Source organism: Brienomyrus brachyistius, chromosome 5, assembly GCF_023856365.1.
Source record: "Brienomyrus brachyistius isolate T26 chromosome 5, BBRACH_0.4, whole genome shotgun sequence".
Taxonomy (NCBI): domain Eukaryota; kingdom Metazoa; phylum Chordata; class Actinopteri; order Osteoglossiformes; family Mormyridae; genus Brienomyrus; species Brienomyrus brachyistius.
Genome location: NC_064537.1, coordinates 7458062 through 7519009, shown reverse-complemented (window position 1 = coordinate 7519009; position 60948 = coordinate 7458062). Strand labels below are relative to the sequence as shown.

The following is a 60948-nucleotide window of genomic DNA, read 5'->3' as shown; positions in this document are numbered from 1 at the left end:
ATTAATTTTGGGCCATTTTCCTCTTTCCTAATCAACATGCACACTTGTCTACAAAATCTTTGTACAGAAATGTAAAGTACAGAAATGTAAAGTTTTAAAATGATTGGTATTTTGGCATCAGCTTAGTCAAACCAGATTAGTTCATATAAATCATGGCAATAGAACTTGTAAGAATCACACACAAACACACACACACACACACACACACACACACACACACACACACACACACACACACACACACAAAAATAATCAGAGGTAGCAAGTTCAGGTCCAGGAATAATAAATAAAGATTTTGTTAGAACTAACCAGTTGAAATTAAGAGTCATATTCAGAGAGTACTTAACTGGTTGGTTGAAACAAAGTCTTGGTCTGGATTTATGCGTTCTGGACCTGAACTAGCCAGCTCGGCAAATAATGTAGTAATGTACTCTTACTTAATATATGAATTAACCAGAAACTGGGTGTTCGTTCGTCATTAATCAATCATAACGGTCCATGCAATGTATGCAAGTTAATGTATTTGTTCATGATTTGTACTTGCGTAGTAAATGAGATACTAAGTTACTTGTGCCCCCTGAAAGTGACACACAAAATTACTGACGCACGCACGCTCACACACGCGCGCCCACGCGCGCGCCCGACTCCGGAAGTAGGAAGCGTTCTCTGCGTGCTGTAGCAGACGGACGAGCTCCGTCACGTGACAGGGGAGTTATTGGCGCTTGGGTGCAGTCAGACTGCATATCCTTGGGTCCCGACGAGGAGCCAGCATGTCCATGGAGGACCCGTTCTTCGTAGTGAAAGGGTGAGCGATCCGCGTCCGGGGAGGGGGTGCGAGCCCGTGCCGTGCGTCCTTTCCCGGGGCTGCTTTTCGTGTCTTCGTCGCATAAGCAGGGGGGAGGGTGTCGATGGGTAAATGTCGGAGCGATACGTTTATAGTCACCCACCATTCTCCTTTCAGAAGTTCCCCTACAGACCCCAATTCTCCGACGTATTCCTGAAAAAAGCGACTGTGCGTTAGCTGAATCTAGCAGGCAGAGAAGGCCCTTGTATCTTTTCTTAATGTTGGGGAGATTGGTGATCTAGTCGCAATCGCATGGACTAGAAAATGTAGAAATATTGCCCCGCTGACAGGTTAGACAGAAGTACCCCTGACGGTCGGGCTGGCGCTGGCTGTCAGACTACCGGGACACGCTGACTCTTTAGCTGAGGATCGTTATCTCATGGACACTATGGATTTCCGTGCCAAACTCGTCAAACCCGATGCTGTTTACAATCTGTTTTTTTGTAACTGAATACGCTGCTTACATAGAGATGTAATTTAGGAAACAGAGCTTGCAATGCAGGAAAATGTATTTCCCTGTTCTGTGTGGAAGCAGCGTTTGTACTTATTCGTAGCCGACATCGGTCATCGGTAATGTGAAATAAATGCGAAGCTTTGTCTTACGCGCAGAAGTAACATCGCTGGTTGTGGCATTTAAGAGTCAAAGAGTCTCACTCCGAAACGAAGTGTTGTATAAGAATGAAAGTTGTGGCTCAGCAGTCATTTAATCTAATTAATCTAATTTTAGCTGAATGTTTGACATTCTGTTTGTTTACAAAGACCAACTCAGTTGCTGCCCGAGGGCACAGAAGCAGCCCTTTGCGGCGGGTTCAGGCCTGAGCGCTTCCCACTAATCGTCCAGCACTCCTGTGTTTAGGGAGGTGCAGAAGGCCCTGGCGAGGGCACGGGGGCTCTTCGAGCGGTGGGAAGAGCTTCTGGAGGACGGTACTCCTGTCAGCCGGGACGAGCTGGACTGGAGCACCAATGAGCTGAGGAACTGTCTGAGAACTATCGACTGGGACCTCGAGGACCTTCATGAGACCATCAGTATCCAGACTACAGTGTTGCCAGTGGTGGTGGGGGGTATTTATTTAGGCAGTGATTAGCGCTGTTGCCTTACACTTCCTATGGTTATGGGTTCGAATCCTGCTCTGTGTTTTTTCCCCCCATAGTATATCTATAAGTTACGCATAGTGATTGAATTATGTGTGTGCTCTGTGATGGACTGGCATTCCTTCCAGGGTGCCCCCCGGCCTTGTGAGGTATCCTGCCTCGAATAGGCTCCAGATGGAAGGGTGTATGTTCTGAAGTGATTCTAGTTTCCTGCACTGGATTTGGCAATAAGCCTTTTGGTAACAGGTCACATGTCAGTGAGTCCAATGTTGAAGCGTGTTGGGGGGGGGTAGTGGTTTGCCCTGAAACTGTCAGCTCTGTGATGCCTTAACTTCCAAGGCATCGTCGAATCCAATCCGGGCAAGTTCAGACTGGAGGAGAGTGAGCTGCAGGACCGGAGGGACTTTGTAGAGCGGACGAGGCAGGCCGTCCAGGTGCTGTCAGCGACCACGTGACTTCCAGCATTCTGCGTGTTTCTGCACCATATTCTGTGTGGAGCCCTTTGGGCTTGCAGTCTGGACTTTACAACAGCTGTTTCATATCTGCTTTTGTGCAACACCCTCAGTTTGCTTTGTCTTACTGTGTGGTCTCGTGTCCTGAGGGCAGCGTGTGTTTCAGCAGGCTTAGCCTCTGTGCCTGTGTTCAGAGGGTTGCTGGTTCAAGCCCAGCCTCAGCGTATCTGTGGACCCCTGAATCAGGGCCCTAAACCCCCAGCTCCCTGTGTGCCGCTACAGGCGGTTGCCCTTCGCCGCCAAGCTCGCTCTCACGGACAGCAAGATGGGGGAGGTGAAGAGAGACTTTCCCCTACGGGGATCAATAAGAAGTATCTGTTATCATTATCGTCATTATTCTCGCAGGAGATGAAGGAGCAGCTGTCGAGCCCCTCAGCGATGGCCAGGGCTGAGAAGAAGAATCGACAGGTGCGTCAGCGCTGCTGAAGATGACATCCTGAGTGCCTTTGTGTGGTGGAGCGCTTTGTGGAAAAGGGGTTCCATGTGATTGTCAGCTTAGGACTAATGTGTTTCTGCAGGCCTGGTGTGCTTATCTCCCTGCGCCTTTGCATGCTTCGCTTAAATGGTCAGACACTAATTATAGAGCATATCTGGTCCTCCTTCCCCTGAGGGTAAAGACTATGGTGGCACCATCGCGGCAGTGCGGGGCTCAGCAGGTTAAGATGTTGTGCCTGTCATCAGAAGGTCTTTGGTTCAAATCCCGATGTCAGCATAGTGATATAACTGTTGGGCCTTTGAGCCCTTAACCTCTCACTTGCTCCAGGGACCGTCTGGCCCGGCTTTCTCAGTTGTTTGTCATTTTGGATAAAAGCAGCTGCAAAATAAGTAAATGATCCTCACGCTGACACGTTTCCATCTGCACTTCCTCCCGCTACAGAGAATGAGTTAAGGTGGTCCTATAAGCTGGCATTGTGCACTGGGGCATGAATGCGTACCGCTGACTGGTTCTGATTCTGGAATGGGCCTCCCCCCCCCCCTTCTCGTTCAGGCCTTGCTGGCGGCTTCTGGACCGGCCCGCGCCTCCACGGGGTTGGAACCCCACCTGGTGTCAGCCAACTCGCGGTACATCCAGGAGCAGCAGGAGCAGCAACAGGTGGGCGGGGTGTGGGGTAGGGAGGGCGGTGCTAGTGATGCGGGGGGTGGGGCCAGTTATGTGGGGGGCGGGGCCTGAGCTTGCCAGACTGCCGAATGAGAATGACACCCCCAGTGTGCCCCTCCCTCTCTCCGGGCAGCTGATTATGCAGGAACAGGACGATCAGCTGGGGCTGGTTACGGGCAGCATCCGTGTGCTGAAGGACATGTCCGAGCGCATCGGCGACGAGCTGGATGAGCAGGCTGTGTGAGTCCGCCCGTCCCAATGCCATACGTAGGCGGCCGTCTTGGGCGCCATCTTCCGAGGGGGCACCGACTTAGCAAGCCATTTTCACTGACTTGGACTGGCACTGCCGCCTTCATTCACCTCGTTGCTCCCCTTGATGCGGCGAAATGTATTTGTAGAGTATTAAGGGTGGCACACTACTCCAAGGTTGGGGGTTTGAATCCTACCCTGTGTCTGGAGTTTGCCTACTGTAGGGTTTCCTTACAAATTTGCAGTTTGATGGATTAGTGTCTAACATGGACCGGTGTCCCCCGCCCAGGGTGTCCCCCGCCCAGGGTGTCCCCCGCCCAGGGCCACCTTGTACTGGCCAGAAGGATGAATGTTCTTGTTATAGACTAACACGCGGTTTCGATCTGTGTGGGTCTTGAGCAGTATGCTTGGAGAGTTCGGCGATGAGATGGACCAGACCAACTCGAGGATGGATTCGGTCCTGAAGAAGATGGAGAAGGTGTCCCACATGACGAGCAGTGAGTTCTCTTCTGAATCGATTCGGGTCGATGTGTTTTGTAAAACCAGACGTACCTGTCCTGTGTCGTTGAAGAACCTTGAAGCACCTAGATACGATTATTAGCATTACTCAAAAAAATCAGGAAAATAAGTATTTTACTGTGACCCTTTGCAGGAGTGGTGGAATGGAGATGAATGGATTGATTATTAATATTATTTCTGTGGGTGGCATGAATTTGTCCTGTAGTCCTCATCCAGGCTGGATGGCACCTGCCTGCGTGTACATTCTTGCCTCTTTTTGGGTTTACGTCTGCTGTCAGCCATTATTTTTTATCTGTTCCTCAGGTCGGAGGCAGTGGTGTGCGATCGGAGTCCTGGCGGTCATAATGATCATCGTCCTCATTCTCTTCTTCACACTTTGACCATGGATCTGCAATGTTCCTTCCCCTCCTTCTGGACGGTTCTTTGGGTGGATGGGTGGATGGAGGACTGGGGGGTAAATCCGTCTCCTCCTGCTTTTGGATACGACTGCCCGCTGCGTTATAGCCTAGCGTCCGCTCAGGACTCCTTCAGATTAGGCAGGACCTGCACCAGTTGCCTTTTGGGGCAAGTAAAAAATATTTTTAAGCGCAGTTTCCCGAACCAGATAAAAGGTACTGAAAGACGGCTTGATGTTCACAGTATGGTGAACTGTTCATAGCTGCCTTTTATTATTTTTTTTAGGAAAAAAAAAAGTATATTAATGGGCCTGCACAGATAATAAAGGGGGCGTGTTTGTGAGGCCAGCAAGCCAATCACGACGGCCACTTCACTGACCAAGCTGGTAGTTGCTGGGCAAAACAGACAAGTATAAATGTCTTTCGTCAGTCTCGCCCCCTGGTGGACATTGTGACTTCTTGTGAATTTTCTGTGCTGTTCTGTTCACTGTTCGGTACTGTCCCCCCCCCCCCCCCCCCAAATTTTTGACATCTGTTTATGAATGATTTTTTTTCCACCAAAAATATGTTACTGACAGGCCGATTATCCCCATCCGCTTCCTCCTGGTGTGGGGGGGTCGCTCCCGCTGCCGGTGTCCCGCTGCCCGTCAGCGGAGGCGCGCTGAACGCCTCTTACTGCACTTTAGTTCCTGCTGTGTCAGGGAGTGATGACTAGTGAAAAATGACTTCTTGCAGTGCAATGCCTTAATGACACAATCCCTGTTCTCACCTGGCTTGGAGGGAAAAAAAGAGGACCACATTGCTTTATATTTGTACATTTTATTACACATTTTAATATTCTTTTTTTCCTGACTTGCCTCCATGTCAGTTTACAGCTCAAATATAAATGGTGACTTTCTGAAATCCTAATTATGTCCACCTTCGCGTGCGGTTCCTTATCGTTCTGGTTTTTCCCCTCTGTGTTTGGTACCGTTGCAGTATTATCATTCTGTTTTTTTGTCAGTTTTAATCCATGCATCCACGCATTTACCGTTTGTGCCGATGCCAAGTGAGAGTGTCCGATTTCTGGGCCATTCTGAACTTCCCTGAAGATATCAGGTGGTACTTCACTCCCTTGGGGGTTGCTCGTAGCTTTCGGCTTCTGGACAGAATGCCCCCCTAAGTACAGGCAGCATCAGATGTACAGTATGTGCTGTATTCGTGTGATGGATGGAGCCTGTGTGTGGTGGACCGGGCTGCTGTGGCACTCCGTGGAATGTGATTGGTTGTGATCGATCGGGCGATTGGCTGACTGGCCCTCTGGGTGTGTCATGGGTCCGTCTGAGCTGTTCTCTCCCTGTCCTGCTGTCGCCATCGGCAACTGGGGAAGGGGACTGTCCTACATCAGGCTGCTGATTTTGCAAAACCAGGAAGAAAATTAGAGAGGGGGAAAAAAATGAACCCAAACCCTTTGGATTCAAGGGACTCCCAGCATTTTGAGTCGCACCCTTGATAATTTGCCACGTGCCCACATCTGCATCATCCTCCACCCCGTGGGGGGGGGGTGGGTACGTTACACCTGCCATCGGTCAACTATGACCCAACCAAGCAGGTGTGAACCACACAGATTACGTTCATAGGAAGACTGTGTTATTGCATCAGAATTGGCCTCACTGTGTCCTCAGGAACTGGCTCCTGCCACACTTCTGATAATCTGGTTTCAGACGGAATGAGTAACCTGTCCCTGGGTTTATGTACATATAGAGGCATACCTGAAAGACTGTAAGCTGTGGAATGATTGCCTTCTCCTCCTGTAAATTTCCCGTGTTCTTAATAAACCATAAACATTTGCTCCGTTTCTTGTGGAGTGATTTCTGTGTGGAGTTTCCGCAGCTTTCCAAAGCAGCAGTAATATCTTCTGAGCATCCCAAGGTCTGTATCCTACACTCAGCGGTTTGGGCCGGGCAAACTGGGGGAGCGGGAAGGGCAGCCAAGATGCCGGCAGACAGTAACTTTCATGTCATAATCTTTAAACTCTACTCTGCAATTCCCTGTGCGTTAGCATAGCGCATTAGCAAAATGGAGAATGGTCTAATCTTCAATTTACCTGAAATGTTTTGGAGCATTCAGGGTGGGAGTTTAAACTAGTCTTACTTAGCGGCAGTTACTCTAAGGACAATCTTCTCACGGGTAGGAAGTTGACAGGTTGGGATCTGCCTATGTTGGTTTTAGTGAATTGTCGGCTCTCCTTTTCGGCAGCCATAGATACAGGAGACAGGCTTTCGGCCAGTGGTGGAAGCCAATCACAACGCACACAACCCTCTAAGCTGTGATCCGATTGGTTCTTTTCTTCAAAGCATTAAACACTGTTACTCACACTCTATCATTTTGTGAAGCTCAGTACAACGCATTCTACCCCCAGTCAAGTGTGCAATAGCGTTTACATTTCAGGCAATCTGTAAACGGAGTGTTTGTTACAAACCTTTTTATTAAGATACTCATTTTTCCTTTTTCATTTTTTTTTACAGTAGTTAATGTGCAATTATCTTAATTATTGGGTCACAGTTAGGAATTCACAAAGTTATTGGCACTTGGAACACAGAATAAACACTGACGTTACGGGGATCACGGCAGGGTCCGCGCGTCGGCCGACGCTGGTGCGTTTTGTCTGATAAGCGTTTCTGGGTTAATACCTCATGCTGTGAGTGCACAACTAACAATCAAACTTCATTAGTGCTTCTAGGTATATTATACAGTATATATATTTTTTATATATATATTTTCATAGAGTGGAAAAAAAAAGATCTGTTTGACCCAGGTCACACCAGAGTAGTGTTGTTTTTCCACCCATCGCCTTACTAATAGCTGTGTATAAAAAACATCACATACATCAAACCCCTCCCAGATGGTCTTCTCACTTCAGTTTGGTTTGGCCCACCAGGCAGGATGCGCCTGCCGTAACACCCGCGGCTCCAGCAGAGGGACACTGGGCGTCTGGCTCTGGGCTCCAGGTAAGAGAGCGCCCCCTGTGGGCAGTCCACCAGAACTGCAGGCAGGGGGGGAGTGGGGGGGGGGCAGCTCTGGTGTGCTAGGGTCGTCGAGAGAGTGGAGTAATAAGATTCTGGATAAAAGTCTACAATGTTGCTGTTAGCAAAATGTACAGATCGGAGCATTGGGGCTGCGAGGGGTAAGTTAAAGGAAGAACACGTACAGATTGATGGGCCACAGTGCCAAGCGCAGAGGGGAGGCCAGGTTAGGTACAGGAAAGGATGGGGGGGGGGCACTATTTGCGGATGGACTTTGAAACACAGAGGGCTGCAACCAGCCCTCCGAAACTCCCTCAACCCCCCCCCGCCCTTCAGGGAAGAGAGGTTACAGTCTTACCACCTTCCCCAGAGCCTGTCTAGGGAGGGGGGGGGAGTTAAAGAATAAACAGGAACATATTAAATCATCACAAAAAGACCACCATCATCATCTTCATCATCAAACAAAAAAAGACCTACAACACACACATCTCTGCCTGCTGTGAGCAAAGCCCCACTGTCACTGTCCCTCACACTCTGACATATAAAACTCCCTAGAAGGTGCCAGGATGTCCTCAAAACCCCAGGACACCCAGAAGGTGCTATTCTCCCCCCCCCACCCCACCCCAATGTGAAGAGGGTGACAAGCAGGCAAAGAGACAAACAGAACTGCGCCAACCTTCCCCTCCCAATGAGCACACTCGCTCTTTCCCTCCAATATGACCTTTAACTAGTCAGCGTTTCAAAAATAAAACATGAATAATTAAAACAACAATGGAAAAGATAACCCCAGTAAACTGAAGGTGTGAAATAGGTCCTTCCCTCCTTCCTGAAACCCAGAAGACAGTGTGGGTGGGTTATACTCCCAGAAAAACGCCGGTTGGCTACTGGCTGCACGTTACCATGACAACCACCCACCACTACACCAACACAAAGACAGTCATTTCAACTGTTTCGACTCGGCACACGATTAAAACGGCCAGCGCTGCGAGTAACTGTTAATCTCTTACAATTGCACTTGAACAACAGAGGTTAGCTATATGTCATACATTTGCCTGGAATAATCATCATCTGAGGGTGTGCTGCCCTCTGCTGGCGGGAGGCTGGTAGTGCCTGTAATTGCTCAAGCCCCATTTCTGGCCATTGCTACAAACCATATTTGGTGGAGGGGGTTAGGAGCGAGAAGGGGAGGTCAATCTGAAGGGTTCGGGTATTTAGATTGGCCTTCTGCTTTTGTCTGACGCCCCCTCCCCCGCAGGTTACCATCCACAGCCAACCCAGACTTTACCGAAACCACCCTTAGCCAGCACAGAGCCCCGCCCTCACCTCACTCTCAGCACTTCAGTCACATGCTGAATGGATGGTTACTCGTTTGTACGTGACCTTATTTTTGTTTCATAACATACTTGGCAATGCTACTCAATCGTGAATTAGTAGTAGTTTTAAGAACCTAACACTACAGTATTTACGGTATTAAAAACAAAAAAGAAAAAAAAAACTAAAACAATATATGAAAAACAATCTACGGAACTTTCCTAACCCCTCCCGAAAAAATAAGACCGAAAAACACCAGTCTTGTTTGCAATAATGTGCTTATAATGTGTGCTCAATCCGTCTCTCCCACCCCCCAACCCCCCCACCCCATATCAGTAGCAGGCGTGGATCGAGCCATCATGTCAGTGAAGAGGAGCTCACACAAAAACACACACATGAAACATCTTACAGAGGACACAATCCCTTCACTAATTCCCCATCTGGAAATTCGCAGCACTAAACACAAGGTACACCTGGCAGTCTATTCAGACGAATAAGAGCCCTCCCCCACCCCACCCGAACCCAAACAGTCATCTTTGGGGGGTCAGAGGCTGCAGGAGCCATCTTTCTTTTGGTCCCGATCACTTCCCTTCTGGGTTTGGAAACGTCAGAACTCCGCCTTCTCCTATTGGACGACGGTCAGCATCTGGTCTCGAACATAGAGAACAGTCCCTTCAAAATCAGGAGCTAAAATCCATCCCTCAAACCCCCAGCCCTCCCATTCACGAACAGCCCCGCCCATAATTCCGTTCTCATCCCATTCATCAACAAGCCCTCCCCCATAATTAAAAAAAAAATCAATCTGATCGATATGTACATCTGGGACGTTCATTTTTTTTCGACATACGTCTTGAAGCTGACTGTGGTGTGGAACCACCGTCCACTCGATTGACGGAAAAGGTGCAGAAGAAACAAACAGTCAGCGTCCCAGGGGAGGCCACACGCGAAAAAAACACAGTCTGTTCCGAAACGCGCATGTGCGCGTACAGACACACACACACACACACACACACACACAGCAGCCCTACCTGCTGCAGCACAACACACATGCGTGTGCACGTGCACGTACACACACACACACACACACACACACACACACACACACACACACACACACACACACACACACACACACACACACACACACACTCCTTGCTTTAATTAGGTCAGAGAGAGAGAGAGACTGACATGAACAGAACCAATCAACAGGTCCGAACGAGGCCCGGACACCTCTCAAGGTTCTGTTCAGTCATGGCGTTACGGTCTGACGCCTAAATGCCCGCTGACGTTCTGATGTTTGTGTGGAGAATGTCTCCTCACTGAATCGCAGACGACCACTCCCCCCGAAACACACCTCCTCCATGTCTGTGTCTCCAGCCACTTCTGGTGATGAGTCATACGCAAAACAAACACAAGCCCTGCATCCCAGCCGTAAACATGCCACCCAGTCGTAAACACGCCAACATGCGTCTCGCCGAAAACCCCTCTCCATCTCGGGCGTACAGACACGTCAGTGCAGGGCCCCGAGGGTCAGCACAAGCGGGGGTGACTACAGAAGCCATCTTTCTCCCTGTCCACTGCCCCCCCCCAGCTCACTCCCCAACTTCCCAGGAACCAACTCCTTATTTAAGGCAATGCTGAAACGTTTCATAAATGTGCAAATTTCTCACCACCTCCAAAACAGTCTGGAAAGCCATGAAACTGGGAAGAACTCTTTCCACAGCACACTCTGGGGGGGGGGGTACTTTGGGTTGGCCAACTTTGAGGGAGGGATGATGCTTATAATGTTTTTCTTTAACACATAAGAACTTTGAAGACCCTACCTATCACCGCAGACCAGCCTCTCGCCTTTGAATGGCAGCCACAAGCAGACTAGCACTGACCCATTGACTCATGACATGGAGCTGACAGACGGCTTCCCTCCCCGGACCGACCCTCCTGCCTCTCCGTTTCTGATCCACCGGCCGTGCGCTTTTCCCTGAACGCGTTCCAAAACGGCCCTCTCCAGCGTGACAAACCCAGAACGTGTATGTCCCCCACAGCAGGAGAGACAAATTTCCCAATCACGATGAAAACGGCTTGCTTTCTTAAAAAGCACAAACCTGAAGGCACCATTGACCAAGGATCAAAGGCTCTTTATGCAAATGTGGTGGTCTTCAGGGACAGTGCGGTCTGGAAACGCCAGCCTTCCAATTAAAAAGCTTTCCCCTGGTACCAGCTTCATCATCCTGGGAAAAGAATCTGATTGGATGGGCTAGTCAGTCTGGCGGCAGGAGCTGACCAATGGGTTAGAGGCATATTGGAGGTGTGACCAATAAGAAAGGCTTGACACATTTAACGAGACAGGCAGCGGAATGGACCAATGAGGAAACGGGGGTGTGGGGAGGGGTGCGTTGTGCTCTGGGGCTTTCAGGGCTTCCCAGAATAGCACAATGAGGAGCCGAGCCATGGCTGTCCGACAAGGGCCGCAAATCCCTGGGGGAGAAGTCTGTAGCAATTTATGAGCCTCAATAAAAATGAAATAGAGAGACACCCCCCCAACAAAAAACAAAAACACCCAAGTCAGAGAACAGTAAAGCAGGCTGCAGTCTCTCTCTCTCTCTGTCTGTCTGTCTCTCTCTCTCTCTCACACAGAAACACCCAACATTATTAAAACCCAGACATAACAATAATGGAATCATATTTGGATAAGATGCAAAAAAAGGAAGAAAAAAAAATCATTCGCTTTAAACTCTTAACGGGAATTTTCTTCACAAATAAGTCAGTCTGAACGCGAGATTTTAAAACAATCCCTCTCTAACCCTCTACACACACAAGACGCCTATGCGCAGAGATAAATGCATTTAAAAGCGGGACAGCCACGCAGCGCCTGTTCCTTTACAATCTTCAGCGACCAGTCCCTCTGTCCCGGGGCCCTTGGCATGTTAGACAAACGGAAATAAGCAGAAAAAGATGGAAAGAAAAACATGGAAGAAAATGAAAGAGAAATGGTCAGGTTTTCTAGGACATGGGCAATGCCGAGGGTTTGGGGGAAGACGGGGGGGGAGGGGGGGGGAGATTCCATGTGGGAGCCTCTTCTGATTTGGCAAGACATTAATCCACCTGTGTCACGGGGGGGTCGGATCGGTACCATCCAAATTTCTGATAAGTACATTCAAATTTGGGACAGTTTTAGCAGGTTGGCTAGGCTCCCTTACGCCCCGCTGTGCCCCCCCCCCCCCCGGGGAATGTTCTCTTAACGTGGGGGTGAGGCAATGATACGGGACTGCTGTCTGAAGGGGGTGGTGGGGGGGGGCGTAATTAACCACTCTAACAGTTAAACGGGGGGCTTATTCTCTCGTTCCCTCAGAAACACCCTCTCCATCCCTCCCCCCCATCCCCATCCCTTGCCGTGAGACTCCACCCCACATCTACCCTCCTCCGCCCCCCCCCAGGGGGCAGCAAAACCCAGTGTCGGGAAATAAAATGGACTTTGGAGCAAGGACGTGGTTTGAGGTGGGGGTAGTGGATGGGAACTGGGGTCACTTACTAAAATAAAGTGCTCGCCCCACCGTCGCCCCCCACCCCTGGCAAGCCCTCGGAGGCGCCCCCGTCACCCGGGGCCCCCGCATCCAGACCGGCCGTCTCGAAGGCGTGCTCGGTGCCCAGCCCGTCAGCCTCCATCTTAACGGCTTCGGGCAGGAAGCCTGAGTAAGCGTCGCCCTCGGCCATCAGCAGCTTCAGCTTGGGGATCCAGCTCTTGCGGACGACGCGCCGGGCGTTGGTGCACATGTCGGCCGCGATGGCGTTCATCTCGCTCTCCTTGAAGCTCGGGGCAAAGTTCTGGCAGTAGACTGCAGCAGGACAAAGACACCGTCAGGCGATGCCGTTTGTTACGTCCTTCTCAGCCCAGGATGAAAACGAGGTTTGAGTGTTAAGAAAAAAGGCCCCCAAATCAGCACCTCTATAAAGGGTTACGATTAACCAACTAGACGCATAAATGTTACTGTCAACCCAACTCCCTCCGCTACCATCTTGACAAAGTAGATGTTTCCCATAATTCCCATATTCAGAGGGGACTCACACTTGACGGCATGCAGCACCCGGCTATCCAGCGGCTTGCGGCTGGGGTCGTTGGTGGAGGAGCGGATTCCAGTCCCACAGCTGTTGGCCAGAGTGTTCCTGCAGGGCGGGGAAGAGAAGCTCAGGGGTTCTGGAGTTAAGGGTTACCTTTGCCCCCCCCCCCCCCCCCCATTTTTCACCATCATGGAATAGCACTTTAAAGGGGCCCCCAAAATCTACCGTCAGGAGCCTGCAAGGCAAAATCTATCCAGGGCAGCCCCTCCCAGCTGCCAAATTATATATCACTCATTCTTCAGAGCTGAGCCAAATCACACCGTACCAAAAAATGTAAAATTATTACATATCGACTGTCACGGGACGCTGGAAGCCGGTAAGGCGAACAGGCAGGCAAGCAGACAGGAAGCAGGCAGACAGGCGAATTACGGGGCAAACTGGGGTTTTAATAAGGGAATCGGGGGAACGGATAGCAGGTAACATCTGACGCGACTAACATCAATGACAGACAAGGCAAACAGGTAAGACCAGGACTTAAATAAGACAGGACCAAGCAAAGTAAATGGACAAAGCTGGAGACGATCAGGGAAGCACACGTGGGTAATCAGGGGGCGTGGCACACACGAGGAGCGGACGGAGCGGGCGTCACATCGACAAACTAACAGCATTTTTTTGGTGAAATTTTAAATATTTTTATGTTTGAAACCAATAAGATTCACACGGCTATCGGTCTGCTTCCACTTTCCGTAACGAATAAACTCAACTTCGAACAGTTAAAAAGAATTATTAAACCTCCTCAAAATCTAAAACTAACAATACATACTGATAACAAATATAAAATCTTGCCATTATGATCATCTTTAACATAAATTTTTATGAAAATGTTTTTGTCATCCCAGATTTTTCTCACCAGATTTCTGGAAAAATGTCATTTAAAATCGGGAATAAAAATGGTCAGCTGTATCCTAAGGACCCCACCTCACTTCCTGGTTTCAAGAAAGCAGGGAATACTGCTCAATGGCTGATAAACTCTTTTTTATTAATTCATGGAATAACACTGAATCAGGTATGCCTCAATCATAAGAGACCGACTCCGTAGCCCTGCAAAATCAAAACTAAATTAAAATTATGGCTTAAAAATGCTCACTTTGATTAGCAATAAGAAACCTCTTAGCAACTTTAAAACATAAAATAGCTACTCACTAAGACTCCAATAGATAACAACTCTGTCAGATATTTTAAAGGTTTTGATGTAGTTCTATTAAAATCTAAACCAACCAAAAACAGCAGATTCATGTTTGAAACGCCGTTCTATGTGCTTTCAAGCTTAAATGCTTGTTTTGTGTTTTATATGATGTCAATTCCATCAGATGGATTTTTTTCCTGTTATATTGATTAAAAGTAATGATTTTAAAAATGAGCGTTTCAATAAAATCTTCTGTTGTGCACCTGCTGTGTTATTTGTGTCAAAACTTTTTGTATTATAATACTGTGAATTTGTGCGATTTACGGAGTTCACAAAATTCAAGCCCCTGGCTGCCAAAAAATGCCGTTTAAGATAAAATGACATCACTGGGGGCTTGGCAGGTATAAAGTTTAACAGCCAACACTTTGATGTTTAGAGATGTTTTCTCAGCATGACGGACGAGGAAAATAAATATCCCCACAAAATAAGATTTTATCGTTATTTTATCTCAAGATTGAGTGATATACAAGAAACCTGTATTTCTGCAGATTGACAGTGCTGAGCCCAGGGGGGCAAGATAATACTTTGTTGGGGGGGGACTAAAATAACCAGCTATACCACTGCAGTCCTCCTCAGATGTGTGTGTGTGTGTGTGTGTATGTCTGTGTGTGTGGGTGTGCGCACCATCAGTCAAGCTCAGGGCGCCTCTGGTGACATAACACACTCGGAATGTTATCACCGCACACACAGGCAGCATGGGAGTCCAGCGGCATTCGCAGGGACCCGCCCCCTCCCCAGACCTGCCTCGTGCTTCTTGTGCGTTTCTCTGACCCGTGCGGTACGACTCTTAAAGACAGAAAACTGCACCGATTACGGCACTATTTCTATGCTGGATAAAGGTCAGGCGTTCAGAGGAGCTAACGCCTCCCAAACCCAGCGCCTTAACCACGGCCATCGTACAGGACATGAGTGTTCATGGTTTCTGACACGTTTGGCTTCCGAGGGTCGCAGGATTGACCAGACTGGTGAGGAGCATTGACAGTTTACACGCCGTGGTTTAACCGGCCGCTGAGGCGAGCAAACCTCCTGATGGGGGAAGGACCTTCAACCCCGAGAACGTCAATAAACCATTAGTGCTACAATCAGCCATGACATCACGCCTGATTTGCCCCAGTTATGTTTTGGGCTCCCTGTACGGCATCTCGCTATGGTCACAGGGTCGCGCGGCGACAGGCGGTCCTCGCAACAACACACTGCCCCAGAGGAACGCCTCCGGGGGGCTTCTGATGTGAAATCAGACCAAGGTGAGGTCAGCTTGGTCCAGCAGCGATGTGTGGGAGGGGGAGGGATATGGCATACACAGAGATGGGGCCAGATACAAGGAGGCACAGTTATAAAACACAGAGGTGGAGCATGTCAAGGAGATGGGACTGCACATACAGAGATGGGGCAAGACAAGGAGGCGGGGCATGACAAGGAGGCGGGGCATGGACATAAAGAGGCAGGGCATGACAAGGAGGCGGGGCATGACAAGGAGGCGAGAATGGACATACAGAGGCGGGGCATGACAAGGAGGCGGGACTGGACATATAGAGGCAGGGTATGACAAGGAGGCGGGACTGGACATATAGAGGTGGGGCATGACAAGGAGGCGGGACTAGACATATAGAGGCAGGGTATGACAAAGAGGCGGGACTGTAAATAGGGCGGGGCATGACAAGGAGGCGGGACTGGACATATAGAGGCGGGGTATGACAAGGAGGCGGGACTGGACATACAGAGGTGGGGCATGACAAGGAGGCGGGACTGGACATATAGAGGCAGGGTATGACAAGGAGGTGGGACTGGACATACAGAGGCGGGGCATGACAAGGAGGCGGGACTGGACATATAGAGGCAGGGTATGACAAGGAGACGGGACTGGACATAGAGGCAGGGTATGACAAGGAGGTGGGACGGGACATACAGAGGCGGGGCATGACAAGGAGGCGGGACTGGACATATAGAGGCAGGGTATGACAAGGAGGCGAGAATGGACATACAGAGGCGGGGTATGACAAGGAGGTGGGACGGGACATAAAGAGGCGGGGCATGACAAGGAGGCGGGACTGGACATAGAGAGGCGGGGCATGACAAGGAGGCGGGACTGGACATAGAGAGGCGGGGCATGACAAGGAGGTGGGATGGGACATACAGAGGCGGGGCATGACAAGGAGGTGGAACTGGACATATAGGGCAGGGCATGACAAGGAGGCGGGACTGGACATACAGAAGCGGGGTATGGTACACAGAGGCTGGACAAGGCAGAGATGCTTACCGGTCAAAGAAGGAGGCCAGCAGCCTCCTCAGGAGCACTTTGTGTCTGGTTCCGGCACTTACGTGACAGTTCATCAGCTGGGCCCGAGTAATGAAGACGCTGGTGCCTACAGGGGCAGCCACCCCAAACACACACACACACACACACACACTTCAGTCACAAGGCGGTGACACCACAGCTGAAATACACACACTGTAGAACTGCATGCAACTGAGGGAACAGAAATCCAGGCCTCGTTATAGAAACGAGTGTAATGGCTCATTAACCTGGTTAAAAGCCATCACGACGGGAGACAGCTGTGAGTCACCATCACGCCGTTCGGCGTGCGGAGAGCGCGGGGACGTGTAGGGGGGAGGGCGGGGTCACTAACCTGTGACCAGCTCCAGCTTCTCGGCCGGGTCGCCCTCCTCGTACAGCTTGGCATGGCAGCGGTTGCCGATCTGGGTGATCAGCTCCGCCGGCAGGGAGGCGAGATCCTGCCGCACGCGCATCCGGTTCCTGGTGTCGGAGGTCAGGTGGTCGGGCAGCGCGTCCACGCGGTCCCCGGCTGCCGGGCGACAGGCAGGCCGCATTGCGGATCAGCGCCGGCCCCTCCTCCACACCCCCAGCCTACCCAGCATGCTCTGGCAACCCCCATCCCAAAAACAGCACCATCAATCCAGGAAAGACACCTGCATTCCTGATCGGTCTAAATCTGGCCCCCTCTTCATTCGCCTACATCCCTCCACAATAAAGCATCCCACCCAAAGAAAGCCCTCCCTCCCCCCTCACCTGCAGCCCCCACATTGAGCATGCTGTACATGGTGTACATGTTGCAGATCTGCCGGTACTGCTCCTCAGTGCCATCCTCCGCCGCCTCGTCCTCCTCCTCGTCGTCATGGTAGGAGTTCGGGGAGTCACTGGCATACGCGCTCAGAGTGCCAGGGCTGGTGCCCTCGGGGGTGGCACTGTTGTTATTGTTGTTGTTGCTGTTGCTTGGGCATCCAGCTCCGCCTGGGGGAGGAGCCACTGCACCCCGCCCCACCTCCTGGGACAAACGGGCGGCCTTGCGCATTCCGCCCCCTCCTCCAGAGACTCCGCCCGCCTCCCGGTTGCCCCCCTCCCAGAGGCGCTTGGCCACCGGTGTGCAGACCACAGAGTAGGATGAGGTGTCTTGTTGCTCCATCTTCACTCGGGACACCAAGGGTAGAGGGGTGAGGCAGGAGGCGGGGCGGCCGGCCGCCGTGGTGGCCACACCTCCGTTGACTCCTCCAGCGGCACCTGGGGCCACCGCTGTGGCCCCTGCGGAGGTCTGGGTGACCGGGCTCTGGGGTTCCGAGGGTGGCGCCTCCTCGGCCTGCAGGCCCTGGGAGTCGCAGGAGGGAGAGCTGACCTTCAGGAAGAACTCGGTGCCCTTCTCCATGATCTGCTGGATCTGTAGAAAGCCGGCTGTGTACATGAGCAGAAACTGGTCGCCCACGTTCATGCTGAGCCGGCCCGTGTAGCAGAAGGACAGGATCTGCTCGAAGCTCTGTGGCTGCACGGCTGACGGGAGCTCCACCACCGCGCTCTTGCTGCCTGCGTTGAAGAGGTCGCGGAAGTAGGAGCTGCTGGCGGCCAGTACGGCGCGGTGCGCCTTGAAGGCGTGGCCCTTCACCACCACCGACACGTCACAGTACAGCCCCTGCAGCCGCTGCTCATTCAGGCACTCCAGGACGTTGTTGCCGAAGTTGGGGATGGCCATCTGCAGCGTCTGAGCCATGGTGCTACGTCCAGCACCACAGGTCTGCATTCAGGACGAAGAAGAGGAGGAGGAGGTGGTAAGCACCCATCTGGCCTAGGCATCACTTCTACATGCCCGTGATACGTGCAGGCAAACTCGCTTCTCAGTGTTCATTGTTTACTTCATTTATAGCCATCACTCATGCATAACTAAACTGGCATCACTGAAGAAAAGTTTATAGTTTTTTTTAGGGGGAAAAAATTATGCCTGATGATGACAGTAGGGACTGTTTGAATTTGTCTAATTTTGAACATACACATGCACACCAGCAAGACCTATAACCCAAACCATACGATAATACTGCCAACCACCACTAATATTTACTTATTTTCATCAGACATCATGAATTTCAATATGAACAAAAGACACGCCTGCGAGGGACGGCTGGCAGAGAGTGATGTGATTTCGCTGGACGGCGCGTTTCACTCCGACATCATTAATTCCTGATTTTCATACGTGAGACAAAAATATCACGAGTAACCCTGTGCCCGAAAACTCCAACATATGCGTTTGAAGCCGATTACAGGAAAACCTATTCTCCAGAGATCTGAAATGTCAGCGAACACAACATCCGATATGATTAACAAGATTAGAGCCTTGAGCATTTAAACAAATTGGATTTTTTTTTTCGTATTTGTCAGCCCCCTACCCCCAACCAAACACACACAATATTTACATAGAAATATTTTTAGGACTGAAACCCGTGATTAATTGGCTTTACGGATACCTTTAATTTACCAAAGCGATATCGTCCCACTTGTGTAATTCAAGCAAAACTAAATTATCATAAATATTAAACAATATAAATTATTAATTTCACAAGCGCCAGACCCACCGAAAATGTCATTATGGTCGCTAAGGGGATATTTGCGGCAAGACCATATTAATTAAGGTAAAAAGTGCTCTCTTAACGGTTTCAGATCAATCCCACGTGAGCAATAAGCCAAATTCTACATTATAATGTTTATAATTTACAAAACACACCATAAGCACCCATTCCAGAACAACAGATCAGACTTAAAACTCAAGACCAGCTTGACTGGACCGGGTCTAAGGGGGGCCGCTATGTTGACGGCAAAGGTGCTGCTTACCCCCCACCCCCATGCCATGAAATGCACTCGTACTAATTACAGACCTGACCCCCCCCCCCCCCCCCCCCCAAAAAAAAAAGGTACAAGTCATTACGTATCTCTGACATAGACTACAATTAATTATAGGCTACTGCAGCGTTATAGAACCAAATTATGTATTGAATATATTACTGTAATTGCTTAAATTTTTTGTATTCGATAGATTAAAAAAATAAGATTGGTGTTTTAAATGTCAGACGAAACTGTTTTCCTGATTTCGCCAATTTGAGCCAATAACTTTGCTTACATCAACTCTTTCCATTCACTGTGACGATTAATTCAGATCTTTCACTTTTTGTGCAGGTTTTAAATACAGGCCTACACAAAAAAATCCCCACTTTTCCTTCCCAGCACCGAAATCAGCCGAGCTGCGATCCAGCAGCAAAACGCAAGCTGGGCATTAGCTGGCTTAGCCTCTTAGCTAACACGGCGCTGGCCGAGCCCGTCCCGGAACGCATCTCATAAAATATAAATAACCGGGTGAGCAGCGATTAAACATCAGCGACAAACCTCGCCAAATGCACCTTCGATCCTATTGCCTTTGCCGCAGATTCCCCCTTATTTGCAGCGGTGGTTTTAAGCAGCGAGCCAGCCGTGCCCCGCTCCGTGCCAGCGTCTCTGCCCGGCCGGACCGGGGTGCTCAGCTGGCATGGGCCGGGATAGATGGATGGGGGGTGGGGGGTGGTAGCGCTCACCATGTATAGAAATACACTCGCATACGATTTTCGTAGACCGATCCCCGCCACTACTCGCAAGAGATTATGTTATCCATAAATATATAATACACGCCAGGGAATAAATAAATAATTGGGGAGCGCACATGCACCGCCGTCGCCCCGTCCGTGCCAATGCGCCGTCGGCTTGAGTTACATCATCGGGCCTACAGACATGGGGTACTCTAACTGTACTCTGATGTTTGGGGTCGCCTGACCGCATCTTGCTTGGAGACGCCGAAATCTGAGAAACCCTAATACCCACTCCCCCACCCCCCCCAACAAAAAAAAAACCCACCGGGACTTTCTTATAAGCTGACTACTATCTTTTTTTTCAGTGTGCTTTGCGAATTCGATTATATTGTACCAAATGCATCCTTATAAAGGGAGACTTTAAAGGGGTGAAGGGTGGGGGGAACCCCCCATAACACTCCATATTTCCCGACATCAACAGGTCATCCGAGGACAAATGCAGCACCCGGGGGGCAATCCAGACTAAACCAGCGCTGAGAGGTGAGGTGGGTCGGCAGCCGCCAGACAAGACAGCGATTTAACTACTTGTCGCCTTGCACGATCCGTGTCAGTCAAGTATTTAAAAAATGTTTCAGTTTCTGTTACAGTTAATGGATCCGCGCGTATGAAAAGTGCCGCTTGCATCATGCATTTTTGAAGAGTTGCGAAATGAGCAGCGGAGTTGGAAACGAGCCGGAGGAAACGGAGCGCTGAAGCCAATGAAGTGGTTAAAGTTTTGTTGGTGCCGTGCCTAGGAGCCCATCCCCCTCCATCGCACACCTTCCCAAAAAAAAACAATAACGCCAAAATTCCACTTCGATCACACCCCATCCTCCCCAATAAAAGCCGGGCCGCCGAAGACACGGCCGGGCCGCCGTACCGCCTCTCAATCACCCCCCGTTAAGCCCGGTTTCCAAACTCACCCCCTCGCTGTATGCCGCTGGAAAGTGTTTCAATGGAGGAGTCCGACGCTTTCTCTCCCTCTCTCTCGCTACAGGCAGCCATTCATTGTGAGCATAGGCGAGACGCCGAGCGCAGAGTTATCGAGGGCAAACACTTTCCCTGGGGCGGTAGAGGAGGGGGACTGCCGAGCCCAGAGCCACCGATCGCCTAGACAGGCGCGACTCCTTCGCGCTGCACGGACCTCAGGAGTCGGGGACTCTCGGCAGGGTTTGCCGATGTGTACGCAGCAGCGGCAGACGTCGCTCTGTGTTTTTTGTCCGTGTTTATAAGCTACAGACAAACGCATTGCCGTAGCCGGTTAGCGGGGCTATTTCAATGCGTCTAGACTCACAGGTGAGCCTCTAGGGGGTCTGCGCTGTATGCGCACGGAATGCAAAGCAGAAGCCGCTTGAAAACCTCGGGACACCCGAAACTGAGATGCGGAATAAGGGCGAAAATGATTTTACGTCAAATCATGAGCAAGGCGTGCTTGAACGGTAGCAGATCTGCTGTTAAATTTTAAGAAAATATCAATTATTTTATGATTATTGTAATGCAAATGACTATTTTATATTGTTTACAGGCGTAGTATACATGTAAATATTAATATAATATTACAAAAGGTGTTCCTTAATTTGAAATGACAAACAATACATTCGTAATATAAATATATAACTACATACTGTATATGAAATATTTCTTGTTTTTTTATGTCATTAAATAAAAATTTTCAACCACCAACGACGAATGACTCACAAGGAGGAAATTTCTTGATTGAAAATTTTAATGTTTATTTGAAGCACAGCTTATCGAGGCCCAGTTAAATATGCATACGAACGAAACATGTCACCGGGTTGTCTACACTACAGCAATGCTAGTTTTCAATATCAAATGTAAAAACACAAGCCACAAATTGATTAATCTTTCATTTTTGGCCTTTATTGGGAATCCAATTACATTCAGTGACTACACATATAAAGATATACAACGTAAACAATACATATACATATTTTTTTTACAGGGATGTGACATTCGTTTCTTTGAAAATGAAAGTTTGCGCCCCATCCTCTGCCAACCTTGAAATCACATGTCTGGAAAGTGCTTCTCTGTTATTTTTGTGAATGAAAAGTGGCACTTTCCGGCTGCCGTAGTTTCCGCTACAGCATGTCTGCGTCCATGTGACTAGTATTTAACTTCTGTAGAGTGCCCGGGTGCAGGGTGGGAGTCTGCATGCTTTACGGGTATTGATCCTCATACTAAATGTGACTTGGTGTGTCAAGACTCCGGAAATTATTAGGTGGAACAGAAGTCACATCGGTAAATTGCTTTTTATGATGTGTTAAGCGTCCTGCTTCAAGCTGCTGACTGGAATGCGACCAGTGTGTTGTAGTGGGTGCCAAACGCTCTGTCATGTTTTACAGTTGCTGATTATGCAGCTCAGTTGCTATGTTAATCTGAATTCAAGCTGTTATATATGTGATAAAACATATGAGATTGTTAATGTATTATTTACACGCCAAGGAGTCATCTATCGGTGCATCTTTTTCTTAATAAATTAGGGAAAAGGAACTTAACCAAATTATTCATCAGTATGTATATATTTTTACTTTTTTCCTTTACTATCTTATGTTAGAGTGCTTATTCATCCTGCATTCTCATTGCCCCTATTTTGCCCCGAACGTATTTACGCTTGTGGGTTAGATTTGGAGAGCTGCATGTCAGCCGATGCTGGTTTGCGCAGGACGTTTGCTCCATTTTGCTGCCCTGCGAGTGTCGAGTTTGCGGGACCCTCTCCGACGGACAGTGAGAGATACGGTACAGCGAGGCCTGAGAACCATGGACCCCAGTGCCGCTTCCGAAGGCTCCAAGGGCACCGCGATTTCTGAGCCGGACCCTACTCTTGCAACAAGCACCACGCCCGTAGGAATCCTGCCAGAGGGGGATGCCAACGGCCCCGCTGACTTGGTGGAGGGAGCCGATCAAGACACTAATACTGCGCTCTTGCCTGGGGAAACGGTGGTAAGAGAGGGCAAAGCAGCAATCTTGTTCCCAAATGCCAATGAAGTTTTCTACAACCCAGTTCAGGAATTCAACAGAGATCTGACGTGAGTATAAATGGCAAATGTACTGTTGATTAAGCATTAAGCTGCTTCAGCATTAAGGGAGTTTTTTTGTGTTTTTGTAATTGTCATAGTATTCCAACCCTTTTAGTTTTGTCACAACAAAGTCATTTATGCATGTGGGAGTGTGAACATGGTGATGTACACAATTTCTTCTTCATGTGCTCTGCCCCTATCCATCCTCCACTTGTTTCTTGGATGTGGTACGTTGAGGATAAACCTGCAGCCTCTCTCCGCTTGTCCCCAGCTGTGCTGTGATCACCGAGTTTGCGAGGGAGCAGCTCTCACTGAAGGGGGTTAGGGCGGCGGTGCCTGGAGAGCAGGAGCGGGTGGTGGTCTGTCTGGCGGAGGAGTCAGCGGAGGAGCGGGTGGAGGAGCGGGTGCAGGAGGTCCAGATCGCAAATGTGGGGGAACGCTGTGAGGTGCGGAAGGCTTTTGATTTCCTTCCTGTACTCGCAAAATATGCTCGTGGACATGTGGCCGGAAGTCCTGTATCTGCAGTGAATCTCACTCTAAAAGTGGACGTATCAGAAATGAAGACTCGATAGATATAAAACTTAATTGATCCCTCTGGGGTAGGGAAATGTTTGTCCAGCACCACCATAAAAATAAATCCGGCTAGTAATTCCGTCATGAAGCCCATGCCTCACTAGAATAAATGAAGACGGGTAGAAAAAGAAGACGTATCAAGGAATCAGTGGTTGAGGAATACAGAACTGCGGGACAAGGGCATCAACCATAGACCTGAAATATTCATCCATCCATCCTTAATAACTGCTTACCCAGAACGGGGTCACAAGACACCGGTGGGCCTAGAGCAGTGTTTCCCAGCCCGGTCCTCAGGGACCCCCAGACAGTCCACATGTTTTGGAGTTTAGGAGCAGAAACATGCACTGGGCACTGGGTTGGGAATCACTGGCGTAGAGGAAGCTCACAGAAACACAGGGGCCCTCCGCACACGCATATGGGCCTGAGTCTATATGCAGGAAGCCTATCTGTGTGTCATTGGGCTCTGCCTCCTGCAGGGGGGGCTGCGTGTCCTGGAGGGTCTGGCCGCGTCGGGCCTTCGCTCGGTCCGCTTCGCCCTGGAGGTCCCCGGCCTGCGCAGCGTGACGTCCAACGACTGCTCTGCCCGCGCCGCCGCGCTCATCGCCCGCAACGCCCAGTACAATGGAGTCTCGCACCTGATGCAGGCCAGCCAGAGGGATGCCAGGTGGGGAGCTGCTGCCGTGGTGACAGGCAGCGATTCTGCATGCCCAGTAACGCATCCCCTTAAGGGCCACTATGTAACTCGGCCTTGTGGTGGATCAGCAGCTACGCAGGTTTTCAGTCTTACGAGAAACTGATGGAGGCCAGGATCCCCCTAGTTGTTAATTCGGGGACTGGCAGAGCTGTGATGTCTGTCTGTGCCGTGTGTGTGTGTGTGTGTGTGTGTGTGTGTGTGTGTGTTTGTATAAAATCCATCTCATCTTTAAAAAACTGTCCCATGATGCTTTACTTCCACAGTACATTTCTAAAAGGGAAGAAATGGTTTTAACCACTGGCACCTGGGAAGACTTCTGCTGTGTAAATAATTTTACACCCCGCCTTCTCACTCGCTTTCCCTCCCTGGCAGCATGCTGATGTATGAGGCGCGTGGCAGGAAGGACCGATATGATGTCATCGACCTGGATCCCTACGGCAGCCCCGCCCCCTTTGTGGACGCCGCCGTGCAGGCTGTCGGCGAGGGAGGTTCGTTCGTGGCTCCTCTGCCCCCATATTCCTGCTTCCGGCACTTAGTGACACAAGGGGCGGGGCGACAGGGACACTGGCCCTAGCTGAAAGCTGATTGGCTGATTGGTGCCCTTCCCCCTGTCACTCAGATTCAAGGCATGTTTTTGGCTAATAATAAGGTTGGCCCCTCTGTATGAATTATGGCCCCTCCTTAAAATGCTGAAATCTCTCCTGACATCATGGCTTTGAGAAATGTGTCATGCGACAACATGGCCGTCTGTTGACAGCGATGCATGTGTTAATGCGCTTCTGGGACAGGGCTGCTGTGTGTGACGTGCACCGACATGGCCGTCATGGCGGGAAACTGCGGTGAGACGTGCTACAACAAGTATGGCTCCGTGTCCATCAAAGCCAAGTACTGCCACGAGATGGTGAGCATGAGTAAGGCCCAGGCTTGAGTCTGTGCGTGCTCGTCCGTCCGACCGGTGGGACATTAATGTCCTTGTGTATGCACATCGCACAGTCCCTGACCTGTATTTAAACATTTTTTTTGTTGGTATGGGGTAGAATACGCAGCCTTTAATATCTGACTGTGCATGTGTGTGAGATCCTCCCTGTCTGACATGCAGGCGTTATCTCTCTGCAGGCCCTGCGTATCATCCTGCACAGCCTGGACCAGCGTGCTGGCGTCTACCAGCGCTACATCGAGCCCTTGCTCTCCATCAGCGTCGACTTCTACATCCGGGTCTTCGTCCGTGTTTTCACCGGCCAAGCGAAAGCCAAGAACTCTGCCAGGTAGCCGGGTGCGGGCGTGGCAGTCGGCGGTGGCGCCCCCTGTGTGTTGGTGGCTGCCAGCGGCTTGGTTAGCAGCCCCCTGCATATCCGGCTGGCTTTTTGTGCTGGTTTTTCTGGGGGTGATTATGCAGGTTTCTCCCAAAAAGGAAATGATGGTCTTTCTATAAACTGCATAACCTTGACTTGACCTGATTTCTATTTCTTTTTTTTTTTTTTTTTACCGACTCACTTAAGTTCTTGGAAACTGTGCTGAGCTGTTGTTTTTTTACCATGGTATTTAAGACAAACTGGATCTGACTGGCTGCTGCAGATTCACACGCTAACATGCTGATCTCCCGCCCTCCCCCCCCCGCCCCCAGTAAACAGGCGCTGGTGTACAACTGCGTTGGCTGTGGTTCCTTCCACCTGCAGCGGATGGGCAAGCGCATCAGCCAAGGAAAAAAGTATGAAGCATAAATGTACACATTTTTAAATACCCCCCCCCCCCCCCACGCATTTCTCTGCCTCTCCACTTGCAACCCAGGATTCCTTCATCCCAACGCCACACCATGCTTTCCCCACATGATACCTGTAATGTCTGTTTGCCTCCACTAGGGGTCTGAAGGTGTTGTTCTGAGGTAGCTCTCATTTTCTGCTGGGTCTGTTTCAGCATGAAGTACACTGCGGCAACTGGACCCCCGGTCGGACCTAACTGTGAGCACTGTGGCCAAAGGCATCAGGTAGGACGTCGATGAAGTGAGATCTTCCAGGGAAACTCTGTGAGAGTTCCACCCTTAAGGACTGGCTTTTGCAAGCTTCGGTTGACTCTGTGCGTCATGTAATCCTGAATTCTCTTCTGTTGAGTCTTGATTTGGTATTAATTTTCAAGTTGGTTTATTGCAGATGACCTGTCTGGTAATTAGCACAGCTGGCTGAAGTACTTTAATGTAATCATGAGTCTTTCCCGCCTCTCTGTCGCCCCCTGCAGCTGGGAGGTCCTATCTGGGCGGAGCCTATCCACAATGTCCAGTTTGTACAGAAAGTTCTGTCTGCTGTTTCGGGAAACCCATCCCGCTTTGGGACATCGCGGCGGATCGAGGGCATGCTAAGCATGGTCACTGAGGTACAGGGCCTCGCTGTTGTCTGGGGGTGCTGGGGTGCTCAGTGTTTTTAGTCAGTTCTCGTCAATGTGGACCCCCCCCCCCTTTTGTCAGGAATTGGAGGATGTACCCCTGTACTACACCCTGGATAATTTGAGCAGCACGGTGCACTGCAACACGCCATCTCTGCTGCAGTTCAGGTAGGGCCGTGCTCCGCTCCACATTTGGGGAGGATGTGTGACGAGCTCTTTTCCGATTGTGGGGGTGTGCAAATGGAGTTGGAGTTGGGCAGCACTGCTCACATCTTGGTGCATCTGTTACACGGTGAGGCCCTGAATACCGTACGTCTTGCGTGAGGATTTGCCATCTCCTGGCAACCTCCACCATGCAAGCTCACAGATATGCTACAAGCGTCACAGATTACATCACAACGAAATATACTGAAGATAAGCCCCTCCCCCCCCTTCTCTGAATGGCTCTACCCCTACCTCTTGTGCTCAGGTCTGCCCTCCTCCACGCCGGCCACAGAGTCTCCCTCTCTCACGCTTGCAAGAACGCCCTGAAGACGGATGCCCCCGGTGGCGTGATCTGGGATATCATGCGCTGCTGGGTAAGCATGCGCCCCCTGCAGGAGGGGACCTGGGTGAATGTTGCGACTGTGTCTCGATCTTGCATGTCCTACCTTCCCTAGGAGAAGAAGCACCCCGTGAAGAGGGAGAAGCTGTCGGAGACCAGCCCCGCCTTCCGTATTCTGTCCACGGAACCCTCGTGAGTGTGGAACCCAGTAACCCGGGCAACCTGAATGGTCACAGCTAAGCTCACAGTTTTGTATCAATCGTTGTGATCACTGACAGCTCTATGAGTAAATGCGACCATATAAATGCGCACAAACTTCTAATTTCATTTCGGTAACTTAAACTCCATGTCCCCCCCCCCAGCATACAGGCGTCCTTCGACGTGCGTGATGATGCCAATCCTCAGTCGCGGCGGCGGCAGCTGGTACGTTTCCAGGAGAACCCCTATGCCAACTGGGGGCCCAAGGCCCGTGCCAAGGCTGGGGGCGGGAACATCGAGCTGGAGGACCGACGGAAGCAGCTGCAGAACAAGAGGAAGAAACCGGACAGGGATGCGGAACAGCTGAAGAGCTTCCCTTGCAAGAGGTTCAGAAAGGTGCAGCCAGAAGGGGGCGCCGTGGGAGTTTTACTTGCACAAAACTGTTCTGAGGGCAGAATGAAATGTGACTGGTTCAGAGAGATAACCAATCAGATTGTAGAGTAGGTGGGTCCAAATAAATAAAGTAGGCGGGACACGGGGGAACATGCAAACTCTGCACACGCCCAGCAGGACTGAAACGCTAAGCCCAGTTGTGTGAGACAACAGTGTCACCTCTGAGCTGCGCCCTGAGATCGCATCCCATCCCTGACGCAGTTGCTGTAGCCCCCCCGCTAATCTGCTGGGTAAAGTACTGAGGGCTTTAGAATTATCAGGCCAGCCGGCTGTGGTCCGTTATCCCAGCTGACCTCGCCGTCCTGCCCTTCGTCTCCTCCAGGGCACGTGCACCCGGGGCGACGAGTGCTGCTACTCCCATGAACCGGGGGAGACAAAGAAGGATGGAGAAAAGATGGAGTGAAGTGCTACATCCCCCCCCATGCGGCCGGATCCTCATCAGCCTGTCCCAGTGTCGCATCGTATGACATTATCCCAAGGGGCGGGAAGCCTAAAAAAGTAGTAGTGTGTCTATTTTTATTTTTTATTTTAAGATTTATTTGCCCATTCTCATTAGTATTTATAAGAAAAATGGAGATTTTATTCGTTGATTTCCTAAGCTAAATTCATGAATGAGATGGGAGACCCAGATGAGGGTGGGCACTAGCACTGATGATCTTGAGGGTGATGGATGTGCTTTTCGTAGTGGGTCGTTTTTTCGTAGTGGGTCTTGGGGGACCGTTATGACCATGAAATTAGGGCGTCGTTTAAACATTTCAACTGTGTTACTTTTGTCAGGAATACCATTTTATTCTGGTTGTACATACTGTATATTTGGTTGATTCAAGGCCAATAAAATCCAGAATGTCTCCCTGATTGGTCACTGTGTGATTCTGGTCCTGTAGTCATTGGCTGCTGCCCTGTCACTCACATGCCTTTTGTCTGCAGCTCCAGATTGGATCGCATGACTTCACCTTTGAAAGGGGAGGGAAAAATCAATGTTTCCGGTTTGGATTCCAAGGGATAATCCTTCTGTTGTACCCTTGGACAAGGTTCTTGCATTTATTTTGTTGGAGTTAAGCTGCTTATGATGAAAGGACCTGTGTAGCGACAGAAAAACATACCATACACTCTAGCAGGCGAAACAATTATTGCGGCAATGACTGTAGGTCATACTTTTAGAGGTTTTACGGTCTTGCAATGAACAGCATGCCCTGTTAAATGTGTAAGTGGGTGTAGAAAATGCAAAGAAAAACGAAAATGCGAATGACGCGACCCCTCACTGACAGAATGTGCTGAATCGCTGCCTGATGTCTGTGCTGGATGTGTGAGGCTGCAGGATGGATTTATGTGGGTGAATGTTTTGTATATTTTTACCACCTGGATGATTTTTGTGTGTTGAGGGAATTAGCTTGGGTTTGTTTGCAGGGGTGCCTGTTTGGGTAAGATGTGCAATTGTGTGTTTGTTTGTGGGGGGGGGACTTCAGTCCCAATGACTGATGGCCAGATCACCAGCCTATTAGAGGAAATCCCCCCTACATCTTCCAGTCAGTGGCCAATCAGCCCCCCCCTCATTCCATTGTACATTTTTTCAGTCTGGCACTCAAAAGTACTGCGGTATTTGTATGTAGGGCCTGATGCATTTTACAAATTACCTTCAGCAGACATTCTTGCCAAATGATGTACAAGTGAGGAAGGCTTGGGGCTGGAAAGCAGGGTGGAACAGGACTTCTGGAGCAGTTTGTGTCAAGATCTCAGCAGTGATCTGATTACTCCAGCAGACAGCAGAACTGACAACCACGGTACAGGCAGAGCTCACTCACTGAGTCACACATACTGCCAGATTAAAGACAAACTCTCAGGTGTCCACTTGGATGTCCAAACTGTAGGATTCTGGTCCTCCAGGAGCGGAACTGGGCAGCCCTGATTGGACACTGCACATGGATGATGTTTTTAGGACAGTGGAGGTTTCTTAGGGGGCCTTTCCCCTGCAACAGTTACCATCATTTCTCTATTCCATTGACTTCCAGTTAAGTACCAGTACCTAAAGTAAAGGATTGCCAACTCTGGGCAGCCAGCTGTCGTGAGATTTTCAATTAGAGACAAGTCTGCATTCGCATTTACATGTATATAATAGTTTTATTACCTTGTAAATAGTCTGCAGGCTTTGCAAACTACCCCAACACTTTTGCTGTAGCTAATTTTGGGTTTATAATGGAATATAGATATTCTGTGAGGTTTCTTTCGTGAGCGTGAAAGTTCATACAAAAGCAGCCATGCTAAACAAATTGATTTTTTAAACATACTACATAATCGTATAAATTGCAATGCTTGACAAATTTTGTTTCTTCTGACGAAGTGGAGAAACAAACCAGCCGACTACTGCAGTCCCTGATGTGTCAGAATTGGACAGACGCAACATGCGATAATGGTATTAATATCTCACATCACCCAGATGTAAAATATACCCCACCTTACGTTGTGATGTCATTCAACAACAGCACTTTCTGGAAGTACCGAAAGTACGGTACGTGGTGCAACGGAAAAAATACCTAAAGTATGGTACCTGTTAACTATACGTTTCATCAGTGGAACCAAATGGAATACTCCCGTAACCAAGTGTTAAGGTGATGTCACAGACCAGGGCAGAAGTGACAAAGTAAACCAGATGTGCTGTTTATCTGCCGTGTGCACAGTGAACCAGCCCGACTTACTGCGAAAAATCTGACTTTATTTCAACTTTGTGGATCGAGATACAGAAATATACCAGTGTATTTTATCAAACAATTCAAAAGCCATAATCACCATCGCACTGACCATTTTGTTCTTCAGACCAAAAGGATGACGGATCAGAAAAAGAAGATTTCCCGAATAACACACACGATCTCCTTGCTGCCAGACAGACCGTAAAAGGGGTCTATGAAACAGAAGAATGTGGACTTTTCACTGGAGCCATCCAGGGCCAGAAAGCCAGCTTAGTCAAAAGTCACCCAGGCATGGAGAAGCAGTTACAGCAAAAAAATAAAAAAAAAATAAATGAAATGCAGTGGATTCAGTGTTCAGTCTTATTCGGGGAATCAAAATTTACACCACTGGTCGAGGTTGATTTCCGTTTCAGTGGGAGGTGGCTTATAATGAGTCCAATGAAATTCTGAAGGCAGCCGTACACAATTTCCATCATTTAATAAAAGACTTGCTGCCACAGGGTAACGCTCGAGTGATTTTTGGCATTTGGAGCGGGCAGAGGAACCGCGCCCCTCAGCCCATGTGAGCAGCCAGGCTCAAAACGAATCGGCTTTAAAGAGTCTGCCGACTTGCCGCTGGTCCGCGATTGTCTATCCCTGCCTGGCTGTCCTGGGGATTGGCCATCTCCGTTGGGTCCTTAGCAGGAAGGTGCGAATCTCCATGGGCTTCAATGTGACCTCCCATGGTGAGGGGTCAGTCGGGGCTCGGGGCAGTGGCTGCTCACCTGGAACAGGAGACATGGTTGCTTGGAAGATGCTTAACCTGGAAACAGCTGCAACTATGGAGCAAAGCTGCCAGGTGCTATATTGATGGGACTGTGCACAGATTTTTTTCTCTGGGGTAGAACTGCAGTCTTTATGCTGGATTGGATAATAATCCATTGGGAGACACACACACACATGCTTGTACATTTTGATGAAAAACATACTTGGATTTCATTTGGGGGGGAGGGGGGCACAAACAGTATCCTTTTCACCCGCATGACCATACCGGATGCTGGGATGCCAGCACTTCCATTGATGTGAAAGGATGATTATTCAGATTCACCAATATTAAAACCATTCTTCACAGTTAGCTATAAAGATGAGTAGGAATGACTCGCCTATCTGACAGCCCTCACCTCCTTGCAACAATCAAACGTTTAAAAATAAACTCTCTCATCTGATTCTCCAGGAAGAAATCAATGAGGTGACCTGACACTAATTAGCATACCTTTTATTATGCTTCATTATTGTATCCTGGTGACAGATAATCCTTAGGCAAATCTCGCATTTTCACAAACCCCGAACAGAACCAGAACAGGCTACGGCCTTTAATCCCCTGCTATGTCACAGGCTGTGTACCTGTGCTAGTCTTCCAGTCGAAACGCTCCATGTCATCTTTCCACTGATTGGCTGCTAGATTCATCTCGGACACGCCCACCACTTCCAGGGTTGAGAACAGCTTCTGTGGAACAAAGTTAAACAAGACTGCTAAGTTCCAGCGGTCCTTTAATGGCATGTGGAATGTCGAGCTTTCCAGGCAGTACACGGATTCTACCCCAACCCCCACCTGCAGGTTTATGGTGACCGTCTGAGAATGCGTCTCGCTCTCCTTGGCCTCAAACTGATGCTCAAGTCTTAGCAGCATAGAGTCCTGGTCCCACTGGGACATTGTCAACAGATGGACAGCAGGGGGCAGTGCGGCTTGCAGTCCTGAGAACTGAGATGGTGGAGATATAGATACACTGCAATGTGCTGTCATTATTGACCTAGTAAACCAAGTCAGACACTAAAGACAGCCTGAATCTAGCACCTGAGGATGAGTCTCTGCTTAGACCCAATTCACCCCCCATATTGTCCCCTCCTCCAGAAAAACCCTTAAACGCCCCACCTTTTTATAGACGCTTCCACCACAGGCAAACCAGGCTTTCAAACAGCTAGTTACGTTAACCACACTGATGCTGCCTGAACACAAACTGTTCAGTTCTGTGTCATTAGGTGGCATTAGCTGGTTAAACATCCCTCTCCATGGTACAGATCCCCCCCCTCCCCCTGAGCTTCAATACCCCCCCTACTCACCTCCAGCTGGGGGTTGGGGTGCAGCTGTGCAGCTTGAAGAGCCAGCAGCGGCTGCAGTACCATCTCCTCCGACAGGGGGCGGTGTGCGTCTGCCGCGGTCGCGGGCGGCGTGAGGAGCAGAAGCAGCCGCCCACGCACCACCAGGCCCTCGTTGTTGTCGCCGGGCTCTGACAGGGGCTCTCCAACCCCCCGCCAATCATCACGTAGCAACCTCCGGTGCAGCTATGGGGGGGTGAAGAGGGCGTCGCCCAAACTATTACACATATCCTTTTGTGTACGACTTCTTTGATCTGCTAGATAATGGTCAGCACCAAGACCACCATTACTCAACAGAAATGGACACCCTGACCATTGTGTAAAAGTATGGCTCTGTGCACATGTAATATGCGTTTAATATCGCAGCCATTTCACTCCATGTCCAGAAGGGGGCGCCAAAGGCCTCACCATGATCTCCAGGGAGCCGGATTGAAGGCTGCTGGCACCCTGGGAGCGGTCTGTCACCACGGTCAGCTGGTTCTCCTTGTCCTGAATTGGAAGAGAGGACAGCAGTGAGGCTACCTGAACATATTCAAGCGGATCACCAGGGGGCGATGTGGAGCAAGTTACCACTGATGCAAGGCCCCGGTGGGAGGAGTTAAAAACTTTAGATGGCTGGATGAAGATTTTATAGGGCAGCTGGAGATGAGAAGTAGAAAAGAGCAGCGGGAGAGTCAGACACTGACCTTGATGTAAAGGCGGGAGTTGATGGGGTAGTAGTTACCAGCGACGGGCTCGGACTGCTTCAGATCCCAGGTTGGGCGGTAATCTTTCCTGTAACACACACACACACACACACACACACACACACACACACAGGCCGTCACTATCAAACTCAAATCCGAGCAAACAGAAGTGCATGTGCTATAATTACTGACCCCGTAAGTCATGTCACATTATTACATGCAGCATAGGCATACACCGTGTCCTCACAGTGACTTTTACACAGAGTAACGAGGTTGTAAATACAGTGCAATAACTGAGCACATCAGACACCAGCGACACACCTGGGACCGCACTGTAAACCTCAGACTCTGTACAGAACGGCCCCCACTTCACACCATAAACTAAAGGCATAATCTTATGTGAAGCGTCAATTTAAGGGTTTAACTGCAGACACCTTGCTAGGGATGTAAACCCAGCACGATTGCTGACCCCAACCCCACCACTCACAGTCTTTCCAGCATCTCCCGGCCGTTGGAGTCCGTGTAGAATAATCCAGAAGAGCTGATACTTGTATCCAGTCGAGTGATCACCTCTTTCCCGCAGGAATCCCTGAGAGAGAGAGAGAGAGAGAGAGAGAGAGAGAGAGAGAGAGAGAGAGAGAGAGAGAGAGAGAGATTGTGGATTCTCACCCCCACCCTGAGGCCCTGCCTCCCACAGATGGGGCGGTCCACTCACTCCACAGGGATGGGTCCCACGGTCCACTCCAGCTCTAGGTGCCTGCTTTCCCGGTACAGCCGCACCACCTGGGAGACCCACGGACTGAACTGCTGCTGGACCTCCTGCACCAGCGAGTTCTGGAGGGGGGGGTGCAGGTGAATCATTTACTCCGGGCAGTACAATGCATAGCGCGGCACATTTGTACATTAGCACTGAATGTTAGCTCGAGTAACTATCGATAAATTCCCATTAGCTTGCTCTAACCCAGCATCTGCCGGACACGCGACGAGCGGTTAGCGCGTGGCAGCCCGCGCCCGCAGAAGACACCTCACCTGAACCACCTGAATCTTCGCAGCTGAATTGACAAGCAGCGGGGTGGAGGAGTTGGGCCTGAAGATGTAGGCTCCTGAGGCCTGGCTACTGTCAGAGTTTCCAACACTGGCATTATACCTAGAAACACACACACACACACACACACACAATCTCAGGTAGATCCACGACAGGAAACCTCACACCACGCCTTTCAGTTTATACTGTAAGATTCCTACATCATCCCATCTTATACAATAGTGTCTTATTCACCCCAATAACTGTACTTCCTAATTAATGTAATTAAAAGTGGCCTTAAACAGCCACAGCTGAATCCAGGTCAGACAGTGGGGACCTGGCCCAGACTCACCAGTAAAAGTTCTGCTTGAGCTGCACTTTCTGCTTGGTCTCCAGGTTCGTGAGGCTGCTCACCAGGCCTGTCTCGGGGTCGAAGGTCACCCTGAGGTACTGCAGTACAGGCAATAAGACGAGATCAGGGTCTGTCCTTGGCACGGTGCTTTACGGTGAACACCATGCAGGGCTGAGAAGGGCTTCACAGACCCACCTGGTTCTCAATGAAGGGCGGGGCTACTGGGCTTGGCCCGGCTGGGGCGGGGCTGTTGGGGACCAGGGAGATACCATAGGTTCTGAAGCCAACAGGCGGAGCCTCCACCTGGAACACCAGCTCGTTCACAGCGTAGCCTTTGTCCTCACGGATTCTGCGCGTCTCCTTGGAAACGGGAATCACCTGGGAGAAGAGAGGCGAGAGGTCGGAGGTGGGGTGGCAGCAGGATACGGAGACGCAGCGTCCACCACAAAGGCCCCGACTGAGCTCCTCCCACACAACCTCGCATGACTTGGCAAACAGAGTTTGATTACAAGCAAGCATAAGATTCATTCAGCCAGTCAGCTGCGATTCAATCACTGCAACCATCACTTAAGACTATAAATATTACCAGACAAGACTGTCATTACAGACAAAGGAGAGAGAGAGACACACACTCACTTGGGATTCCACTGCTCGCCCGCTGGGGTCGCTCACGCTGTAGCGAGAGCCATTGACTGGCAGTCGCACCGCCCAGCTGACGGAGCGAGACAGGGGGTTGTACACGGTCAGCGAGAACTGAGAGGGAGAAGACGGCACTGTCATCCGGAGGCTGCACACGAGTGATACTCCTCACACACAGCTCTGCCCCCTAGAGGCCCAGCACAGCGCCTGCGCTTGTGCGCGCCCACACCCTACCTTGTTTTGGCCCTCGGAGACGGGACACACGCTGATGTTGAGGTTTAGGCAGTAGGTCTGCTGGTTTTCCGAGCCGCTCAGCGTCGTCAGGGCGTTGCTGACCAGTGGCTGGTATCCCGGGATACAGACAGGACTGCATGAGCAAAAAGGAGGCGGGGCTACACCACTCCCAGAAGGGGTCGGCCTGGCGGACCCGCCCTCGGTACCTCGCAGTGGGCCCAGCCGGTGGCTAGCCTCTTGGCGTAGTCGTTGGCGACATGCTGCTTCTCCGTGCCTGACACAGCGTCGTGGTGCTGGGCCACGGCCATGGCCCTCCCTGCCAGTCAGAGCATGCGTGCACAGCACATGCACCATGAGCACTCCGTTTTAATTACGCTTTTTGTACTCGAGTACATTTTCAGCCACTAGTGGAATGATCCCGGCTTACTCAGTGTCTCGCTGTCCCCTTCACCGTGGGGACCTCTCCTGGACTCCGGCCCACCAAGGACTTCCAGCTGATTGCAGACCTGAGGAGACAGAGAGCTCACTGCTCTGCCCTGTCCAAACAACCGCCGGCATCTGAGCGGGATACCACTGCCCTCTTGTGGGCAGAGAAAGTAATGCAGCCCTGTCATTGTGTTTCTACCAAAGGATGGTATAGTACAGGTACAAGTGCTGCGGCTGAAATGTCAAACATGCAGGGCATAGTATATCAGACTGCTGCCTGCTGCACAGATGAAGATGCCCGCATATGTGAAAATTCATGAATACTATTTAGGTGCATTACCAAAAAACGCACAAATTAGCGACCCTGAAAAGTTACTACAAAGGCGATATTCCACGGTAACAGCTAACATGCAAGTCATGCAAGTCTGGCTGATGAGATAGACGGGAGGTATACTCAAGCCACGATGCGAAAATCCCAAAAGTTCTTTTAATATAGAAGATATAGCATGCATTAACAAATATTAAACAACATTAGTAATCATACATTATATGATTTTTTCAATGATACAAATCATTTTTAGAACTTTACGTATTTCTGACTTGTGGGTCATCCAAAAATAGTGCCATGTAATTGTTTAAGGACAGCTCGCGAATAGTCACAACCGCGGATATCAAACTTGTGAATCGAGTGGGGTGACTGTAGTGAGTACAGTGGATTTTCACAAATGAAGAATAAATAAATACTGACACACTGTAGTACTGATGCGTCACCTGCCACTCAGCTTTGTCCTGTTCACCTGTGGGCTATTTAATGCCTTTCCACGTTAGTAGCTGTACCTTGCGGAGGCAGGAGGGTTGGAGAAATGAGATAAGGAAGTTGGTTGGGGGGGGGGGGGGGGGTCAGGCACCTGCAGCAGGCTGTTGGTTAGCCTCTCGTATCGCTTCAGTGCTGGCCGGCTGGTGAAGTACCCTGTCCAGAAGTCATGGGGCCCGTCAGCATAGGGGAAGAAGTCGTCAGTCTTCACAGACCTGCCGCAGGGGGGGGGGGGGGGGGGGGTTGTTGACATGATCGTTTCACAGTGACATCCCCGGCCTGAGGTTGCCTGGAGCCGCATACTGACCAGCTCAGGTTGGCCCGGTGCAGCTCCTGCAGGTAGCAGGACGGCGTGGAATACAGCAAGTTTACTTGGCTGCCTTTGGATTGCTGGGGGAGGGAGGGGGGGGGACAAATCACATACCACATTACTAACCTCCCCACAAACACATACGCCCCCAGGCAATCGGCACACAAAATGCTAACGCCTGGTTGCTGTGTCTTATTACTTTGCTTGATACTGCTTGACACTGAATTGTTAGACATGTGATTTAAATGACATTTGTATGCAAAATCAATTCATATTTCATGTAATAGAAATGAGATTTAAATGTGAATTGATTACATAGAAATTTTAATTACATTTCTTACATTGAATTACACTGCTATATAATATCAACGTACATTTAAATTGTGTTTCCATCACATGAAATATAAATTGATATTGCATAGAAATGTGATTTAAGTTACATGTCACATTAAAATCACATTTCTATGCTGCTATACCAATTCACATTTACATCATGATTCTATAAATATTAAATCGCATTTCTATGCAATAATGTTATAGAAATGTTACTTAAAATTTAGTAACTTGTTGATCAATACTAATAAATCAAGTTCAACTTTTGTTTAATTTAGGATACAATTGACAGAAGCTGCCAGTGGGTCATGATATTAATAATATTCTGTCAAAAAATATAAGCGAAGAGGTGGCGGTTTGTGTGCGCCGGACGTTCTGCGGCCGTTATAATTAAACGTGACGTTAACGGTGATACAATGAAATCGGTCCCCTCATTTATAAACGAGAGGCTGAGGTGGAGTTAGTGACAACAATGGGCTTAAGAGTCAAACATCTGAGAGGTTCTCATGTGGCCCATAGGCCCCGCCCCCTCCCCCATTCAGGATACCTGAGCATTAACGTAGCGGATCAGTTTGTCCAGGTTCTTGTACCACATGTTGGCGTTCTCATACTGGAAGTCGGAGCCCATGGTCATGATGATGTGGTTGGTCTTGTACATCGATGCCTGAGAGATGAGGCCATCGAACGGACAATGAGAGTCAGAAGGCGGGCACTGACGCCAGCAAGATACCCATAATGCAACGCAGTCACATTAATAATGCCAGTTATTAAAACATATTTTAAAGCACATTATATGTTTCATGGATGTCAAACTTGTCACCCTCATCTTAAAATTTATTTTATTATAAATGGCATTATTAATTATATTTGTTATGGGGCTGTTTCCTTCATGTTACATGACCAGCATGGCAGAGGAACGAACTGGAACCAGGGTCACATTGCGAGATGCTGTCCTCCACCTGGTTGTTTGCGATCTCCAGGAAGTTCTTGACCACGCTGTCCACGTTGTAATCTTCCAGGTCAGGGTCGTCACGGATGGGCGGGTCGTTGCACAACTGGTCCCAGCAGAACCCCGGTGGGGGGTTGTACCCATTGGGCAAGACCCCTCAGGGAGAGAGCGAGAAAGGATAGAGGTTCTAAAGATGGTGCAGATGGAGAACGGCAGAGCCCAAGGGGCCGAGAGCGAGGATGCGGATACCAGTGAAGAGGTCCGCAGCTGGAGGTAGCAGGCTGGCGCTGGCCCTCCACACCATCTCCATGTCTTTGTCCTTGATTCTCCGAGCTTTATCCTGATAGTCCAGGCGGCCAAAGAACAATCCGTCGTAGCCCATCTGAAAGAAGCACAGGAGGAGGTCCTAACACTGCCCTTGGGACATTAGGGCTCGAGGTTAGCGTCTAGCGTCGCGGTCCATAAAGTCTCCCGCTCAGCAGGGATTTAGCGTAGAGGCGGGGTTTAGCGTTGGGGTTGAGCTGGGCGCTGCCCCCACCTGGGCGAACAGAGAGGCGTGCTCGCGCGCGTGTCCGAACGGGTCGATGTGCCAGGCGACCCGGGGGCGGCCGCAGGCGCCGAAGGTGTCGTTCAAGAAGCGCAGCCCCAGGGTCATCTGGTCGATGACGGCACTGTAGTGCGTCGTGGCCTCATCACTCATGCACCAGCCGCCGTTGATGAACTCCAGGCGGCCTGCAGGGTGGGAGAGGAGGAGAGAGAGAGAACGAGAGAGAGAAATAGATATTAAAAACATTTTTACTCGCAACTTGCAGTCGTTAATTGGCAGAACTACAGAATATAAAGCATAAATAAGCAAGTGCAATTCAAATTTTTTACATCAGCCGTATAAGTTAATATTCAGAAAATCAGTTTGTCTGCTGATTTATGGTTACACCTACCTGAGCTGCAATGCACAGTCACATGTATCCCGCATAAAACGCCGGTATAATTTCATATGCCCCCCCTGCCCGCCCGCCCAACCACCCTCACCCTCATTGACAAGCTGAGTCACCACCCTCTGGGTGGCGCTGTTCTGCTGCTTCCACCATCGGTAGAAGAAGCCCGTCTCCACGTAGATGAAGCGCCGGGCGGGATCCAGTTGCAGCTGCTCCACCACTGAGTCCAAGATGTACTGGACGCCAGCGTGCTGGATGTTATTACGGTCTGCGAGACACAGTCAGGACACACCTTGGTGAGGAGAGGGGGGTCTGGGAGAGGGAATCTTTTTTTAAGCCTCTTTGGACTGAAAGTGTATCTACGCAACACACCAAGTCCAACCACTGTGAGAACGCACTCTCCTACAGCCAGCTGCAAAAGAGGTGCCCGGTTCATTTCTGTGAGAGAGAACGCTCACACACTCACACAGTCACACACACACTCTCTCACATACAGTTTGCTGTGGGAAGCAGTTCTGCATGCCAGAGTAGGGGGCCTAAATGGGAATTCACAGCGGGGGGAGGGGAGAGAGGCCGCTCTCGCCATTTCAGCTTCACCTCGGGCGTTAGTGTGAACTAGGCCTACCCAGTGTCACTGGTGAACTACTGATGAACTCCCTCCACGATTAGATTCTGCACTCTTGCACATCACGCTAACTCTGTATACATATTGCACTTTCGCACACATATATAGAGTTGACTTGGCTGCTACTTAATTGCACTATTTAAGAGCCCTTTAATTTATTATATCATATATATATAGTTTATATTCATATAGTTTTATATTTATACTACAATTATTACTATGCACATACATAATTACATGTTTAATCATTATCACCATTACTGCTACCGTTAAAATGAATTACCATATAATTATCACATTTCCCAATTGTCAATCAAGCGTTTATTACTTTCCTGTACAAACCTTTGCTGACTGTTGTACGTCTTTTGTAAGGGTCTTTTTTTAAAAACCACCACCAAGGCAAAGTCCTTGTATGGAAACATACTCGGCTAATAAAAAGCATTCCGATTCTAAAACTCCGCCCATCTTAGCGAGCGACTAAAATGGTAAGAGGAACGCCACATCTGACCTCCGTAGTAGTACTGGTCCACGGTCTTGAGCCAGCCGACATCATCGTGTGTGTGGGGCACCAGGTGGACGTTGAGCATGGAAGGCCGCGTCGCCGGGCAGGACTACAGGAAACGGCGGCGACAGAGCGGCGGACATCAGCAGTGGGCCAGCAATGGAGCTTCCTCACTCCCCACATCTCCACACAACCATTTACTTATTGCGCGTTACTGTGTGCACAGTTCAACAGAAACATCGGCCCTTAGGCTCAAAAGACGACTACTGCTGAACACCTGCGGTCTGTTTAATGGTCTGTGTGTCAAAGACCCTACAGGATGCGTCTCTCAACCACCAACCACAGGAACAGAACATTATTGCTCAACTTCTGGGGTATCTGTTTAATCTAATCTAAAAGCTCAGACCTACTGCACAATGCTATAAAAGGGGAAATTCCCATAAAATCTTAGTTCCATAAATGTCAAACTAAGAACTAATTCAGAGTAAGCATGTTTGGATTATTATTATTATTATTATTATTAACAATAATAAGAATGACACTTTATTGATCCTTCGTGGGGAAAATGTTTTCGCCTACTCCATCTTCCTCTCCATGCCACACACACACACACACACAAATGTGAGTATAAGCTTGGTACTGAGATGTCTAAGAGTTTCAGTGGTTTAGAAAAACAGAGAAGTTTAAAAATGACCAAAAACAAAAAAGGTGAGGTGATTGAAATGTGAGATGAGTGAAATGATCACCTGAGCATCACATGTACAAACTGTGTAGTTATATGATATGGGGGGGGGGGGGTTTCTTAACCACTGATGTAGGATCCTCAAATGCTCCTTCTTAACCCCCAACCGTCCTTTACACCATCTCTCATCTGTTTAACTACGCGGCTTCCGTGGAAGTTATATCTGACTTTACATTAAAATTTTGTCCAAAATAATTAAACAGCGACTACATGGTCTGGCATATAACGGTATCAGACAGCAAAGTCCTAGTTGGACTTCACAGAGTACACGTCATAGAAATTAAGTACATATTCCGCAAACCGATTCAAACGCTGCAACGCACCATGAATCTAATAACACTGTTACAAGATGGACTTTTTTTATGAGGATCCGGCTTAACGTGCAAGTGTTTTATTATGTCATTTCAAATATTTTTTTTCTGTCATCAAATCGCGCAGAATTCTGTAAAACAGCATAATGGTAACTGCATCTCGACGACAAACTGACCAACAAGACGACCATCTAATTATTTGGAAGCCTTTTCGTAGGCTCATTCCGCTTTCGCTTCAGTCGTACCCAATGTTACTCCTCCACGCTACCGGCCCTCAATTCCCCGGAAGACCGGAAAAGGTTTGCTCACCTTGTACCCACAGCTCGCGCTGTCGCCGGAGAAATACCCGGCGGGAAACCCTAAAACCGGGGAACAGAACAGCAAAAACACCGCCGTAGCTCCCATCGCCGACACCACCACCGCCCCCGCCGCCATCTGCCGATCATATGATAGCGCCTCGCTGCGCGGTCACGTGACAAATACATGCCGAGGCGCGTCTGACAGTCACGTTGCTGTGACGTCACTTCGGAATTAAACTCCCATTAAAACGAAACGACGCTTAACTTAATACTTAATGCTATCCACATACTACAAAGATCTGGAAGAAGTACTGTGTTGCGAGATGGAAAAGTGTCAAAAAGCTAACTTTACAATGCAAAAATGACACGTAAATATTTAAAACTTTTTTTCAGTTAAAATAAATTTTTAGTTTGGTTGGGTAATTGAGTTATTTCTCCCCCAAACGAGTTGTAATTGTAATTAAAATTGTAATTGTAAGAATGACGTACATTATATGTATGAGGTCATAATAATTGTTTCACTGTGGTTTAAAACGTAAGAATTTTATTATATGTCACCTGAAATAATTTGATTTTGCTGTAATCGAATTGAGGCATTCGGTAGGCCTGTAATTAGGTTGGCCAGATAATCCATGTCAAGGAGGTCACTTTGAGCTAGGACAGGATTGGTCTTCTATTTTAATTAAAAGGACCTGGACTTTGGTCAGTGCCCTATAATCATGCTTGTGTCATCAATGTTAAAGTGAAACAGCTGAATGAGTCTTTCAATCAAGGAAACAAACCAAAGCACAAGAAGAGCTAAATTATATTTACCGAAGCATAGGAGCCTTTCAATTTTAAAGTAGTTTGTAAAATCTGAAGTAGCTCAAAGTGTTCCCCCATACATGGATTATCTACTCACCCTAGTATAATATCATAATGACAGCAGTATTTGAATATGTGGATTTGTAATCAAACGTTGGCGGCTAAATTCAGCATGACGTAATGATCCGTTTCGTGAAGTGCGGCTATCTATGGGTTGATAATAATATCCATCCATCATATTTCTTTCTTAAATCGGGACCGAAAGTTAGCCACAGACTGAGGTGGACTTACAGGCAGAAAGAGGGGGCAACTGCTCCCCCAAATCATTCAGTTGCTAAAACCGTAATCATAAAAACGCAATCGCCACTACGTCCGTCAGCTATTCAAATCACTGAAACAAGCAACATAGGAGAGAAATCTAACTGTAAATGGAATCTTAGGTGCCGCAAAAGCTAGTTGCAGCGCTGCGCTAAAACGTGCACGGCGTATCCAGCTGACAGCGCGAGCCCGCCTGCGTGCACGTACGAAGGAGAGGAGCAAAGCTTCGCCGTTTAAAGTTTGACCCAACACGCAAATTTAAGTCAAAGTTAGATTAGTAATGAATGTAATGTATGCTAAATTAGCAATGGCTTGTATGTTAATGGAACTCAATCAGTTAGAATCTGTTACTGTAATGTTATCCAAAAGTAGGCTAAAGTTACTCGCCAAACGGAGTTCAAACTATTATGCCACATTTGAGCTAGGACAGTATTGGTAATCTTCTCTTTCAATTAAAAGCGGTGCCCTATAATCATGCACATGTCACTGATGTTAATGTGAAACAGCTGGATAAGTCTAACGTTTAAGCAGTGGGCTGCCAGTGGGGACTGTACGGTGCTAGTGCAGCCTTTGAGCTTTGAAACTCGTAAAAAAAATCACCTGCGCCATACAACCATGGCAGATAACCGTCATGAATCTAGCTGTTCTCGGGATTGAGAAGCAGCCTGCAAAAGCACTTAATTTGGGTATGTTTGTGAAACGTTCTTCTGCTCAGCCGAACAACCCTCGCCTTAAATCTTCTTTAAAAACGTGGTCACACATGACAGGGAAGAGATGGGTAGTGCAGAGCCAGCAAGAGCTGCACATTTTTTGCACAAACATTGATCTGTTGTTCCTATTGTAGATTATTAAAATAAACTTGAGGGAATATATATTACAGTTTACCTTGATTATTTTGGCCCATTTCATTTAATGAAATGCACAACAACAAAATGTGTCTTCTGCATTTAACCCATATATGACAATGTGAATGTGAGCAGCTAGTTCAGCACCCGGGGAGCAGCGCTTGGGAGTGGTACCATGCTCAGGGTATCTCAGTGGTGTCGTGCTGGGTGGGGATTCGAACCTGCAAACTTTCAATTACAAGTGTGTTTAACCATTAAGCCACCCCTGCACACATGAAACACACCTAATGTTCTCAAAACTATAAAAGCATTTCACAAAACAATTCATCCACATCGCAAAGTACTATGGATTAGCTGCCTGTACTTACACTAAACTCGTGTCTCAAATGCAAATAATTCCACCAATGAATTAGTCAGGGCCACCAAAATGAAAAGCACAATATGCATCGTGTTAACCATGAGTCAAAATGCTTACATGTATTGTTAGTATGTAAACGTAAGCATGCTCCCAAACTGCAAAATTCTGAATGATAGTCGGTCGCATTACTAACTAAATGACTGATTGGCTGAAGCATCCTCACACGTGGGTTTGAACAGCTGACCTACAGGTTACCCCAGAAACCTGGATACACACCGGCCCTTTGTGGATAAGATTGGACAACCCTGCTTTACACTCTAGTATTAAGCCACAAAATGAGGCCAAGTAGATATTTCATCAGAAGCACTATTTTGTGTTACAGAAGATGTTACAACTTTCAAACTTTGAATTGAACATGTCATAGTAAGGTCCGAAAACTTTTATTCATTTATTAATTTGTTTTTTTTATTTGAAAAGAGCTCTGCCAAATCTTAGATAGTTCGACCCCTGAATCTGGCATGTATTCCTTTGCTGGGGGGTACAGCTGATGAGGAAGATGTTTCTGAATATGAGCAATGTAATGTTATTCTGGACATGGCTAATAATACTGATGAAGGAGACTTGCCCCACATCTGATCTGAAATTTTATTTTGGGTGGTTAGGGTGACATTTTGTGTTGGAGTAGGTTGTGTAATCTGTGATAGTCCATTTATATCCAGGAATCGGCATTTCTTTTTATCTTCTGTGGGACCGCAACTCATGACTCAAGTCACAGTGTCTCCGTGCGCTTGTCATCCGTGCAGCTCATCGACGTCCCAGATGAAGGTTAATGGCACGTCACTCATTTTCTGCTGAAACACTTGGTCAAACTTCTCATTCTGTGCCACTGTCAGTAAATTTTTCCAGTCCCCAATCGTACCTAGATCACAAAAACACAGGCAGTTTGGCGTCAGGAGCAGTACTGCATAGCACCAGCCCGTTAGAGCATCGGACAAAGACGACGTACAGTACGTACCTTTAAGGTTAGTGGTCAAAGTCCCCAAGCGGGCAAAAAGCAAAGCGTGAAAGCTTAATTGCTCCAGTAAAACATTTCTATAATGTATGAAAACTGTAAATTCATTGGGATAGAAATGTCACCTAAATAAATACATCTCTGCTGACATTAAAAAAAAGTTCTGTCACCTTTAACTGGAAGCCACATTTTTCACTGACTTCACAGGACAAGGAAAATAATTCAATTAAATGTATTAAACAACAAAGAAACAAATAAGCAGAAAGGAAAATCAGACCTTTGGAGACCTGATAACCCTGTATCGGGTTCTGTGGTTATGGCTAATATTTCCAGAGAGTTATAATTTCCTAAGATTACATAAACACTTTACCGTTAGGAAAGGTGCATCACCATAGATGAGTCATTTAACAACAGATTTATCAAAATACACAGCTGTTTCCTCACCTTTGCGGATAAACTTCCCCTTGTCTTTGTCCATGACAAAATTAGGTAGTGATTCGTAGTTGGCTTTGATGTCATCCTTCATGTTCTTAAAGGTGGATATTTCCACCACCCTGTCGATGGAGGCATCGGACAAGTTCTTCCCCAAGAACTCGCTGATCTTCACAACGTTGGACCTTAGGTCCTGTAGGAGACATACAAGTGTGCTGACATGCAAACAAAAATAGTCCACCTGGGGCTAGTAGCCTGTTTCTCTGCCGTTACCTCAACCGCATACAACAAACGTAGTATTTAAAAAACGGACACATACACATACATTTTAAAAAATCCTTTAACAGAGCACCATGCCCCCTTTCCTCACCTTGATCATCTCCTCATAGCTTAAGAACAGGATGTTGTACTTGTCTCTGTTCTTGTACCAGCCCTTAACATGGTCAAACCAGGAACCACCAATCACTAGGAAGAGCAGTAATAAAGATTATGTATATAGGATTTGAACTGGCGACCTTCTGATGAACACAATATCCTAACCCTCAGGGCCCTACAGAACAATGGACACATGTCTGATGCTCGTCCATAATGTCAGAATCAGACCAGGAAGAACCGTAGCCAGGAACATGAAGAGCATCATCACAAGGCCCCGAGCAGCACTCACTCCATCCACTAAGAAATCTGTCCATCATTTGGTCCATGTCTTTCTGTTGTTCCAGCTTGATCATTATCTTGGAGAAGTGGAAGTAGGAAGCCATGATGTCTTTGGGATTCCTGGTAACATAAATGACCTGAGAGAAATGGATACGGTTGGCATATGCAGTGTCATGCAGCAGGTTACACAGTGTCATACAGCATTGTATAGAAATGTGAAAGACAATTGTTAATCTCTTTTGTGCTTTAGTTTTGCATGGGCTCATTCATTTGTGTGGAGGGGGGGGGGTGATGATAAATTTTCCAGTGTTATATGAAGCATGACCACATTTTACTCATCAGCACTGTGGGATATACAGCCTAAAGTTTACAGCCCTGTGTAACATCACATTTATTTGCTTTACAAAGTCCTGTACTCAGAGGCTTAGCTAGAATTCCTGGACCCCTTACAAAATGCCACATTGACCCTCAATTTACTGACTGGGCCCCAAAGGTATATTTTGGGACCCCTGTTATAGGGCTGGGCCCCCCGGAATCTGCCTGGGCATCCATGTCCCCTCCAACACTCCCGCCTGTATCTGAATTATCAGCTGGATATAGCGGCAAATGTTACACCGGTTTTTGGGCCTGGAGTTTACCATCCATTAACTGATGAGATGCTTTCCCTCTATATCCAGTTTTAGCACATCTGGAAATCTCACCTTGGCCTTTTTTTTATGCAAGCCTCTAGGAACCACTTGCTCCTGGAGGTGGGAACAGAAGAGTCTAGGGGACGGGCGGTTGTGGTAATCTATACTCTTTTCTACGAATTCCAGCCAAGGCATGCGGAAGTACGTGAACTTGTCCACATCGTCCGGAAAGGTGTCGTTAAAGAGCAGGGTAATTATGCGCTGGGTCCACACAGTACCTGCAGGTGATGGCGATATGAAGGGGTCAGATGGTGGGGGAGCGGGAGAGAGGGGTGACAGGCTGAGATAAATACTGGGAGACCAGCACAGATGTCCATTCCAGGCCCACACTGGTTTCGCCATCACTTCTAAAAATGTCAGTTCGACACTGCCACTTGCTGTAGTGTTTCTACCGTCTCCAATGGTAGAAACACTTCATTCAAAATAATTAAATGGTGGTGGGGAGGTGAGGGCGGCATGGTCAGCGCAACCCGTTTCAGGACCCTAAGCAGTATTTGAGTAACCTAATTGTCATTTTCCTTCCCATTCTGACAGGCTAGTCAGATGGGGGGGCCCCCTGGTGGCCACTGGGCCCTAAACAGCTGCTTAGTTTGCTTGTGCCTTGAGTGGGTCCTGGTTGAAGTTTAAAGCTTTGGAGAAGCTTTAAAAGGAAATGTTTAACTTCTTGAGATTCAGAAACTTGTAAATGCCTGAAGGTTAAGGGCATGGAAATGCTCACATTGGAAAGTATCGGATGCATGTTTAATAATTAAGCTAGCCCGATTATTAGCAATGAGGGAGAATCAAACAGCGTGTCAGAAATGTGTCATATTCATCTGAGGATCATATCATACTTGGACAGTGAGTCACTGAAAGCGACGAACATGGAAAGTGAGAGAGTCAGGAAGATGTACAGGAGGCAGGAATTCATCAGGTCACATGGTCCACACCACGTGCAGATTCCTCCAGCAGTATTGGCAGTTGTGGGGGATTTTGAAGAATACTGTTAAGGTTTTGGCTACTGGGCCCCAATCAAATAGCACATGCCTGGTGACCGGTCTGTCCCTGTGTCTGCCCCTCGCAGAACAAAGTCCAGAGGTCACAGCTAAGTAAATACTGTCACTTTGAATTAGCACAAAAGTCACAATCATGTATTTTAAGTTTAGCGATTGATACACTGTCAGAAAAAAAGTACTAATTTTTACGTTTGAGGGTTACTTGTCACAGGGACTGTACCCTCAAGGGTCTGCCAATTGTACACTAGCTGTAGGTAAGTGTACTTAAGGCACAGAAGTGGACGCAGGAACATTTTTGTACCATTGGGGGTATATTAATGTTTATACCTTGGGGAACAAAATTACTGACACTGTATCGACACAAAGTCAGTGATATTTTCACTAATGTTTGCACAGAAGTAGAGTTACAAATTTTAGTGGAATACAAGCTGAAATGATCAGCTCTTAACTCATAAAGTGCAAATATCTTACGGTCACGAATCCAGGTGGGTTTTGCATGCAGGCGAGACATAGTGCAGTGCAGGTCAGAACAGAACTGCGGACGACCCACTAGCAGCTCACGGGACAGAAGGGGTTTATTAAGCAAAACAACACACACCGGGACCACTACAAAAATAAAGGACCATGAGGGGTCAAAACTAAAAGGGTATAAAATATCTAACAAAACCAAATGATCTGCAAAGGGACAAACAACGACTTAGTACAAAATGGAGGCGGCAGGACTTGCATCAAACAGCAAAAACATGACAAACAAAGAACCACTGGAGAACTCAACTCAGGCAAGAACTTAAGCAGGAAAACTGAACTGGGTAACAAGACAGAAGTGAGAAAATTAAGCAATAGGGGAAGGTGCAGGACAACGAGCAATCAGGGAAACACACAAGGGCAGGCAGAAGAACAGGCAACAGGTGATACTAAAAAGAGTTGCTTTGGCCATGTCCCCCCACCTCCCCACCACCATTTAATAAACTCAGGGAACCGGGAGGGGAAAAACTAAGACTGACAGAAAGAAGGAAACAGACTCTACACTAGGGGAATAACAGGCAGGTAGGAACACAAGCATGGGCACAAAGAAACCAAATACAAATCACAAGACACAGGAACTAGAAAAACTCATACAATAAAACACTAGGGAACAAAGTATAAAAACAGAGGAGGTGGGATTCAAACACACGAGGAAAGAGGTTTGTAAGGAGCCACATGCTCAACACGTTAAGCCATGTGGCTGACAGGAACCAGGGGAAATACAAAGACCGACAGGAGGGACAGGATGGGCAGCGATGTCTGCTGGCCAAACAGGGAAGGGCCACCAAAGACTGAGACAACGAGCTGACCATGACACTTACCAGATTTCGGGAAGGTGACAAGGAAGACGTCGCTGTCTCTGATCTCAAAGTGCTCTAAGCTGTCTATGAACTCCGGAGTAATGTTGTAATCCTCGCCTATGGGGAAGGTCATTCCTTTATACTCGAACAGATAGTCATTGAGCGCCTTGTACTCCTGCTGAGCCATTAATGGAAAGTACTGTGGGAAAAGACAGATGTGCAAAATGAAGATGCTACTACTGCAAGTCTCACTCCTGAACTGCACAAATGAAAAAAGTCAAACGTGCCTTAAGCTCCCAGCTGTCTAATGAAGGCTGGACTCTGCAGTGATTGCAGGGCACTAAATATCCTAATCTAAATAGACCACAGTTCACGTGATAAATTGTTTAAATAACTGCTATCAGCAAACTGCATTACAAAGTCTGAAAAATATTCGTGACAGATTTATTACTCTATTTAGTGTGCATACGCACACACACACACTGGCCAACCTGTACTCATATCTTTATGGGAACCATCCATTCATTTCTATGATCCTTAATAGCAACTAAGACAACCTCCCCTACTGGAGAAAAAAAAGTGTTGTTGCCAATAACACACACAAAAAAAAAAAAAAGATTTGATTGAAGTACCGGTTTTGATTTGTCAGGTCATATATATATATTTTTTTTTTTTTAAAGAGCAGTCATGTATTTTTCCTAGTTCATAAGTGACGTCTTCCAGTGAATAAAAGGTGTATTTTGCAACGGTAATTTTTAAATTATTTTTGCATTGCCTGCCACATGAGTCTCCTGTGTGCCAGTGATTCTGCACCCGGTCCATGTGCCCCACTGTAACGGTCCACATATTTGCTGTATCCCAGGACACAGCACACCTGTACCGGGGATTCATTGGTGCTGACTGGTTGGTTCATGCGTGCTAGGATCTGGGACCGAGCAAAAATACGAACCTGCCTGGTGAGCCCTGAGCTAGAGGTCTGCAACCGGGCGGGACACCCACGGGACTCGGCGCAGAAGCATGCGGCGGGGGTCTACATTTGACAGTTTCTTGCGGGAGTGGGTGGGAGCAGAGAGATGTGTTCGCGGGAGCCGGACAAAGACATTGTTCTCTCCTTTTCCCTTACCTTTCTGTCAGTCCTCAACCCTAGACTGGGGATCGTAACAGTTGTGATCGACAAGACCAGTTTATGCCAGCAAAACGGCTTCATTAACCTTTAAAAGAATAAAAACACATTACATGTGTTTATTAATGTACTGGTTTAAATGCGTTTTAAGGAATAATACAATTTTTGCAGCGTGATTTGAACGGTGCTCCGGACTCGTCGATATTTTCTAGCTAGAGATGAAAGAGGGTCTGGCAGTTTTACACTTTAACGTGTTATTTTAAACAAATTTCCTATTTTATATCAGTAAAAACGTAGTCATCAAGTTTTAGGTTGAATTCAGGCGTCCTACATGTTTAGACATGATACGACGAGGCTGGAAGTTGGCTCCTTATTTGGATTATCTGGTCCACCTTAAATGCTTCTCAGCCCAATGCAATGACGCGATTGTACCTGTAGGGGTATGGAAGGCCAACGGGGCCAAAACGTCTTAAAACTTTATGCCTAAAGATGTCAAATATTAACAGCCAGAGACGTCAGATTTGCATGCCTTTCAAATGCAAAAAATCAATGTTGATTTTTCACACCTTCAGACATCAAAAACAGGCGGCATTTTGCAACGCGTGCTGACGCTGACAAAGCGACCCTTTCAAAATAAAAGCACCACCAACTTCCACACTGAACATTAAAAACATGGATAAACTTGCTTTTTTTTGCATACAAACTATCTGCTGTCACACACCTGCCTCAAGTACTTTTGTCCATTAGACTAGGCAGGGGCAGGAAGTTGGCAACAAGGAGTAGATTGCGATGAACGACCTTCTCCACACCCTCTCTATTCCTGATCATATAAATATGCAGGGTGGGATTCAAGTCCACTACTGTATACAGTGTCGGCTCCCATTTATCTGCCAATTTACGCTTGCCTCTTGTGCCCCTTATTTGCTACCAGTACCACATCACCAACCAACAGAGCAGAGCCTCGGGCTCTCTTGTTGTATTGGTCAGCTTGATGCTTCTGCTCGACATTCGAGTGTTCCTGAGCCATAAGCATCGCCGAGCGCAGGTCTCCCATTAGGAATTTCACGTAAGCATCATAATCGCACACCGAAGGGTCACTGGGCACATTCATAAAGACAAGGTCAACTGGCAGTCGGGGCACATGGCCAAATATTAAATAAAATGGAGTGAATCCTGTGGTTTCATGCGTGGTGCAGTTGTACACGAAGGTCATGGTCTGCATCATCTGTGGCCACCTGTGTTTGCCTCCGGGGGCAGAGATCTCAGCATGTTGCCAAGGGTACGGTTGAACCTCTCAGCGCTACCATTTCCCATAGGGTGATAGGGAGTGGTCTGCGACTTGTCGACACCCGCCAGCCCCAAAAGTTCAGCAAGCAGCTCACTCTCAAAACAGGACCCTTGGTCAGAGTGCTGTCGCTGTGGGAAGCCATAAACACACAAAAAAAAGCTATCCCACAGCTTCCTTGCCACTGATTTTGCGGTCTGGTCCCGACAAGGAAAGGTGTGCGCTAGCTTCGTAAAATGGTCGGTGACCATCAACACGTCAACTGATTTCACATTATGCTCCGTTGACCAGAAATCTATACATACCAACTCCAGAGGGGCAGAGGATTTGATGCTCTCTAACGGGGCTCTTGTAGAGGGTTCATGGGTCTTACTGACAACACACCTGTTGCAAGTCCGCACATAGTGACGAATGGTATTCTCCGTATCACTCCAAAAGAACCTCTGCTGACCCAGAGCGAGAGTTCAGGGCAGCCCCTGGTGACCAGCATTGTCATGAATGTTGGGTTCAGCTTAGGTGTTGAACCCCTGCTGAGTGACCAGTCTCTGGATACAAAGCAAGACACCACACCGGTGTACTCTCTCTCACTGCAGGGAAGCCCGGTGATGAGAGAAGCCACACGGTGTTCAGAGGCACAGTCATTAGCATCATGCACACCCAGCACAGAGGAAACCTCCTCTCCAGTCATAGATCCTGAAGACGCACCTACAGCGCACAATGATCGCGTCAACCGGAAAGCATCCTGAACCTGGTCAACTTGCAAGTCACTTAACTGATCGAGTAACCTAGTGTATGGCTCAGACAGCAGACGCTGGGACAAAGGTTTCACAAATGGATCCCTGCTGAGGGCATCTGCCACAATGTTCAGCCTACCAGAGATGTGCTTGATGTCGAAGGAATACGGCGCCAATTTAGCTACCCAGCGCTGCTAACAGGCATCCAGTTTGGGTTTGGTTAGGATGTATGACAAGGGATTGTTGTCAGTCCAAACCGTAAAACTGTGACCTTTGAGCCAGTGGCTAAATTTATCGCACATTTCATTGCTAGAAATTCCAGGCGGCAAGCAGGGTAATTAGCCTGGCTGCGTGTGAGCGACTTACTAGCGAATGCGATTGGTCTGGCTCTCTCTTCCCCTTCAGCCACCTGAGATACCACTGTGCCCAGACCATCCAGTGAAGCATCAGTCGACAAATGAATGGCAGATCAAAGTCTGGGTGCGCCAGTATAACGCTCTCCAGCAGAGCCTGCTTCAAATCAGCAAAAGCCTTTGCACAGGCCAGCGTCCAGTCCTGGGGGGTCAGCCCATGAAATGTCCCAGGTTTCCTATGCCATCTGGCCCCTCTACATATCCGCATCTGAACAGCAGTCAGCCCAAACAGGGGCTTCGCTAAGGACAAACAGCCAGGAATGAAATGTTGGTAGAACATAACCATTCCTAAGAAGGATCGTACCCTCCTCTGGGAAGGGGTACAGCCATCCTCCTCCATCAAGTCCCTATCCTTGAAGTCCATATTCACTTTCTCTGGGTCAACAGAAACACCATCAGCACTCACTACATGCCCCAAAAACCTGACAGATCTCCTAAGGAAGTAGCACTTCTTTTAGGAAAGTTTTAAGTTGTTTGCCTGTAAGCGTAAAAACACCACTTCCAAGCGTTTCAAAGCTTCGCTCTCTGACGGCGCAAACACAAGAAGATCATCCAAATAGCAGAGCAGACTGGAGAAGCTGAGGTCTCCAAAAATGCTAAGCATCATGCGCATGAATGACGCTGGGCTGTTGCAGAGGCCTTGAGGCAAATGGTTGTATTCATACAGCCCTAGGGGCGTCGTGAAGGTTGTGTAATGCCTGTCAGCTTCATGCAAAGGGATATTATAGAACCCTGATGTGAGGTCCATCGTGCTGAAAACTCCATTACCGCCAAGGGCTGCAAGGCAATCAGCTTGGTGAGGCAATGGGTGGGCATCTTTCACCGTCTTTGCATTCAGCATGCGAAAGTCAGTGCATATGCGCAGTCCCCCATCCCTCTTCCAAGCCACCACCAAGGGTAAGGCAAACTCACTCACAGACTTGGTGATAATGTCCCTCATCTCGATCTCCGTCAAGACTTCCCGCAACTGCTGGTAATGGGCAGGGGGCACTCGACTGTAAGGCAGTCTGAACGGCTTGTCAGACAGCCGAATACGATGCACAAAACCTCGGGCCTCTCCACAGTCCAATTTCCCCCTGGAAAAGACATCCTGGTATGAGAGAACGAGGTCAGCTAGTTTCTGTTTCCAATCTAATGATACTTCACACCCGTCAATATCAATGTCATTCAAACCAGAGTCACGCAGCCTCAGTTCTGAATCAGACACGTTGGGTGGGCTGGGGCCAGCACCATCAGGGACAAGTACATTTTCACACAGGCCTTGTGTCAAGCACAAATCCTCCAGCGCCAGACAGGGAAACACATCTGCCAACTTAGCATTACATTGCAAAGTGATAGGGGCCTGAGAAGCATTAAAGATTTTCATAGGAACCCATCGATCCCCCCACATCGGTGTAACAACCCGCCCCACTAGAATGTTCTTGGGCGTGGAGCGAGAGGAGATCGGCTCTACAATAACAGTGCTCCCGGGTGAGAGCGGAGCATCTGGTGGCAACTTCCCCCATACAATGTGCTCACACTGTGGGAGCAGTGTGACCGCTTGGGCCAGCTTAACAGTACCCACTTTGCTGGGCAGAGCTGGGCCAGACCAACGGGAAATACAACTGAGGAGCTGGAGAAACTGCTCACACTCAGCATCACAGGAATCAGAAGAAATGAGCTTTCACTATTTTTCAGAAGATTTCATTGACTGACAGGTCTAAGAACGTTACTGCCAATAATAAGATCATTCTTCTGGCCAGAAACAACAAGTATTGGTACTGAAAACTGCAAAACATAAATTTCAATGTCAGGTTCGTAAATGCCTTAAGGTTTTGTCATTAAGCCACCGCATCCCACGAGAACCACTTGATCAGGCACAGGTTGGAGATGCATAGGCACACCAGCTGCCAACAGACTAGACACTGCCTCTTCATTAAAAGTGCATGACATGCAGCCAGTATCAAGCATGCACCTGAGCACGTGTCTGCCGCTGATCGCCACTGGAGCATAAAATAGTTCACCAACACCTTCAAGTCTCTGTGATCCCACAAAGATAACCAACTTCGAGGGAGTGAGCTGGAACACGATTCATAAATGGACTTCAGGTCAGTGAGGGAGTTCACCTCTTCATCCATGCCACCCCTCCCCTGACATGAGCTGGTTAGTTTAAAGCAGCCCCCGGGGATGACAATGACCCAGCCACGTGAGGTAAGGAAGAGGAGCGCAGACACCGGTTCTTGAAATGGTCAGGACTGAAACATTGACGGCACAACCGTTCTCGTCTACAGTGAGCATAGGTAGAACGATCTTGTGCCTGACAAACCTTGCAGGGCTCATTGAGTTCCGTGAACGCCAGGACTGCCGGGTGCTCGACACAGTGGATACTGGTAAGGCAGCTGAACACCTGGCTAAAACACTGTCAAGCATAGTGGCTAACTGACTCAACCCTAAATCAGGCGGGTAGATGCCAGACGGTATAGTTGGGTTTGCAGCTGTAGGTGGAGACATTGCAGCAGCCTGGTCAACTTCATTTGGAAAGGAACCACTAACACTAGCACAAAAACTGGCCGGGAAATGCTAGATTCAGGGGCAGGCTGCTGGGCAAGCCTACAGTTACAACAGGGTGAAGGTGACACATCCACACACTGTCCCTGAGCTGACACACACTGGGGGCGACGGGTTGCCCCAACAGGAAACCTCATGCTACTCATGTGGTTGTCCAACTGATCCTGCACCTCAGCAGCAGACCACCTCTCTGCAGGCTTAAACTTAAAAGAAACAGCAAGGTCGGGGTCTGGGCAATGTGCTATGAACATCATCACCGCCTCAACACTAGGATCATCAACACACTTCCCCCTCCTTCGCAGACATTCGTCAACAGCATCAATTGATTTATTAAGCCTTATCCAGTAGTCCAGAGCAGACTCACCAGCTTTCGGAAGGGTACCATAAAAATCCTTCATAGGAATGTTGGAGTGGGCAAAGTCACTAAACTGGCATCTCAGGATGTCAATGACTGCAGAGGGCAGTTGGGCAGGCGCTAACCCAACCTGGCTGCGAAGTGACACCCTAACAACATCTCTCGCCCTCTCAGCCAACCTGCTCATCAGGAATTCATACATCTCACTTTGGGAAGTGTACGACATCTTGGCAGCATATCTCTCCATCATGTCTGTCCACTCATGTATGGAGAACTTGTCAGAACCGTCCCCTTTAAAAAACGGAGGTGGCTCTGAGCTCGGCTGCACTACCACCTTCAGCTGGGAAGGTCCAGAACCATTAGCAGACTAGTCAGACGAGTGAGTAAAAGACCAGCTACCACTGGGCTGGTGCATGGTGGACAAGTTAGCTGCAATATTATCCCCAAACTGTTTTGCCAAGTCAGTGATGATACCAACTGGATAGGGTTGGACTGCGAAACAGGAGAGGAAGTATTAGGTCCCATAGTATAACCCGTGTAATGCCGTTATAAGTCTAGATAGCGCTACTCCATCCCTCCCATCACTAGACACAGATAAGCCCCGCCCCCTATTATGAAATAGATATGTGCCTAAGGAATCAAAGAGGGTGCAGAGAGGAAAGAAGAAGAAAAATGACACCGTCAGGTTATGCTTCTACACAGTTAGAACATAAAAGTACCCGACTGCTGTAGGGAGAAAAGAAAAAAAAACTTGATAATCTCAGAGAGTAAAGTTATATTACGGTGACATTAACCGTATAGTTCAGAAATCAAAAAACAGCTTCCGAAAGCGGGCACAGAGCATTACCAACAGCATATATTAGGCAAGTACTCGAGGCTAAATCGCGTTTCGCTAAATAAACAGCAGCTCAAGGTAAAAATAAACAACAGTAAATTAAATTCCAACCGGCCGTTTAGGCGTACAGCTTGCTAAGCATTGGGGGGAAAAAAACTTACTGACATGAATTCCAAACGAATAAACGCTGAAGATGTGCCCTGATCAGTCCCTACCAGCTAGCTCTTCCAGCGTCGCTTTCCGTCCGCCTTCCTCGAACTGGCTCTCACGCACGATCCGAGTCACGGCACCAGATATAACCGGTCAGTCACTGACTATACTCCGCGTTGTGTTTTAGGGTGTTATCAGGTGTGTGTGGGGTGCAGAAGGAAGGGATATAATAGACGCCGCTGTCGTTCCCGAAGTTTATTGAACCTCTGTTGGAAACAATAAGAAAAGGGGTAAACTTCATGTGCTCTGGCCCTCTAGCTCTCTCTTCTCGCTTGTGCAGTACACCAATGGGCCCGCCGGCGCGCCAGAAGAAACACGCGCACATTATTCAAACTAAACATAAATGGGAAATGATACAGAAAATAATGTTAATCTAATACAAATGAAAACATACCTGTCTGCACTAAGTAAAACAACGTATATACTTATGTATAGACATGTTTTCTATCCCGTACTTATGATGAATAAATCAATTATAACTGATTTATTAATACGGGGGACTCCGCCACTAAAACCTCACCTCCTCCCGCGTGTGGAGTACACCAAACAGAAGAAAATGAGGTCGGGACCCTTATAAAGGGGAAAACACAGAGGGAGGCGCGATGCATGACAAGAGCATCATGGGAAGATTTAAGGGATATTGTACTCATCAGGTTTAACAGAAAAAGGAAAACAGAATCTTGTATAATTATAAACTAAAAGTAAAATAACAACCTGTTACACATCCCAATCGTCCCCGAGTGCACTCCACTCTTACAAACTTTTTGAAAGTTGCGGGTTTGCCTAACACATCCGTAAAAGTCATGCAGGGATGATAAACTCCGACTCCGCGTTGCAACGCCGTTTTCTCTGACTCCATGTTTTTTTACTGACTGGCGCCGGCCGTTACCCACACGTCACGCGCTAGTCAGGTGACCGTTTCCATTCCATCATGGATATTTATCATAGCTGTTTAAGTCTTATAGATTATGCATTCAACCAACATAGCAGACAGGAGAAGGTTTTAAAATTATAAATAAAATGACTTTACTCATATTTATTCGAATCAGAACTGTAAATATCTAAATAACAGTGGAAACCGCGTATTTTCATCACATCTGACAGGATGAAATTGTACAAGCGGATATAATCATTAGATCCAGTTTTTTTCTTTATGTTTCAGGCAGAGACCCATGTAATTGAGATTTGTATCGTATTTCATGAACATCAGGCAATAAAACGGACAGCGTCGCTATTTACTTAAGTGTTATTAATAATTTCAAGGTACAGTATAGGCTGGTATTTCGAAACATCCATCCATTTTCCGAACCGCTTATCCTACTGGGTCGAGGGGGGTCCGGAGCCTATCCCGGAAGCAATGGGCACGAGGCAGGGAACAACCCAGGATGGGGGACCAGCCCATTGCAGGGCACACGCACACACCAGTCACTCACACATGCACTGCTACCGGCAATTTAGTAACTCCGCACACATGTGACCCAGTCGGAGACTTGAACCCGCGTCCCAGAGGGTAACCACTGCACCACCACCTATTTCGAACAATTTTCAAAATACCGTGCTTATATAAATTAAATTACTGCGTTTATTCGTTTGGAATTCATGTCAGTAAGTGTTTTTCCCCAATGCTTAGCAAGCTGTACGCCTTAACGGCCGGTTGGAATTTAATTTACTGTTATTTATTTTTACATTGAGCTGCTGTTTATTTAGCGAACCGCGATTTAGCCTCGAGTACTTGCCTAATATATGCTGTTGGTAATGCTCTGTGCCCGATTTCGGAAGCTGTTTTTTTTTTCTTAACTATACGGTTAATGTCACCGTAATATAACTTTACTCTCTGAGATTATCAAGTTTTTTTTTCTTTTCCCCCTACAGCAGCCGGGTACTTTTATGTTCTAACTGTGTAGAAGCATAACCTGACGGTGTCGTTTTTCTTCTTTCCTCTCTGCACCCTCTTTGATTCCTTAGGCACATATCTATTTCATAATAGGGGGCGGGGCTTATCTGTGTCTAGTGATGGGAGGGATGGAGTAGCGCTATCCAGACTTATAACGGCATTACTCGGGTTCTACTATGGGACCTAATACTTCCACTCCTGTTTCGCAGTCCAACCCTATCCAGTTGGTATCATCACTGACTTGGCAAAACAGTTTGGGGATAATATTGCAGCTAACTTGTCCACCAAGCACCAGCCCAGTGGTAGTCGGTCTCTTACTCACTCGTCTGACCAGTCTGCTAATGGTTCTGGACCTTCCCAGCTGAAGGTGGTAGTGCAGCCGAGCTCAGAGCCACCTCCGTTTTTTAAAGGGGACGGTTCTGACAAGTTCTCCATACATGAGTGGACAGACATGATGGAGAGATATGCTGCCAAGATGTCGTACACTTCCCAAAGTGAGATGTATGAATTCCTGATGAGCAGGTTGGCTGAGAGGGCGAGAGATGTTGTTAGGGTGTCACTTCGCAGCCAGGTTGGGTTAGCGCCTGCCCAACTGCCCTCTGCAGTCATTGACATCCTGAGATGCCAGTTTAGTGACTTTGCCCACTCCATCATTCCTATGAAGGATTTTTATGGTACCCTTCCGAAAGCTGGTGAGTCTGCTCTGGACTACTGGATAAGGCTTAATAAATCCATTGATGCTGTTGACGAATGTCTGCGAAGGAGGGGGAAGTGTGTTGATGATCCTAGTGTTGAGGCGGTGATGATGCTCATAGCACATTGCCCAGACCCCGACCTCGCTGTTTCCTTTAAGTTTATAACCTGCAGAGAGGTGGTCTGCTGCTGAGGTGCAGGATCAGTTGGACAACCACATGAGTAGCATGAGGTTTCCTGTTGGGGCAACCCGTCGCCCCCAGTGTGTGTCAGCTCAGGGACAGTGTGTGGATGTGTCACCTTCACCATGTTGTAACTGTAGGCTTGCCCAGCAGCCTGCCCCTGAATCTAGCATTTCCCAGCCAGTTTTTGTGCTAGTGTTAAGGGTTCCTTTCCAAATGAAGTTGACCAGGCTGCTGCAATGTCTCCACCTCCAGCTGCAAACCCAACTATACCGTCTGGCATCTACCCGCCTGATTTAGGGTTGAGTCAGTTAGCCACTATGCTTGACAGAGTTTTAGCCAGGTGTCCAGCTGCCTTACCAGTATCCACTGTGTCGAGCACCCGGCAGTCCTGGCGTTCACGGAACTCAATGAGCCCTGCAAGGTTTGTCAGGCACAAGATCGTTCTACCTATGCTCACTGTAGACGAGAACGGTTGTGCCGTCAATGTTTCAGTCCTGACCATTTCAAGAACCGGTGTCTGCGCTCCTCTTCCTTACCTCACGTGGCTGGGTCATTGTCATCCCCGGGGGCTGCTTTAAACTAACCAGCTCATGTCAGAGGAGGGGTGGCATGGATGAAGAGGTGAACTCCCTCACTGAACCCATTGACCTGAAGTCCATTTATGAATCGTGTTCCAGCTCACTCCCTCGAGAAGTCGGTTATCTTTGTGGGATCACAGAGACTTGAAGGAGCACGGCAGACACGTGCTCAGGGGCATACTTGATACTGGCGGCATGTCATGCACTCTTAGTGAAGAGGCAGTGTCTATAGTCTGTTGGCAGCTGGTCTGCCTATGCACCTCCAACCTGTGCCTGATCAAGTGGTTCCTTAATGCTTCTCAGGCCCCTATCACTTTGCGACGTAATGCTAAGTTGGCGGATGTGTTTCCCTGTCTGGAGCTGGAGGATTTGTACTTGACACAAGACCTGTGTGAAAATGTACTTGTCCCTGATGGTGCTGGCCCCAGCCCACCCAACGTGTCTGATTCAGAACTGAGGCTGCGTGACTCTGGTTTGAATGACATTGATATTGACGGGTGTGAAGTATCATTAGATTGGAAACAGAAACTAGCTGACCTCGTTCTCTCATACCAGGATGTCTTTTCCAGGGGGAAATTGGACTGT

At 48.3% G+C, this 60948-nt stretch overlaps 5 protein-coding genes and 1 long non-coding RNA gene across 11 annotated transcripts; 3 read left to right on the top strand and 3 right to left on the bottom strand.

Moving 5' to 3' along the window:
• Nucleotides 1-658: 658 nt before the first annotated feature.
• On the top strand, nucleotides 659-6539 carry LOC125742198 (syntaxin-6). Its single transcript, XM_049013971.1, has 8 exons — nucleotides 659-805; nucleotides 1701-1870; nucleotides 2276-2370; nucleotides 2794-2856; nucleotides 3437-3541; nucleotides 3681-3787; nucleotides 4199-4293; nucleotides 4619-6539. Exons 1-8 carry the CDS (start codon nucleotides 771-773, stop codon nucleotides 4693-4695), a joined length of 747 nt encoding a protein of 248 aa, XP_048869928.1. The 5' UTR covers nucleotides 659-770; the 3' UTR covers nucleotides 4696-6539.
• Nucleotides 6540-12071: 5532 nt separating this feature from the next.
• On the bottom strand, nucleotides 12072-21505 carry nacc1b (nucleus accumbens associated 1, BEN and BTB (POZ) domain containing b). Of its 3 annotated transcripts, none has more exons than XM_049013969.1 (6): nucleotides 21126-21505; nucleotides 17357-18350; nucleotides 16956-17132; nucleotides 16586-16691; nucleotides 13090-13187; nucleotides 12072-12859 (listed from the first exon to the last, which is right to left on the bottom strand). In XM_049013969.1, exons 2-6 carry the CDS (start codon nucleotides 18324-18326, stop codon nucleotides 12555-12557), a joined length of 1656 nt encoding a protein of 551 aa, XP_048869926.1. In that variant the 5' UTR covers nucleotides 18327-18350; nucleotides 21126-21505; the 3' UTR covers nucleotides 12072-12554. The 3 variants fall into 3 exon arrangements, with proteins under 3 accessions (XP_048869926.1, XP_048869925.1, XP_048869927.1); XM_049013968.1 differs by lacking the exon at nucleotides 21126-21505 and adding an exon at nucleotides 20173-20450; XM_049013970.1 differs by lacking the exon at nucleotides 21126-21505 and adding an exon at nucleotides 19988-20153.
• LOC125742199 (uncharacterized) lies at nucleotides 15976-16546 on the top strand. Its single transcript, XR_007398044.1, has 3 exons — nucleotides 15976-16050; nucleotides 16127-16446; nucleotides 16485-16546. It is a non-coding gene; the product is annotated as an uncharacterized LOC125742199 (long non-coding RNA).
• A 773-nt stretch (nucleotides 21506-22278) lies between the features above and the next one.
• trmt1 (tRNA methyltransferase 1) lies at nucleotides 22279-28933 on the top strand. 2 transcript variants are annotated; one of them, XM_049015348.1, is made up of 15 exons: nucleotides 22279-22461; nucleotides 22886-23249; nucleotides 23512-23686; nucleotides 24290-24477; nucleotides 24880-24995; nucleotides 25296-25408; nucleotides 25624-25772; nucleotides 26132-26215; nucleotides 26422-26491; nucleotides 26740-26874; nucleotides 26966-27051; nucleotides 27353-27461; nucleotides 27543-27619; nucleotides 27790-28021; nucleotides 28401-28933. In XM_049015348.1, the coding sequence occupies exons 2-15, from the start codon at nucleotides 22981-22983 to the stop codon at nucleotides 28479-28481; spliced, it is 1884 nt and encodes a 627-aa protein (XP_048871305.1). In that variant the 5' UTR covers nucleotides 22279-22461; nucleotides 22886-22980; the 3' UTR covers nucleotides 28482-28933. The 2 variants fall into 2 exon arrangements, with proteins under 2 accessions (XP_048871305.1, XP_048871304.1); XM_049015347.1 differs by having other exon boundaries at nucleotides 22846-23249.
• Nucleotides 28934-30767: 1834 nt separating this feature from the next.
• Nucleotides 30768-42248, bottom strand: man2b1 (mannosidase, alpha, class 2B, member 1). Its single transcript, XM_049014722.1, has 24 exons — nucleotides 42090-42248; nucleotides 40734-40836; nucleotides 39695-39868; nucleotides 39204-39397; nucleotides 38915-39047; nucleotides 38676-38821; nucleotides 38264-38380; nucleotides 37381-37463; nucleotides 37168-37288; nucleotides 36261-36339; nucleotides 36040-36149; nucleotides 35834-35941; nucleotides 35597-35713; nucleotides 35156-35338; nucleotides 34961-35058; nucleotides 34614-34731; nucleotides 34300-34418; nucleotides 34072-34173; nucleotides 33585-33672; nucleotides 33307-33387; nucleotides 32863-33084; nucleotides 32354-32503; nucleotides 32146-32248; nucleotides 30768-31526 (listed from the first exon to the last, which is right to left on the bottom strand). Exons 1-24 carry the CDS (start codon nucleotides 42213-42215, stop codon nucleotides 31393-31395), a joined length of 3009 nt encoding a protein of 1002 aa, XP_048870679.1. The 5' UTR covers nucleotides 42216-42248; the 3' UTR covers nucleotides 30768-31392.
• A 2580-nt stretch (nucleotides 42249-44828) lies between these two features.
• LOC125743068 (amine sulfotransferase-like) lies at nucleotides 44829-57753 on the bottom strand. 3 transcript variants are annotated; one of them, XM_049015703.1, is made up of 8 exons: nucleotides 57728-57753; nucleotides 50635-50722; nucleotides 49533-49710; nucleotides 47204-47409; nucleotides 46513-46639; nucleotides 46219-46313; nucleotides 45861-46041; nucleotides 44829-45323 (listed from the first exon to the last, which is right to left on the bottom strand). In XM_049015703.1, exons 1-8 carry the CDS (start codon nucleotides 57736-57738, stop codon nucleotides 45196-45198), a joined length of 1014 nt encoding a protein of 337 aa, XP_048871660.1. In that variant the 5' UTR covers nucleotides 57739-57753; the 3' UTR covers nucleotides 44829-45195. The 3 variants fall into 3 exon arrangements, with proteins under 3 accessions (XP_048871660.1, XP_048871661.1, XP_048871663.1); XM_049015704.1 differs by lacking the exons at nucleotides 50635-50722; nucleotides 57728-57753 and adding an exon at nucleotides 56965-56985; XM_049015706.1 differs by lacking the exons at nucleotides 50635-50722; nucleotides 57728-57753 and adding an exon at nucleotides 49799-49947.
• Nucleotides 57754-60948: the final 3195 nt, after the last annotated feature.

Coding starts and splice junctions, on each gene's coding strand:
- nacc1b (XM_049013968.1), bottom strand. Junction 17,133..17,356: donor GCTCAATGTGGGGGCTGCAG/GTGAGGGGGGAG, acceptor GTCGCCCGGCAG/CCGGGGACCGCGTGGACGCG. Junction 13,188..16,585: donor CTGGCCTCCTTCTTTGACCG/GTAAGCATCTCT, acceptor CCCGCCCTGCAG/GAACACTCTGGCCAACAGCT.
- LOC125743068 (XM_049015703.1), bottom strand. Junction 46,314..46,512: donor CAGATTTCTTAGTGGATGGA/GTGAGTGCTGCT, acceptor TGCTCTTCCTAG/TGATTGGTGGTTCCTGGTTT. Junction 46,042..46,218: donor GCTATGAGGAGATGATCAAG/GTGAGGAAAGGG, acceptor TGTCTCCTACAG/GACCTAAGGTCCAACGTTGT.
- trmt1 (XM_049015347.1), top strand. CDS start 22,870: ATGCTGGTTTGCGCAGGACGTTTGCTCCATTTTGCTGCCCTGCGAGTG. Junction 26,216..26,421: donor CGCATCAGCCAAGGAAAAAA/GTATGAAGCATA, acceptor GGTCTGTTTCAG/CATGAAGTACACTGCGGCAA. Junction 28,022..28,400: donor CTTGCAAGAGGTTCAGAAAG/GTGCAGCCAGAA, acceptor CGTCTCCTCCAG/GGCACGTGCACCCGGGGCGA.
- man2b1 (XM_049014722.1), bottom strand. CDS start 42,215: ATGGCGGCGGGGGCGGTGGTGGTGTCGGCGATGGGAGCTACGGCGGTG. Junction 38,822..38,914: donor AGCTGCGGACCTCTTCACTG/GTATCCGCATCC, acceptor TCTCTCCCTGAG/GGGTCTTGCCCAATGGGTAC. Junction 37,464..38,263: donor TCCGCTACGTTAATGCTCAG/GTATCCTGAATG, acceptor TCCCTCCCCCAG/CAATCCAAAGGCAGCCAAGT.
- LOC125742198 (XM_049013971.1), top strand. CDS start 771: ATGTCCATGGAGGACCCGTTCTTCGTAGTGAAAGG. Junction 1,871..2,275: donor GGACCTTCATGAGACCATCA/GTATCCAGACTA, acceptor TTAACTTCCAAG/GCATCGTCGAATCCAATCCG. Junction 4,294..4,618: donor GGTGTCCCACATGACGAGCA/GTGAGTTCTCTT, acceptor TCTGTTCCTCAG/GTCGGAGGCAGTGGTGTGCG.